Raw genomic sequence first — 72,089 nt, 5'->3', positions numbered from 1 at the left:
GATGGCACAATTGGGAAGGCAAGAAATCTGCCTTTTAGCTCCTCAACTCATGGCAGCCAGAAGGCAGAGGAGAAGGGAGGAGCTGCGGACATAAACACACTCTTCCTGATTGAGCCCTGAGCATCTTGGCTTCTCTGAATACGCCCTGGCTTGGGCATAAGATTTCAGGGGACATTTTAGATCTAAACCATGCATACTCTACACAGTCAGAATTAAACTGAGGAAATTTAAATCACATCTAAAATCAGGAGTAGAAAACAATTAAAAGTAGAGAAGCCCAAGATTAAAATTGTTACACCCTGAACCCGCTAGGAGACATGAAACGGAAACTAGAAACCCTGATGATAAGATCTCAGTGACGTGGCTGGGAACACATCTCCTCATACGTACACCGTTTTCATATGTTTACAGATTTTTTCCTGTGAACTAGAAGTCATAAAGTGAACTCTGTATCAGATTTTCTAGAGTAAAGATGCCTAAACACTACTACAGTCTGGCAAAAACACTTAACCTTCAAATGTAAAACACAAGATTTTCTGTGGAATCAACTCAGCAATACAGGCACCAAAACAGTCATAGTCAGAAAGTGTAACGCAAGGAAAATCTTGAAAGCACCCAGAAAAGCCCCATGACCTACAAGACAATAGTGGTTCCTTCTTGCTATTTATAGGAACACTGGATCTCTAGCAGTTCTTGTCAGGCTAGGGCCAGTGTCTGTTAATCTCTGGATTTCCTGATTTTTCTGTTTCCTTTATCACCCTGCTAACTGACTTGAGGTTCTTTGGGAAGAGTGGAAGGAAAAATTGCAGGACACATTTTTGCCAGTATAACAAGGTTATGAGTGAGGACCCACATTACCCATCAACAGATGAGCTTAGTGTTTGCAAAATGGCTTGTTTGGGAATAACAAGGAGCCAAGATGATCTGTTCTAGAGCTTTCCACAGATCCAGAATGTAGCTCTTCATTTAGATCAACAGACACACTGGCATTCCCAGATCCTTCATTTCTGTAAACATCATGACCAAGTGGTCAATGTGAAGGATCTCTGCAAGTTCACGATTCACATCACCCTCCATTACGCTGGACATGGCCATGTTGTCCTTAGTGAGTAGGGTTCCAACAAGTGCTCCTGAAATCAGATGTTCACTTGCTGTGCACTGGGGTCCTCGTTGGGGATAGCACTTCCTAGTCAGTTAATTCACCAGGAAGCACAAAAATCCTTTGTCGGGTCCTGAGCTGCCTTCATGAGTATCTTAATATTTAGAATGAGGAAAGTGGATATCCACACTCAAAGGCCTGAAACTGAACCCTGATTTACATCACACACCACACTCAACTAAAAATGGACTAGAGATTTAAGCATCAGAACCTAAATAATAGAACTCATCAAATATAGTGAAAGAAAATTGTATGATATTGGTCTTGCCAATGAGTTTTTGGCTATCATGTCAAAATAGAGAAAAACAGAAAAAATTTTGAGAGTCTGGTATGTACTGTCTGGCTGCTGGGAGGAAGCCTGTTACACCCAACATCTCTGACCCAACTGTGAAACCTTGTTACAGAGAGAAAGAAAGAGCTGTGTTGTTGAACACACCTTCAAACAGAGTGAGATGCACAGCACAGGAAATGAACTCATCAGCTTGCAAGCACAGACGCATCTTTTATAGCAAATCCCGTGCCATCTGATGAAATCCACTTTGCTGAGAAAAATGAAAACCAATCTGCAAGTAAGAGGATGCATTTGTGCACTCTGAGTAGGCCAGGTGACCTGGTTTATTTTAATAGTCTTGGCTCAGAAGATGCAAATTCTCGCTAAAGTTTCTATGGCAGAGTTTGCCTTGTGGATGCAGGGAAGGCCCACGTAGTGCAGAAGTCACACACTGCTCAATATCCAGGAATAAACCAGCCAAGATGGAAAAGACCTCACCACAGTACACAGGTCTCCAAGGTTGACCTTTTCACGCCCAGTCCAGGCAGACAGGTGGGAGGTGCTCAGGGGCAGACCCCTCAGTGCTGGTCACTACTTGCCCTACTCCTGGGCAGTGAGGATCTGGTGAGAAAGGGATGTGACCAGTCGGTGCCTCAGGAGTTGCCCCTACTCTGAGCCACAGCATGGAACTTTGGGAAGTGAGCAGAGCTCTGTGGACAGAAACTCCTCAGTGCGGGCCTGTTTCCTTCAATGGTGGGGCCCTAATTAGGCCTGGGAGAGCTGCTGAGCCCAACAAATACACTAACCATGGAGGGAGAGGGACCCTGTGGGTGGTGAGTGGCTGAAGTGTGCTGAGGTTTCCTCCTCCCTGGAAGGGTGACACACGTGCAGGCAGAAGTGCAGATGACCCCCACTACAGAGACAAGCTCCGGGAGGCTGACGCGCAAACACGACCTGCAGGCCTCCCCTGGCCACATGGGCCGACCCCGTGCCCTCTGCTCCGAGCTTCCAGGCCAGCAGAGCTGGCCAGCCTTCCGGGTGCTCCCATGTGCCGTGGAACCCTCCTGTGAAAGCAGCTGCCTTTGTCCCTCCCTAGCCAGCAAGTGGCTGGAAGCACCCTGCCTCAGAACCTTCTCTCTCCTCCTAGCGAGCATCTGTGCTGGGCCCCATTAAAGCAGGTGGCACTGCCATAGCCTGTGAGCACCTGTGTCCCTGCTCTCAGGACTCGGGGCCATCTGAGAGCTCTGGGTTGGGCCTTTGCCCGAGGACCTTCCCTGGCATCTGTCCATGTGTTAGAAAATAATGGGACATTTCAGGTCACCCGGAAAACTCTGTCTTCCTCAGCCGTCATTTCTGCTTGCCTTTGAGTCTGTCAGCATTTTCCACTTTCCTAAGATGCGTCCCCTTCACTTTGGATACACTTCTGTGGCATTTCCCTGCGGCTGTCTTCCTCCTTCCCTTTTGTTGTTCTCACCACCCTCCTTCCTGCCTTTCTGTTTATCACGAGAACGCGGTGTCTCTCTCCACACAATGCCCTCCACGCACAGCGCCAGCTCCCCTCCTCAGGAGCCTGCGTGACAGTGACAGTGACCGACTGTGTCGTGATGAACACTGCAGTGGTAATTTTCCTCTTAGTGTCCTTAGCGTCATTTTTACTGAGTGTGACTGTGCATAGGCTGAGGAGTCTTGGATTTTCCGATTGTGATTCAGCGAGATGCTGCAGTCTCACAACCCGAGCTGAGAAAGCTGAGCCCTAAATCTGTGCACCTCCCATCTGTGTCTTGGGCCCAGGGATGCAGGGTGAGCAGCCCCTGCCCGCCTGAGAGCGGGGGCTGTGCTGCAGTACAGTGGGCCGTGCTCTCTTCTGTTCTTCTTCTCAGTCAGTCAGAAAGCAAACTAGTGACCTTTGGTGTCTCAGAGACCAATCCCAAGCCGTGGAATTTTGGAACAGTGCGAGAGAGAGAGCGTGCTACACAATAAGAATCGCAGAAAGAAAATTTACAAAAAAAGATATTGTGGGGACCATCGGAGTTCTGTGTATTTTGAGTGCAGTCATTTTTTTGGCATTAAAATAATTTTTATTTTTTTAAGGTGTGCGATTTTTTTATATGTTGGAGTGTTACTCAGCTATAAAGAAGGATAAACTTAAGGCTCATAAGGGAAATAAATAAGACTCAAATGGTAAATATTGTATTGTCCACCTAGTGTAAAAAAAGACTAAATAAGGTCCAAAATGTACAATAGCTACTGTGAAAACAGGAAGGGAAGGAAATTGCTCAAAAGGAAGGAACAAGTGGGATAGGAGAAAGGAGAAAAGAAAGAAGGGAAAAGATTGCACATATGCATATGTGTACATCTGTGTGTGTAAGTATATATGTGCAAGAGAGATAGAGTACTACCCTCTGTTCACAAAAAGGACAGCTTGTGTTTTCATTGTCTGATTGTTTGATCATTTTTATGCCTAAATCTTGTAATCTGACAACAATGCAATATTTTAACTAGTGTTAATTTCCTATTTCTTTTTCTTCTTTTTAAATTCTGTATCCTTTATATCCTTTTTTGTTGTGAGTACAGTCCCTTCAACAGTGTTCAGTGGCCAATCTGGTATTAAACAATGTGAATTCAGTGTTTATCAGTTGACAGTGCCATGTCTGTTGCTAAAGCTTGTAGCTTAATTAATTATGTGTTGAACGCTGGGCATTGTGTCCTGCCTCCTTCAGTCCATAATGCATGAATCATTCTCCCATATTTTAATGGAGGAAGTGAAATTTGCAAGACATTAACCAATATATTTAAAGTCCTGTGGGTATGTGGAATCAAACCTGGATGTAAGCCCAGATCAGTGGTGATGAACCCACTTGTGTGTGCTGCAGTGGACTGATCGTAGCATTGAAAGTTCCCAAAGGTTCACCATAGCTGGCCCCACCTGACACAGTGCATGGTGCTAAGGCTCTTCAGGACGGGGAAATCAGAAGCAGTCCTTCAGAATTTACCAGGGTGTAGCAAGGAAGCCTTAGACTAAGTCATTCCCATGGGTCGTGGTGTTGCACCCCTATATTCTGGGCACTTTGGAAAGATGAGGCAGGAGGATCAGCCCTGACCTGTTTGCGCCCTGCCTGGCCACCTAATGTCTCATGGAGATGCTGCATCACAACAAAAAATAAAAGAGTGGGTCAGAGAAGCAGCTCGGTGGAGAGACCTGTGTCCAGTCCCCAGCAGGTGCAGGAAAACAATAAGTTAATTTACAAAAACCTTAGTGACTAGATGAAGCATGGTTGACACAAATTTCAGAGGAAGAAATGAGAGTGCAGAATTTAGATATGACAGGGCCTGAAGCAGAAAAGTGGCTTGGATTCCTGGCCATGATTATATTGATGTTGTTAAAAAGAGTGTGGCCCTGTGCAGGCTGGGAAAATCCGCATTGCCAAGTGAGGTTGCAGAATTAATCAAGGTCTCTGTCTCTCCCCAGCCCTTGCGGAACCACAGAAGTCATCATGATCCCTACTGCGTGATCTCTTGGCTTTTGCTTTTTCGATTCCCTCCCCCTTTCTTCCTTCTCCTGCTTCTCCTCCCCCCTCTCCTCCCCTCCCCTTCCTTAATCTGCATGGATAGAACCCAAGGTCTTCATCCTGAGCTACTCTCCTGCTCCAATTTCTGTTTTCTGTTTTGAGACATCGTTTTACAAAACGGGTCCTTTGCTCAGCTGGGCTTCAGTGTGTGTCCCTCCTGCTGTCCTCTGCAGGCCTTACAGCTTTGCTTCCCCAGGATCTGTGCGGTCTGCCTCTGGGTGGCTTCCTGTTTCCTAAAGTGGGTTACGGATAAGGAATGCAGGGGTGAAGTGCTGTGTGTCGTTACAAGAGGAGGGTGGGTTGTGAGTTAGGGATCCCAGATATTGGCTATGTCTCCAAGGTGTGTTCTGTATGTAGTCAGTACCAGCAGCTCAGACTTCACAGACTGCGCCTGCTCATCACACCCAGCTGTGTGCCATCTCCTCATCTACCTTAAAAAACACTAAGATATTGGGACTGGCTCCAGCACCCCTTAGAGGTGATGAGGGTACTCAGAGGTCTCCCAGGAAACCAACAGAGAACTGCCACCTGGTCCTATTGTGTTCAACCTGTGGCTTGAAGTTTTTAGCCTTCTTTTAAATATTATAAAGAAAAATGTTACAAATGGAAGTTTTGTATGTACCCATTAACTATTTTACATATTTAATGGATAACTTATGACAACTCATCTTCACTTAAAAGAAGGCACAATATCAGGGTGCAATTCAGATAGGCATGCTAGGGCCCCTCCCTGAAAATATGATAGAATGAAAGGAAGAGACAGAAAGAAATCTTGTCTCGGGGCATTGGGACTTCGTTTCAGTGAAGGAATCATTAAGGACACAAGCTTATACGGAGCAGTTGAAGAAGCAGTTTGGTTTTCCTAAAATGGAGCTTAAAATAAAAAATCTTAACTGAAAATTTATTTTTGTGATTAGAACTCTTCAAACAGTCATTTCAGAGTCCACAGAGTCATCACAAGAGTGTAACACAAAGGAATACAGAGTCCTGGGGCAGCTGCCAGCACTGATGCTTACATTATGACAATCCTTTGTGATCCAAGGACTTGCTGTGAATTGACTTACATTTTTCAAATGTCATTATTGATGCTTTCTTTGGGTGGTGCACAAGGTTTCCTGCCCACAATGCAACAAATGTTTTTGACCATTATTCTTTGCACAATTTGGTTCCTTCTAACTTAGCATGGCATTGTGGGGAACACCTCAGTTTTCATCAATGATATGGGTGGGCATTTTGGGGCAGGCTCTAAGAACATATCACCCATTTGGTGTTAACAAATATCATAATGTTTCTTTCAAACAGCACCAAGGACAATAGTAGCGTTTGGTGTGAGTAACTTCCTGGATGACACTGGCTGTAAGATTGTGTGTTACCTGGGTGGGTGGCCTGGGCCTCTCCATCTGCACCAGCGATCTTCTCATGGTGGTCCAGGCTGTCATCATGAGTCCCAGACACTCCAGGTGGAGGAGGCTCCAGCCCAGGTCTTCCCCTGCGTCTCTTCTGGTTTCCTCTTTCAGAAGTCGAAATTTATTTCATTGTCTCACAAATAGCGGCATGAACTCACCACAAATTGGTGAGAGTTACAGCTATTGTGTTTTCAATCCCAAAGACAGAAAATTAAATGGATTTTCTCACTGTCATGAGGCTTGTGATATTTTCTTTTTTTGGTATCACAGGAGGAGCGCGAGTTTACTTGGTGTTTCTTCTCCACAAGAACCACTAGCACGTTCTCCACCTGCAGAAGTCTACATTCTGCAAAACAACCCCTGAGATCACAGCTGTTCCAAGCTTTTTCCTTTGATGTTTGGCTTACTTTTCTGATTTTTGGAGATTGTCTTCTTTCTGTATTTGTAGATTCATCCTTAGAAGAGCAATTCTTTGTAATAAATACCTGAGAATTTCTGACCTGTGGTTTTGCTATTCTTAGTCTCTTTGTGGTGAATTCATAGAGAGGGGCTTATGGCTGGATGTTGGAGTACTTAGCAGAAGGGCAAACTGTTGAATATATATTTATTCATTAATTTATTTATTTGTCTTTTTGAGACAGGGTCTCTTTAAGCAGTTCAGGCTGGCCTTGAACTCTCTTTGTAGCCCAGGCTGGTCTCAACTCACAACGATCCTCTTGTCTCAGCCTCCCAAGTGCTGGGATTACAGGCATGAGCCACCATGCCAGGAAAACTGTTGAATATTTAATTTTCACTTTTGAATATAACTTTTCACTGATTACCTTTGTCTGAACTCTTGCTTCTTGTGTGGTGTGTGTGAAATTAATCACATTGAAACAGCTTACACATAAAAGTTCTTTGTCAGACAACAGAAATTCTGGTGACCTGCAGTTCTGAACTCACACAGAAATGAGAGAAAACCGCAGCCATACAGAAACCTCCCTCTGCACTCTGACACCTGGGGAAGCAGCTTTCTCTCTGCTCTTTCCCAGGGTAGTCTTTTATACATTATTCTATTAGCAAGCAACAGCACAAGTAGACAAATTTTATTAAAATTACATTTTACTCAGAAATTCTAATGTTACAAATATAATTCTTCTTTGAGAATGGCTACTGGAAAATGTTTGTATATTTACATGTTCAAAATTACATAAACATGACTTAAATATTAGCCAAAGAGTATATAGATAGATATAAATATCTATCTAAGGAAAGGGCCATTATAAAACACACGAAAGAATGGTGAGTTCCAAATGTATTCACAGTGGATAATACAAAATTGCTATTCTAATCAGGAGAAGACTAATGTTTCACTGGAAAATGTTAAAGTGGTTTCCATGTGCATTAAGAATGTAAAGGAACAAAAGAGAGGCTGTACATTGTTAGAGAAACAGTGAAACTGAAGGCATAGTACAATGAATTCAAAGTAGGTAAGCTTTTCACAATGTCACTTTAAATTTAAGAGATCAAGTGTGTGAGTTCATCTTTTTTTTACAAGATGAATAAATGAGTTATATTTGCAAACAGCTGCAGCTCCTTTCTAGCCATCAGTTTTGTACCTGACGCTGTCCAAGGTGCTTAAATTTTTTAGCTCCTCAAAAATCTAAATTGACTAAATTTGTAAATGCTTCAGTGAGGAATTTTCTCCTTACTAAATTAAATTACAATGATTTAGATATGGAAGTGTGGTTAGATAGTTTTAATAATCAGACATCTATTGAGTACTGGAAAAATATGCAGTGATACCGCATTATCTGGACCCAGGCCACAGATTGTCAGAGAAGACTAAAACAGGGCCACAGATTGTTTTGGGTAAGGGTTTTATCCTGTTTCTTTCTCACCCCATAAACATTTCAGTTCATTGCTGTTTTACTTAATAGTGGTGAACCTCTACTTTTTTGGCAGTGATTTTATCGTATGCACACAACTTTCAAATAAGGTAATTTCCACAATGTTCTGTAATTTGTTAAAGACCTTATTTTTTGCATACACCTGTGACTTGCATGATTGTAAGCAGTGTACTATTTACTTTATAACCCTTATTTTAAGAATATTTATCTATGCAATTTCCTTAAGCATTCTCCTAGTATAACAAGGTACCACAAGCATTTTTTTGAATCATTCATTGGTGTTTGACTCAAAAATAACAAATGCAAGACCCTGGAGATGCTACACTGTTATACTCCAATAGTAGGCTGTTGCTAGCATAAGCAATGATCTAATTTGATCTGCAGTATCACAAAAATGAAAAAAAAAGAGAATACTCAGAGACTTAAAATGTTTGCCCATATCTTTCTCCTTGTGAACTGAACTTCTTGCTCCCTGATGGGTAGCCATGCTGACAGCTCATGTTTAGAAGAGAGACTCAATAGAGAAATTTGAGACCTGCCAGGTACATGGACTGAGTCTTTGGCTTTGAATCAGCAATGAGATCAGGAGAAGCAACCCCTATTCCCTGGAGCATGCCTGCCACCCGGTGTGAGAGCTCCTCCTGTAGGGGAGCCCCAGATTCTTCCCATTGCTAAAGTTTTGTCATCAGTGTACAGTGCATTTTGAAAATGTTCAGGAGATAAAGATTTTGAGCTCTGAGCTGATGCCTCCAAATTTGGTCCTGTGATTGATGCTGAGGAGGGGAGGGACAAGAACATGACAAAGTCCAAGCAACATGGACCCCTTAATTAGTTGCTCCCCAGTGCGGTGTCTCTTGCACATGATTGCACATTTCCTGTGGTTAGTGTCAAGAAGTTCCCGGGCTCAGTAGTCTTGGAATAGCAGGTAGAGGCCAGAGGGGATCCCAGAGATGTAGATGGTGTAAAAGTAGCTCTTTCCCCAGGCAAAGTCAAGACTTATGGTGGTGACATCTTGTATTCAGAATTATACTCCTCACCTGGGCCTACAAAATTACAGGCACTTAGCACCCACAGACACACACTTCAAGTGCCTGTGACTCACCCGACAACAGTAAGTGCTCATCTTGAGCCATAGAAATCAAGGAAACACAACAGGGCCAACCTGGTGCCCCTCGGAGTTAACTCACACGTCACCGGGCTGCATGGACTGAGCCGGTGAGTGCACCCTGCCACTCTTAGCCTACAGCAGAGGGAGGAGGAGGAGATGAGTGCAGGCTCTGCATCCTTCTGGGCCTTGAGTTTCAGGAGCGTGAATACTCCAGTCTCCCTCATGTGTGATGTGTTTCTTTCTCATGATCGTTTTCCAGCTGATGTCTTTCTGCCTCTCCAAAGAGTATGCTCTTACTTCATCCATTATCATTTTATTTATGTTGAGTCTTCCATAGATCCAAAGTGTTATGTACTATAAAACTGCAGAGAACTGAGATGGGTGAACAGACACAAGACACTTAGTAACATTGACAATGGCTTTTAGAGCATTTTCTTCCTATCTCATAATATCTAGTATATATTTAGTTCTTATTTACACTTTCAGTTCCCACAAAAGAGAAATACTGGTATTTGAACATGTGTGTCCAATTCATTTCACTGAAGAGTATGATCTCAAGGTGCATCCATTTACCGAGAAGTGTCTCAAATTTGTCCTTCTTTACGGCTGAGTAGTACTGCAGTGTATAAAACACCCACATCTTCTTTATCCATTCATCAGTTGACTGGTTTTGGGGTTGTTTCCCAGATTTAGTAATTACAAACTGTGCCACTGCAAACACTTGTGTCATTATATTGCTGGGATAAAATACTTTTAATACTTTTGAGAAGATACCAGGAAGGAGAATGGGAGGGGGAAAGGAGAGAAGGGAAAAAAAGAGAAAATAAGCAAAAGATGTAAGAGATGGAAACAAAGCATTTGTAAATATGGAGGTGAGGAGGAGTTGAAGAGGGAGGGTAGGGGAATGCGAAAAAAAGAATGAAGATATTTCATGTACAGATACAAAGTCCCTATGATGAAGGAGGTCATTATGTATACCTAAAATGGATCCACAAACCTAATTAATTTTTAAAAATTTCATTTAGACAGTGACTGTTTAAGCTTTGCTGGGCATATTTCTAACTCAGCTCACTGAATCCGCACAGCTCACATGGCGAGTGCCGCACATGTTTGCAGCTTACACATGAGGTCATCGGGTTTTAGAGAGAACCAGGACATGGTCCAGGTCACAGTGGGAACAGGAATGTGAGGGTGTGAAATCGAGGGCCTGATGCAAAGCTTAGCCTTGTGAACCACGACTGTGGCACCCCACATGTTCAGTGTTGCCCTGCAAGCATGTGGAGACCTTATCCCATCAGCCCTGGCTCCCCTAACTCCACATGGGCTGAGTGTTCTTGATTTTCACACGCAGATAAGAAGGTTGTGGGAACTTATTAAACACATGCACAGATGTTTCTTCCCATCACCCTCCCCCAGACAAGATAGAGGATGTGGCTTTTCCAGCCTGGGTGGGTAACTTCAGGAAAGCAATGACCATTTCCTATTCCTACTTCAGCTCTGATGTGCTAGAGAACAGAGGTATATTGGAAAAGCAATCATCCAGTCATAAGCAAATCCAAACCAGAAACCAGGTAAGTGGAGGTGGGGCACGTGCTGAAGACACTGAAACCCTGCTGAAATTGTCCCCAATGTGGACAATTTCCCTGGGCTTGCAGATGCTCTGGGCTTTCAGATTCAACATTCAGTGAGAAGTTCAGACCAGCTCCAGCATCTCTAAAATGGCTTCTCAGCTCGTCACTGCAATTAACATGGGATCTTACAACAATAAGCCTGATTGAGTAATGTATTCATTAGGTTTTATCAGTATTCAGTAGCAGGCTCCTGCAGGGTTAATTAGACACCACATAAAGGACAGCAGCCTTCAGTATCCAGTGGAAGAGGGAAGCAGGCCACAGGCCACGCAGCCTGGGGACTTCAGGGAAAGTGCAGGAGACAAAACTCTAAGAGGACTCCTGAGTTGTGGACACAGCACGGCGCAAAAAGGTTTACCTGGCTCCTGTGCTCCTCCCTTCTCCCTCCACTTCCTGGGGCCTTGCTGTGCTCAGTCCCTCTGCACCAGCTGCGTCCCACATGGCCTTGCTGCTTTGAGCTTCTAAGAACAGACTGAAGTGCTGAGCCCCAGTAACGCTGTCCTCCTTGAGTTGTGGGTGCCAGATGTTCTATACCATCGGCAAGAAAACAACTCACATACCATCCAGGTGGAAGCCTCAGAGAACAAATGCAGTCACAGGTGTAGTCTCACCTGTGACACTGGAGGGTCAGATTTACACAGGGGACTGTGAGAGGGGGTACGCTGTGTGGAAGACCAGATCTGTCACATTCTAGCACTAGCATGTCACTCATCCTTGGCTAAGTTGCCCTGAACACACTTCCTTTTCAGTTTTATTATTGTATTCATAACATTTAATCACCCAGAAAATATATAAGCACATGCAATAGGATGGAACCTCTCTGTATCTAGAATGAACATGCCTGGAATGGGCGGGGTGAGGCCCTGGGGCTCTCACCACAGACCTTCCGAGGATTAGTTCCATCTCCGAGTTCAGTGCTGGCTCCAGCTCCCTAGTGAGATCGAGCAAGCTGACTGGTGTCAGGTGTTTCTGGACCTCCTGCCTCCAGGAAACTGAAGTCAGCTTGGAGGGAGTCAATCCTTCCATCCTCTCCATCACTAGGAGGACAAGACACATGAGATCGATCCTGTGTCATGACCTCCTGCTCTAGGATCCGATGGAGCAGTTCTCCCAGTTAGAGTGAATCTGTGCCTTCTGAGCTCTGCGTGGATGCTGGGATGGCAGAAACGCACAAGAGCAAGGTTGCATCATTGGAATAGACTGTTTACCCTGGCAGGGTTTTATTCACTTATAGATTAATCCCATCTGGCAAGGTGTAACCTTTGTGCTAAAATGTTACAGTGAAGAGGATCTTGTGAGAAAGCAATTAGTTTTGTTAGAGGAGGAGATCATAATTGACTATCTACTGCAAAATGGGAAAATATAACAGCTATCAGACAAGATTTCTTTCAAACTGGCTGCAGTGTGTCTGTGTATTTATAAAAGAGCACTGATGTGCTGGTCTTGTCTTTTAAGTGACACTTCCACCCCTGTGCTAGATGGACATTTATCAAGGAGTGTGACCCAGCACTCTATGTGAGCCAGGCGAGTGACACATGGTCCATGAATGATGCTCAATAGAGAATTCTGTACTAAATTTCTGTTTCAGTGGTGCAAATAATGCTCTTCTTGCATTTGTGCCTTGGTAGTTTTGAGGCTCACCACCAGGTATTTTGTAAATATGCCTGACTTACATCTGTGTATTGTTTTCTTTGTGGGTAAGCTGGACAGGACATTTAGGAAGGCAGCACTTCAGAGCAGAGGTGTCACTCCTACCACACACTGAGCTCTTCTGTGGTAGACACATAGCCCATGATGTTCTGTTTGGAGTCAGAGCCATCATAAGGGAACTAGGATCAGCTCAGTTCCTGAGATGGAGACTTCGCATTCGATGGATGCTGTTACATATTTTCCACTGGTGACCAAAAATGTATCATTTGGCTAAAGCAACGTCTGCTAGGTCTCTCTTCCATAAAATTTATAGGTTTGTATTTTTTTATTTTGCTCATAGTACTCTTTGGAAATAAGTCACTAGGTGGAGCTCTCAAGAGGGTAGAGAATTAAGATCCAAATCCTGCAGGGAATCTCATTTCCATAAGTCATTTTAAATTATGCTGTGAAAAAGATTTGTCCTGTTGCTCGATGATTTATTCATTATTCAATCCTCTGTATAAGCATTTAGGTGTAAAATTTCACTTTATATTAGATTCTAATTTAGGGCCCCTGATTAATGTCTGCTGTTATTTTAAATTTTTTTCAGGTTCCATGCTTGAAATTTTTGGAAAGGAGAGAATAGATCATTTATTGAAGAGTAAGGCACAATTTATAAATATGCACTTGTAAATAACTCTGTCCTCAAGTGGTTAGATTCTCTTATAAATTGTAAATGTTAATAACTGGCAACATGTTAAGACCCCATCAAAATCACGTTTGGATTATATCAGAATACATCATATGTTTTATCTTCTCACCATTGCACTTTATTATGTACATCCCAATAAAATCTGCAGATGTTTCAGACTTGCTCAAGGGACGCGGAGGCAGACATTCTCTTCATGACTGCTCCTCCTACCAAGTGTTCCACGTGCCCCTCAGTTTCCACCTCTGGGGGCACAAATGGGCTGATGATCTCACACGAGAAAACTGAGGCTGATCAATCAAATCCAGCAGACAGGATGCACAGTCAGAGCAAAGCACTTGTCTTTTTTGGACACCAATAACCCACTAAGTAAGAAATCAAAAGAACAATTGCATTTACAATAGCTTTGCATAAATACTTCTGGGAAAATAAATTAAACAAGATGTAGTCTAACAGCTACAGTAAAAATTATACCTCAGTGGAGGAAGAAATCTGAGAATACTCTAGAAGACAGGAAGACCTCCCAGTGTTCAAGGATGGGCAGAGCTTTTTTAAAATGGGCATAATTCTGAAAGTGATCTGCAGGTTCAGATCAGTCTTTGACAGAATTCCAAACTACTGTTTGCAGAAGTAAAAACAGTTCTAAGATTTGTATGGAAACACAAAAGACACACAAAAATTCCAAAGCAATGATAAACAAACCAAGCAACACTGGAGGTATAATGATACCGAATTTCAAAACACACACCAAAGCCATACTGATACAATCAGCACTGTGCCAACTCAAAAATAGACACACGGACTTACAACACTGAGTAAAGATACAAAACAAACTTCCAGTCACAGTTACATTAATTTCAACAAAGATGTCAAACCCTGCATGCATATAAGGAAAAACACCCACTTCAGTACATGGTGCTGGGACACCTGGGCATCTACTTGTGAACACTGGAGCCCAGAACTGGATCTCTCACCCTGCACAGATCTCAATTCAAAAGGAATTCAGGGCTCAGTGTAGGATTTTAAACTGAAACTGCTAGCTGTGATCATAAGCAAAACACCTCAAGATATAGGCAGAGGCAAGAACCTATGGAATAAACCCAACCCTCTCACTAAGACTCCTTCTACACTGTACTAGGTACACCCAGAGGATCCAAGGTTGAGCTGAGACTGTGGCTGCTGACAAGGGGAGTAGGTGCATCATGGGCCCTTAACGGGAGGACATGGCACAGTGAGCAGTGGATCCAAGGGGAAGAGCTATATTGGCTCTTAGTGACTGCTGGAAATTGGGGCCTGGGGCCCTGTGCAGCAGCCAGAGCCACCTGGCCATGCCAGAGGAGACTGCAAGAAGCTCCTGGGCTCCAAAGTCAGACACTGTGCACTTTTCTGAGTGATCCGCGCTGTGCTAGGAGCACAGTGAAGACACGTGGTGCAGTGTGTAGTGGACCCAAGAGGAAAATCTGCACTGATTCCTGGTCAGTGCTAGGGACTGGGTCCTACAGCTGCTGTCGCTGGCTGGAGGACATCTTGGAATTGGGCAGAGCCTGGCTCCGTGGTGGCATCAGTGACACACAGAGGACTGGTTGAAGACATCTTGGAGTTGGGCAGAGCCCAGCGCTGCGGTGACATCAGATACTTGTGCCTGGCACAGAGAGGTCTGGTGGAGAACAGCTTGGAGTTGGCCAGAGCTCGGCGTAGTGATACCAGACAGCTGCCCCTGGTGCAGAGAGAACTGGCAGGGTCTGCCAGACTGAGCTACACCTCTGGTTGGGATCCAAAGAGCAGATACAAAATAGTCATGACTCTGTGGTGTCCACAAGGTACAGCCTAACTTGTGAATTGACTGGCACAGAGGCATGAGGCTAGCCTATACCACCCTGCATCCTGCATGTACCTAAGATAACAGCAAATTAGGGAGGGCAGACAAAACTACAGTCAGCATGCTTCACAAAGACCCTAAGCAATTTGGAGAGGGCCAGAGAACCCCAGGACACACCAGTCTGAAAGAAACCAGAAACATGACAAAAAAAAAAAATCTCCAGCTGCTGAACCGGGGAAAATAAGCCCAGGAGAAGTAAATATAGAACAGAATCAGTGCAGTAACCATCTGTTACTAGACACAGCATCAGTGAATATAAACAAATACTTTCATGACCTCATAGACAAATTGAAAACTGTACTTCTGATCCAAGTAAGGCAAGATATAAAAAGATTAATTAATTAAAGAAATGATTGGGGCTGGGGATTTAGCTCAGCGGCATAAGCACCTGCCTTGCAAGCAGGCAGTTGTGAGTTCGATCCCTGGTACTGATAAAAAAACAAAAAAAGACAAAAAAAAAAGAAATGATAAGCCTCTTCCAAGTGAACACAGATAGAAGAATGGAGGAAATCAGAAAAGAAAGAGAAATCATTGATGAAGAATTTAAACATAACCTAGAATACACGAACAGATCCAAAGAGATTACCAGGAAACTAAAAATTCCATTGAAAACTGGCAAAATGCCTTGATAGAAAATAAAGATAGGGTTTTGCAACTTGAGAGATTTATGAAATATGATCATGAAAGAAAAGACCTCTTAAAAATAATGAGGAACCAGAAAGTAACAATTCAAAGGCTAGAAGATGACTAAAGGATATGCAACTTAAGAATAAAGTACATCAGTGAGGAAGCAGCAGTATCCAAAAATGAACTACAAAGAATATTCACAGATATATTAAAGGAGAACTTCTAAGCATAGGAAAAAGAAATGATATCCAGATAAATGAGGCATACAGAATTCCAGCCTCCTACATCCAAAACAGATCTACACCCAGACATATAATATTCAAGATTCCAGAAATCCACCAAAAGAACAGCATACTAAAAACAGCCAGGAAATGAAGCAGATTATTTACAATGGAAAAATTATCAAAATAACAGCAGACATCAACACAAACTCTCAAATCAAGAAGAGCCTGGGGGGAAATAGTCAAATACCTGAAAGAAAATAATTTGCAACCAAGGCTGATGTACCCAGAAAAACTCTCTCTCAAAATTAATGGAGAAATAAGATGTCTCCAAGACAAGGAGGAATTGTGGGAGTTCATGGCTACCAACCCAACCCTACAAAAAATACTGAAGGACATTCCAAAGAGAGAGAGGAAGGGATACCAGGATTCCAGCAACAGTGACAGAGAGGCCTCAATGAATGGGGCATACAGTGGAATGAAGGAGTAAGGTGGACATATTATAACAGTAAGGTGGAGTAACAGACATGAGGCAGAGATGGTAAGCTATAGTCTTTAATATAGATAGCCTTGATACACTAAAATAAAAAAAAACAGGCAGAGTAGATTAGGAGGCAGGCTGCATCGAGTTGCTCTGAATAGGAAATACACTCACCTCGAAGGAGGGTTAATAAAGTGAAAGTCAAAGAGGAGAAAGCAAAGCTAAATGTGGCAGGAAACCAGAGAGAAATAGGGACAACTCATCCAGCAGCTGCAGATAGACTGGAAAGCTATGACACTTTTGGGCAGTGTAGAACTACACAGCTGGAAGGAAGGAAAACCCTATGGCTTTAGTGAGTAAAGGAGTACAGCTCAAGATCCAGCTCAGGGGTAGAAATGTTCAGCCACACTCAGATAGACAACGGGCTGGCCCCCTAATCTAAAAACTAAAGGGGCTAATGAGACCCAAAACATACAAAGCATCCTGAGAAGGGGAAAGGTGAAAAATAGCCTAAATAGGAAGGCAGAGGTCATTGTTAATAGTGTATAAAGATTTGAAAGTCACAGTAGACTTAACGCGCTGTTTAGTTTGATTTTATTTTGTGCCGGTATCTCCACTCATATGAGATTTGAGAGCACAGACACCTAACCCAAAAATAGCAGGTTATACCATGGTAACTATCCTTAATTTCCTATTAACTTAAACTGAAACCCTGTATTACTTACATTGTCTTACTATGACTGATCTTACTTGAATCTGGTTTGTTAGACCATGATTTTGCCTTGGGTGATTTCATTCAAATTTGGTATACTTGATAGTATCAAGTCTAAAAGTAGAGGCAACTACTCTGAAGATGACAAGATGTAAAAGATATCCATACTGGTTTTGATTATTAACCACTCTTACGTCCTGTAATGTTTTCAAAGTTGAACTTTTATAAAAATAGCTATGTAATACTATGCTTAAATATATTAAGCCTGATCATGTGAACAAGTCTATTGAAAATAACAAGATAAAGCACAGTAACTATGGTAGATCACCTAATATTGTGGTCTTATGTGTCTTTTTCAATGCATGTTTTTCTAGGAATTTGTTTTGTTGTCTTGTTATGATCCATTTTTCCATATAATACAGAAAGGATAGATATACATGTAGAAATTCACACATGGAAAGAATTTTTTAAACTTTTTATGGGAACAGATTATATAATGCAAGATGTAATGAACAGATACTCTGAAGAAGAGACTCTAAGAACCTCAATAATAATTCTGTAACATTATGATATAAAATCTAGCAATATTATTATTCCCTGTTCAGAGTGATATTAGTCTAGTCTCTTCAGTTCAATTTCAGCATATGTAAAGATAAGGACAGCTACTACAAAGACAATGAGAAATCGTATGGTAGTCATTATTGACTTCCCCAATGTTAGATCTTGAAGACCTAAAAAGCCTTCATCATCCTGTAATGATTTGATTAGTTCTATAATGTTCAGTATATATTCAGTATGTGTGAAGATGGGGACAACTATTTGGAACAAAACTAGAGACAATAAGACAGACAGTGAAGATCTCCAGTGGACTTGCTTTGAAATCTGTTGTTGTTTTTTCCCCTTAATTAAAAAATAATTTAAAAAATAAATAATTTTTTTAATGAATAAGGGGAAATCGAGATAAAAGAGGACATAACAACATAACAATACAGGTCAAAGCATAACAATTTCAGCAACTTAGTGCTTCACCACCAAATAACCCGGCTTAATAGTACTTATCATAGTGTCTTTTTCCTTGAAATAACTGAACGTAACCTCGTATACTATAGCATCAAATATATCAAGACAATGTGAAACCATTAAGTGGATGAAAGTATTACAAGGTATTTAGAACCAGCTAACAGAAAACAAACAATGGTTTCTATATTATCTCTTTGCCTATAAAAATTTTTGTTTATACTATCACATATAATAAAATCCAGTAAGATACAACATGATAAAATCAACGGGGACAGAAGAGCAATAGTTTGGTGGGGCTTCAAAACTAGCTATTATGCTGTCTTGTTTTCTTCAAAATAGCTGTTCATTTCATCACAGCCAATAATATCAAGCAGCCCAGAATAAAGCCATTCCAACTAAAGAGTGAAAACTGTATAAGACTTCAAGGCCACGTAATGGGGAATCATGATTGCCACATACTTTTATAATATTTGAATCATTCTTTACACTAGGGAAACTATTCTGTATTCACACATGTGAGTTTGATTTATTTCATTTATGAATATGGTCTCAAGCTGTGCCGATTTATTTATAAATATCTCAATATGATCCTTTTTATAGCTGAGTTAGTGCTCCATTGTATAAAAATACCACAACTTTTTAAACCATTCCTCAGTTGATGGACACTTGGGTTGTTTCCAGGGTCTGGCAATTATAAATTGTGCTGCTATAACCATAGGTGCGCATATATCACTGTGGTATGATGCTTTCAGTTTTTCTGGGAATGACTAGAAGAGGAATAGCTGGAACAAATGGGACTTCCAATCCCAGCTTTTTGAGAAATCTCCAGACTGACCTCCACAAAGGCTGTACCAGTCTACACTCCCACCAACAGTGCAGGCGAGTTCCTTTTACTCCACAGTCTCTCCAGCATTTGTTGTTGTTAGTTTTCTTGATCCTGGCCATTCTTTCAGGAGTGAGATCGAATCTCAGTGTGGTTTTAATTTGCATTTCTCTAATGACTAATGATGATGAACATTTATTCATGTATTTATTTGCCATTTGTCTTTCTTCATCTGAGAAGTGTGTATTCATGTCAGATGCCCATGTTTGGATTGGATCTTTGAATTTGGGGGGTTTGAGTTTTTTAAATTCTTTATATGTTTTAGACAAAATTCTCTTGAGAGGGAGTTCACAAAGATTTTTGTGAATCCAGTTTGTGGGTTTTATTTTCACTATACTGGAGATTTTTTTTGACATGCAGAAACTTTTTAATAATAGGTGGTCCCAGTTAGTGATTCTGTAAAGTATTTCCCATGCGGTGTGGGTACTGTTCATGAATTCTCTACCTACCACTATGTCTTCAAGGATTCTACCCAACTTGTCTTCCAATAGATTTAATGTCTCTGTTTTAATATTCAGATCTTTGATCCATTTAGATTTTCATTTAGTACATCATGATAGGCATGGTCTAGTTTTAGTTCTCGGCAAATGGAGAGCCAGTTTATCCAACACCATTTGTTAAAGAGACTGTCATTCTTCCAGTGAACCTGCTTGGCTCCTGATCCGGCCTGCAGATCAACAAGTTCAGAGCTCCTGCAGGGGAAACGGGGATTAAATAAAAGACATGGGGGAGACAAAAAGAGACGAAGGCAAGTTGATGTAACCCAATCAAGCCTCCGGTTTATTGAGAAAATAATCACACCTTTTATAGGCTAAGGGCGGGAGCTGGGACAGGAAGAGGTTAAACAGATGAATACAACAGGGTTACCATCACATCCGGATAAGTGACGTAAGCAGAAGAGGATTATGGTTAATGTAGGCAGACGCAGTGCCCATAGGAGAGAGAGAGAGAGACATCTAGGCAGCAATGCCTGTCACTCGGCTCCCTACAGGCTCCTTTATCAAATATGAGGTGGTTGAGTGTGTTTGTAGTTGTGGTTGTATCTTCTAATCTATTCCATTGATCTTCGGCTCTATTTTGATTCCAGTACCATGTTGATTTTACTACTGTTGCTTTGTAGTATAACTTCAAGTCAGGGATTGTGATGCCTCCTGTCTTTCCTTTGTTGCTTAGAACTGTCTTTGCTATTCTAGGTCACTTTTCACTCCAGATGAATTTTAGGATTGATTTCTCTAGATCTATGAGGTATGCTCATCTTATTTATGTTGGGATTGCATTGAAACTGTATAAGAGTTTTGGGAGAATGGCCATTTTCACAATGTTTATTCTTCGTGTCCATGAGCAAGGGATGTCTTTCCATTTTCTGAGATCATCTTCAATTTCTTTTTTCAGTGTATTGTAATTTTCCCTGTACAGGTGTTTCACTACTTTTGTAAGAGTAATTCCTAAAAATTTCATCTTTTTGTTTGCTAGTGTGAAGAATGTGGCTTCTCTTATTTCTCTCTCTGTGATTTGTTGTTAGTGTATAGGAATGCTATTGTTTTCTGAGTATTGATTTTGTATCCAGCTGAATTTACTTATTATATCTAAGAGTCTTTCAACGGAGTTTAGGGGATCTTCTATGTAGAGTATCATGTCATCTGCAAACAATGATAGTTTAGCTTCTTCTTTTCCTATCTTTAGCCCTTTTATTTCTCTCTCTTGTCTATTTTCTCTGGCTAGTATTTGCAGTACTACATTAAATAGGAGTGGTGATAAAGGACATCCTTGTCTTGTGCCTGATTTTAAAGTAAAGGCCTTCAATTTTTGGCCATTTGGTATGACACTGGCGGTTGGTTTGTCATAGATGGCCTTTATTATATTGAGGTAAAGACCATCTATTCCAATTTTCTGTAAAGTTCTTATCATGAATGAATGTTGGACCTTATTGAAAGCTTTTTTCTGCATCTATAGAAATGATAATGTGATTCTTACTTTTGGCTTTATTGATATGGTAGATTGCATTTATTGATTTACTGATGTTGAATCATCCCTGCATGCTTGGGATGAATCCCACTTGGTCATGGTGTATAATGTTCTTGATGATTTGCTGCATCCTATTTGCCAATATTTTATTGAGGATTTTTGGATCTGTGTTCATTAGGGAGATTGGTCTATAGTTCTCTTTTCTAGTTGGGTCTTTCTCAGGTTTTGGTACTAGAGTAATATTTGTTTCAGGAATGACTGTGGAAGGATTACTTCCTTTTCAATTTCATTGAATAGTATGAGGAGTGTCGGCATTAGGTCTTCTTTGTATTTCTTGTAGAATTCTGAAGTGAATCCGTGTGGGCCTTGTCTCTTCTTTTTAGGTAAGGACTTAATTACATTTTCAATTTCATTAATAGAGATTGGGTTATTCATCAGTTTTACATCCTCTTGATCCACTTTGGTACTTCATATATTTCTAGGAATCTGTCTATTTCTTCTGTGTTATCAAACCTTTGATTGTAGAGGTTTTCAAAATAGGTGTTGATATTCTGTATTTCTATAGAGTCTGTAGTGATTTTACTTTTTTCATTTCTTATTGCATGAATTTGAGCTTTTTCTTCCCTTTTTAAATAATGTTGGCTAGGGGCTTATCAATTTTATTTATTCTTTCAAAGAACCAACTCTCTGATTCATTGATTCTTTAGTTTGTGTTTTTAGTTTCTATTGCGTTGATTTTTGGTTTGATTTTTATAGTTTCTTCTCTCCTTTTGGCTTTGGGTTTGAGTTCTTCTTCTTTTTCTAGTTGTTTGAGGTGTAGCATCAGGTTATTTATTTGTATTATTTTTTTCCTGATGTAGGAACTCAGTGCAATTAATTTTCCTCTGATGACGGCTTTCATTGCATTGCAAAGATTCCGTAAGTTGTATCTGTATTTTCGTTTTCTTGTAGGTATTGCTTAATTTCTTCTTTAATTTCCTCTGTGATCCCCTGATTACTCAAGAGTATGTTATTCAGTTTCCATGTGTTTGTGGGATTTTTGCAGTATCTTTTACCATTAATTTCTAATTTCAAAGCACTATGATCAGATAACATGCAAGGGATGATTTCAACTCTTTTGAATTTATTTAAATATGTTCTGAGCTAATCTATGGTCTATTTTAGAGAATGACCCATGTACTGCTGAGAAGAATGTGTATTCTAATGTTGTTGGGTGGAACGTTCTGTATTTGTCTATCAAGTCCATTTGTTCACAGGTGTGATTCAGTTCTGTTATTTCTTTGGTGATTTTCTCTCTGGTTGATCTATCCCTTGGTGTCAATGATGTGTTAAGGTCTCCTGTTCCAATTGTGTTACTGATAATTTGATTTTTCATTTCTGTTAATACTTGTTTTATATAACGGGGTGCTCTGGAATTTGGTGTATATATATTAGGATAGTGGAGTTTTCCCCCAATGAGTATGTAGTGACCTTCTTTGTCTTTTCTGATCATTGTTGATTTAAAGTTCACATTGTCTGCAAACAGAATGGCTACTCCTTCTTTTTTGATTCCTGTTGTGTGAAGTATTGTTTTCCATCCTTAGATTTTCAGTCTGTGAGTATCCTTCTGGATTAGATGGGTTTCCTGTAAACAGCATATGGTTGAATTTTGTTTCTTGATCCATTCTGCCAGTCTGTTTCTTTTACTTGGTGCATTGAGACCATTTACATTAATGGTTATAACTGTTATATGCTGGTTTATTGTTGACATGTTATCTTTCGGCTGTTGTATTTTTTCTTTCTGTTATGTTTAATTATGTGTTTTGCTTAGTGGTTTTTTGCTTTGTGTATCTAAACTGTCTTTCAATACTTTTTGCTGTGTTCGCTTGGTGATCATGAAGTTCTTCAGGTGTTCTTTGTCATGGAAGTATTGTATTTCACCATCGATTTTGAATGATAGTTTTGCAGGGTACATCAGTCTAGTTTGGAAACCATTTTCCTTTAGGATCTGGAATACATCACTCCATGCTCTTCTTGACTTTATTGTTTGTTCCTGAGAAGTCTGCTGTGATTCTGATTGGTTTTCCTTTATAAGTGATCTGTTTTCTCTCTGACAGCTTTTAATAATCTATTCTTTTGTTTGATTTCTGGGATGCTGATTATTATATGTCTGGGTGTAGTTTTATTTTGCTTTTGACTATTTGGAGTTCTATATGCTTCACTGAACCTGATGTCAGTTTCTGATCTCATGCTTGGGAAATTTTCATCTATTATTTCTCTAAATATCCTCTTGATGTCCTTTATGTTGTCCGTTTCTTTTTCATTAATCCCTATCAATCTTATTTTGTTTTTCTTTGGTTTATCTTGCAATTGTTGAATTGTTATTTCCTGATTCTTTGTTATTTTTAAAAGATCCTTCCTTTCCTGTTCACTAGCTGCGATCCTGTCTTCACGGTCTGAGATTCTAAATTCATTTTCATTGATGCGGTTTTTACAGCTTTCATTGGAATATTTGATTTCCTGTATATCTCTGTGCATCTGCTTTATGTATTCTTTTTGTTTCTTGTATTGCTTTTCTAGGGATTCTATCTTTTTGTTTAGTTCCTCCAATTTTTAAACTGTGTTTTCTTTAGATATGTTCATCTTCTCTTTCATTTTTTTTATCATTTCTTCTTTTACATGGGAAAGTATTTTGAGTTTGAATTTTTTAAAGCTTCCTAGAGTTGCTTGTTTATTTCAGTAGCTATTATGTCTGATATTTGAGGTGAATGGCATATATTTTCTTCTATATACATTGCTCCAAGGGTTTCTTGGGATGGGCTGGAGGTTTGAGGTTGTAATTTTGTCTTTCATTTTGTCATTTTCCTATATCTCTGTGTTTCAAGTGTTATTCAAAAGCTTCCTCAGGGAAATCCACTTCTCTGTTCGCAGCACCTGGGACTCTGTCCCCTAGTTCTCCCAGGCCACTGGGCCTCTGGAACCCTGGTGCTCTCCTGCTTGCTTAGAACTCTGAAGTCCCAACAAGCTGGGCTCTGGGAACAGTGGGCACCCGCCTGCTTGTTTAGAACTCCACAGTCCTCTAGGTCATCCAGAATGGGGAGGCAGATGCAGGTGCCCCAATCCCACTCAGCCTTTCCACTGCACCCAGATGTTGTGAGTGTCCCAAACAGGCTGGGCTCCGGGAAACAGTGTGGACCCCCCTGCTTGTTTGGAATTCCAAAGTTCTCTGAGTGCAGCTGGAATGGGGAGGCAGATGTAGGCACCTCTGACCAGCCTAGTGGTTTCACTGCACCCAGAAGACTCAAGGGTCCTGAACAAGCTGGGCTGGGGAAGAGTGCATGGGGCACTTACCCCAGGACGCAGGGCCTCTGGAACTGGTGATGTTTGCCTGCTTGCTTAGAAATCTACAGTCCTCCATACACACAGGGAGGTGGATGCAGGCGCCCCAGACCCACCCAGCCTTTCCACTCCCCCCAGATAGTTCGAGGGTCCCAAACAGGCTCCAGCAGTGGAATTTTTAGAGCCAAAATTACAAAGACAAAACTTTAAATATTTGAACAATGATTTTTGTCAAGCTAGTCAAGATTTTGCCATCAGGAAAAGTCACACCTTTGAAAAAATTGAAATATTGAAAAACATGGAAAATGAGGTTAGAATTCCCTGGATACTGGGTGCAAAAATTGAATAACCATGATTCCTATACATAAAGTTTTTGTAAAATCTTTTAGTGAAAATGTCACACTTTTTGGAGAAAAAGAAGAACAGTTTCATGATGTCACAGTTAACTGTACTTTCTTGGTTATGATAAATGGAACAGTCAATAAGGAACAGCTACATCATGTTAAATCTGACTTATCTGACCTTCGTGGCAGCACTGCCTTCGTGTCTCCTCTGTCTGGATATCAGGACTGCAGGTACAGGAGACCCCTCTGAGCTGACTATAGTCCTGCACAACTGAGCAAGTGTCACAGCACACACACAAAGGTACAGAAACTCGTATGCAGTGAGAGCTCGAAGTACATAATTTACTTCTTGTTATACATGTGTTATTCATATTCTCACAAGCAATGAACCGATATTTTAGAAATCTATGCTATTGGTTATATCATTACTGATGCCCAGCTTTTCTGAGTATAAAAGCACTCAACAAAAGTCAACAGAGGAGCACGGCTATCATCAAATGGTCACTCACAATCTTAAGGTCTGGGGAGGTCCAAGACCACACAGAAGGACCTGTAAGAATTGAATAACAATAAAATGATGGAAAGAAACCTCCTCTCCAGCAGCCCCAGGTTGCACAAGGCTAATCAGAGTCCTCAGAGAGACCTAGGCTGCAGGAGCAGAGGAGACTCAGCTGGGCAGTGCTGGGTGAACACCCACCAGCGCTACCACCAGGTCAGCTCCTCTGGGCACCACTAGGAGCCCTGCACTCTTCACTCCTCCTCTTTTTCCTCCTCTTATTCTCGTTTATCTGCACAGTGCTACTGCTCTTGTGCCTTTGAAAAGTGTCACCTGAATGACAGCTGTCAACTGTGTCCCCTCACCTCAGTGCCTTCCTTCCTTCCAATTAGGATTTGGACAGGTCACTGAGAAGGGTGGAGGGGATGCAGATCACACAAATGCTATGTCAGCGACTCTGCATAGCCGACTTGGTGTACCCAGAATCAGCTGCCTTCTCCAACGTGGATTTTATTTCCTGTCTAGTGGCGTAATGAGAAGCAAAGGGATAGATAGGAAGGTGGCATGAGGGACCATGGATGGATGGGTATGTCTGGTTGTGACACCAACACTCATACGGCTCAGCTCATCTGGGCAATAAATGCAGAATCCGAGTCCTCCCAGGGAAGCCATTGCCATGTGGTGAACTTTATAGGAAAGTACTGAGGAGATGTGCAGATGTAAGCGACCCTATCAGTCAGGGGTCTGAGCTGAACGATGCCTGCAGCCAGCACCCAGACCTGGAGGCAGGTGGGCCGGCTTCCCTCTGCGAAGTACTGTGTGATGCAACCCACACCTGAGGCTCAGCCCCTTCTTCTGCCTCTGGTCAGTCTTTATTAACAATGTGCATGTACTTCAATATTATTTTGAAAGGGACCACTTTGAATTATTAAGTGTTTTCTCTCAGTGGCTGCTATCTATGATGAGGATTAGAGGGGATGTGAGTGAAGTGCACCACAGCTGAGAAACCTGGTCCCCTTGGTTAACTGTTCCTGATTACAGCACTTCCCACTCACTACTGCACAGTCAGGGAAGTTAGCATGGGGAAGTGGCTGGGCCCTGCCCCAGGGATGGAGGAGGAGCAGAGGGGCCTTTTGCTCTGCTGAAGCCAGGTTTATGGCACTGATACCTTGACAGCAGAGAGTCCGCCAGGGGCCCTGGGACTCAGGAGGGATAATCACGGCCTGGCCTCACTTCTCTGCAGACTCCACTCTGACACATAGACCACACAGGTGAGCACTCCTGACTCTGAGGCCTGCAGCTGCCCTGGCTTCAGAAGGGAAGCTGCTGCAGTAAGGTGGGTCAGGGGAGAGAAGTGTCTGGATGTATCATCTCGTGTGGAAAAGCAGATGCCAGGACACAGGCAGAAGACAGCCCATTGTTTACCAAGTGACACCCCTAGAGCTCTGTCTCACTGATTCATGAGTGAGCCATCCCCTGTGGGCCAGCCCTGTACCTGACTGCTTCTGAGATTGCTTTTTACACGGAGCTAGAGGAACAGAATGCCTGGGACCTTCATTTCAACCTGAGTGTAAGGCAGCGACCTGAATGTTTGTATGGTTTTCATTCATAGAATTTGGGAATTTTGTTTAAAATGACATGATATTTCCGGTGTTCAAAGGCTTTTCAAGATAGGAATACTTGACTTTATTATTTCGCTCATTCTGAAGCTTTCCTTTCATGGAGCTAAAATGTGCCCAATATGTATTACTGTGTCTGGGCGTAGAATTCTCATTATTACTGCAGAGAATGGTTCCTCAGTGCTTGCTCGGAGGTTACAGAAGTGCCATGTACTTCAGCTCACTGAAGTCTCCCAGTACAGGCATAGCACACAGCACCATGGATAGCTCAGGAGTGAGAGAACTGTAGGTCTTAGACAGCCAAGGGATACCTGAATGGTCTGTTAGTATGGAAGCAGAGACCACCCAGATATCTCGCCCTGAATAGTCGGTTCCTCTCTGTGGCCAGTTGTCTGTTAGTAATCATAAGCCTCATTGAGCAATTTACTTGCAAACTTGTTTCAGCATTTAACAGCAGACACCAGACAGAAGGACTTATCTATCTCTCAGGCATTGTAAGTGCCTGAGAAAGGAAGCCAGGTCACACAGCCTGGTGCTCTCAGAGAAACTGCAGGACAGGAAAGTCTTGGAAGATTTGTCAGGGCAGGGCAGCCGTGAGCTATGAAGCCTGAGGTTGTGAAAGAGCCCATCCTGCATACACTGCATGCATTTCTGAGGAACGCTAAGTATCATTGTTCCATTTTCTGGGGGAGAAGAGTTGAAAATTCTTCAGAGGTAACTGAAAAGGAGGACAGTGTACCAAATTTAGGGGGAAACTGAATAACATTTTAATATGAAGATATATGTCTATTCACATTTTAGAAGAAAATAAGAACAGATTTCTCTGCCAATGCTCATTTCTAAAAGCAGAGAAATGGGGATGCTGTTTACAAAGTGGTTTTGCAAATCATAACGTGAGACATGAGAGAGTCTTGTCCCTTATGGGAGGCATTGTGACAGTGAAGATCACTTGATTTCACAGGTTTCCAAAGGTACAATAGTTAAGACGCATCTCTGTGTGGAGTCCATAGGATCTGCAAGTCAGAGTTGGAAACGTTCTCTGATGCTTTATTAGGACAGTACTCTCAGGAGTGGAGCCATGAGGGAGAACCCAGTCATTGCAAGGGAAGCTTCAGCTTCAGTCTGATCCCACTCAATCTGACGTTTGGCTGCAGAGACCTCATGGCAAAGTGAATCTGACCTGAGGTAAATGGTGATGTTTTCCCCCTGCTAAGCAACCTCTGTGTCCCTTTCAGCCAAGGGGAGGGAGGCTTGAGGAGGGAGATTAGGTGTTGACTTCTTCTGGGAAACTATGCCACTAGGCGAAGTATAGTTCCTCAGGGAAGCTCTGCTTCTGTTCTGGGAACTCACTACTTACTGAGGGATGTGTCATTGCAGGCTGGCTTAGCAAACCTGGATTGGGCACTAGAAACCCACTGGCAGAGCATGATTTGTTGGTTTTTGAGCAGTAGAGAGGGCACAGGAATTTGGGCCAGTACTTGGCATAATGTTTGAGATACTAGGTGTTTTTCTTGTTTTAGGTTTTGCCTAGAAAAAATGAGCACATACTCTTAAGACAGGAGAGACACAAGCAGGATCTTATGGAGAGCAAAGCATGAAAATGGCAGGTGCATCGCTGTGGAGTGTGTGTCCAGAGTGTAGTCATCACCATGTCCATGTCAGTGGAAGGAAAGAAAAAATAAAATCAAAAGAACAAAACCAGGAACCGACCACAACGGAGCCATGCACGCTGACATCTGTCACAAACTGCTACTTTCAGTAGAGGCAACAGAATGAATGCACAGGAACAAAGCATGATTTCTTTGTTATTGCTTTTTTCAAAGGTTTTTCAAGAGTGGATTGTGAATTGGAAGATGCTTCGGGTGAACATCGTCCTGGGGATACTCTTCGTTTCTCTTGCTGGACCTGGAATTGGGGGGAATATTCTTGTATTTGTAAGACATGTATATAATTTTGTTTTGATTCCAAAGAAAAAACCCATAGATTTTATCATCATTCACCTGGTTTTTTCAAATGCAATCATTATTTGTAGCACAGGGCTTAGAGATATAGTCCTAATTTTCCATTTCAGAAACTTCCTAGGTAGTGCTGGCTGTAAAACTGTGGTTTACCTGGGGAGGGTGGCCCGAGGCCTGTCCATCTGCACCACCTGTCTCCTCAGCGTGGTCCAGGCCATGACCATCAGTCCCAGCAACACCCTGTGGGGAAAGCTCAAGCCTCGGACTGCATGGCAAGTTCTTCCCTATCTTCTCCTCTGCTGGGTCATTAATCTTCCATTAAGCTCCAACTTGCTGCTCTACATCACAGCAGTTGGCAGCGTGAATAGATCTGAGATTGGAACCTATGTCAGGCACTGTTTTTTGCTGTCATACAGACCCACAGTCTGGTGGCTTTTCCTCTGTCTCATGGCTCTGCGGGATGTCCTCTTCCAGGGTGTCATGGGCTGGAGCAGCGGGCACATGGCTTTCCGCCTGTATGAGCATCACAAGCGTGTGCTCTATCTGCACAGCTCCAGGTTGGTGGTGAGTTCCAGCCCAGAAATCAGAGCTACCATAAATATTCTAGTCCTCATGACCTGTTTCCTTTTCTTTTTTTGGACAGATTTCATGTTCTCCTTCTACATAGGGTCCACGGTAGCCCGTGAAATTACACTCCTGTATGTTCAATTATTTCTAGAACTCGGTTATGCGGTTCTCAGCCCATTTGTGCTGATGAGCAGGGATGTTGCTGTCACTAAACCCTGATGAGTCCAAGTTGAAGAACGTGGCCCAACGTTCTCTGTCCATTGCTCTGCAAACTAAGGGTCGCTGAGTTAGGGACTGATTCACCCTAGTATTGGAATGTTTAAAATGCTGCTTTACTCAACATTTAGGATAATACACTTGCTTTTAGTATTCCTACCATTTTTTAAGAAGTGTGGCGGGAGGCAATTTAAGGCTGATCAGAGGATACCAGGATTTGGAAAGGGTTTCTCAAGAACCTCCCACTTTGCTTACTGGGGAAGGTTTTGCAGGGCTGGCCTTTAGGACATTGGTACCCTCTACCCGGTCAGATCTTTTAAGCCAAGGAGGACATAGGGGAATTCGATTCCCACCATTGTGTCCACAAAGTGGGACTCAGCTCTCATATCAGGGAGGTTGCTCTGAGCTTAGTGAGTCCTGGCTACTCTGCCCTGCCCATGCTTTCCCAGTGACCCCCAGTGGGAAAGAACAGGGAGAGATGAGGCTGACCCCTTCTGCTTGGTGGGGATCCATTGGTGAAGAACCGACACTGGCTATTTTTGATGAGTTGGGTTCTCCTTGCTGATTGCTTGACTTTGGAGGCTTCCAGAAGCGCTAAGGAAACTGTGAGGGTCAGGACTCAGACTGGAAGTCACAAGCCATGCTGGGTTTGAGGAGTGCCCCCAGGTACAGAGCCAGCTGCAGCACATCCTCAGAGCCCTGCACACCTGCCCTGTAGCTGCTAGCCAACCCACCCCAGGCAGCCCTGGCTCATCTGCCCTCTCTTTGGGGCTACAGAGGAACAGTGGGGCATTTGCTCCATTGACAATGATGTGGGCTTCGGGAAGGAAGGCCTGGGTCCATCACAGACACATGGGGACCCCGGCCTCAAGGTGCCCTGCAACCACTCTCTGGAACACGGGTGTGGACGCCTCCTGAGCAGGCAACGCGGAGGAGACCATGGCCAGGCCCAGTGCTGTTGGCCAGGAGCTCTGCAGGCACAGAGGGCCTGGCCTGTAGATGGGTCAGGATCTGCAGTGCGAGCCTCAACTGGGCCATGAGAACCACGCAGACAGAGCCCACCCCTTTAACTTTGAGCAGAAGTGAAGCCATGCTCCACATGGAGCTGTGTACACAGAGCTGCAGGGCACAGGGGTGGGAGTGGGGTAGCGCAGAGCCGCAGTCAGGGACCGCACCCCTTGGACCCCCTAGGCAACAGGATGTCTCAGGGCCAGGATAAACCCTGCATTCACAAGGTGAAGCCCGAGAGTGCTGCTGTGCAGCTCCAAGCCGAGCAGGGGTGGCACGCTCTCCAGGACGTGGTCTGAGCTCAGGTTGAGGAGGCTCTGGGATGTGCAGCTGGGGTGCGTAGGGGCTGGAGCAGTTTGTCTCTGCTCTTGTTGGAGGATTATTTGCATTTTCACAAATAAAAACGATGTGTATTGAAGCTTCGCTGCGTGCAAGGTTGTTACACGCGTGCATGCCAAGGGCAGTGACCCTAGCAGGCAGTGCAGGGAGCCCCTGTGCTCAGGGCCAGGGGAGAGGGTGGCGAGGGCACAGATACCTTCTGGGTCCCATCTACCAGCTCCTGGCTCCTGGCTCCCAGCTCTGCGTGGACGTGGCTGGCGCTGAGCTCTGGGCTGCTGGGTCCCGGCTCTCCACTTTTGTCCTCTGCTCTGAAGTCAGAGTCCCTCTCCAGGGACACACTGCACTCACTGTGAGAGGCTTTGCTCAGTTGCCAGCTGACACTCAGGCTTGTGCACCTTGGGCCGCTGTGCTTAGTGTGTCAGTGATCCTGGGCTTGGAGATATCCTGTGGGTGCCCTGCTCCAGGTCCTTTGGTCTACACCGTTAGGGTCATTGTGGCTCAAGTGGCCTCTCTGTTTGCTTTTTAGCTCCTCCTGCTGTTTCCCACATGGGCTGCTTTACCTCCCACTCCCTCAGCCTTATGAAGGTGTCTTTCCCCACATCCTCACCCTCATGTCTCCCGTCTGTGCATGATGCCCGCCACAGGGCAGTGGTGTCACGGAGTGGGCTGTGCGCAGGTGATACTGGAAGTGGAACTCAGGGCTCCCGCATGCTGCACAGGCACCTGCCATGGAGCTGCACCTGCAGCCACACTGTGATCTCAGGGTTGGTGCACATTGTGGGACCTGGAATGCTAGGTGGGGTGCCGGCAGCATGCATCTTTTCACCCCAGCTACCCTGTCTAAAACCTCTGCCCTCCTCCTAACATAATTCCCCCAACAGAAGGCCACCTCTGGCTCCTGGTCACCTCTTTTGGCTTCTTCGTTGTTGTGCTTATTTATTTCTTTTTGGTTCTGGAAATGGAACTCACAATCTCGCCTTTGAGAGGCAGATGTTGTGCTGCTGAGCTGTCTGCAGCCCTGTTTTTCTGTTTTGAAACAATTATTTTTTATTAGTGCTTGTTTTCCATACATCATGATTCCTTCCATCGCTGGGAGTGGGATTTTTTGTACAAAACACAGCTTAATTCTTTCCCTGTGTTACCTCCCTCCCTCTCCACCTCATGGATTCTTTCCATTTGCAAAAGAGCCTCCTCCATGCCTCCCAGTGTTGTCTTTTATTTGCTTTTTAACTGATTTACATTTTCTTTTTCTTTTTTTTTTTTTTTTTGGTCTTTTTTTTTCTTTTCATCAGTACCGGGGATCAAACTCAAGACTGCCTGCTTGCAAGGCAGGCACTTATGCCGCTGAGCTAAATCCCCAGCCCCTACTTATTTACATTTTGGGAAGAGAAATTATGCTATATATGAACTCATGTGGCTGCTTTAATTCATGTAATATTAAGCTTTCAATGTACAAGCATTTTCCTACAAATGAAATTTTCCTACAAAGAGACAATGTTAGAATTTTTCCAGAGTTCTCTAGAAAGGGTTAAGGATCCCATCCACTGGCTGAGTTCCCATAAGCCTTCTCCCTGTCCATTTTTCCAAGTTACCTTTTAGGGAATCTACTTCATTTTTAGGAAACTGAAATATATCACTACTCTCTGCATTCTCCTAGCATAGCTCCCACTTGCAAAGCTTTCAGGCTTGAGATATATATATATATATATATATATATATATATATATATATATATCTCAGGAACTGATCAGGCTTCCAATTTCCTAAAACAAATGCATGGATGAAGGGTTCAATAGAATAGAAAACTAATTGATCCAGAATGGTCAGAACTTGCTTGGAGCTAAGACAAAGAGTTCTCTGAACCATGAGTGTTTACGGGGGAGAGGAGTGAGCAGAGAAGCCCAGGGAGGAGCTAAGGTAGAAGGTTCAAAACCAAGAAAGACCTTGAGAAGTGAGAATGAAAACATTCTAGACAGTAAATCTTAATGATTAAGAGAACTTTTTATCTCTATGGCTGGCAGTTATTGCCCTGGAATTGGAGAGACAGTCAAATGTCCTCAGCTGTGGCCTTGTCTTGCCCTAGAAGTGTCACAGAATAGGTCTCTGCGGTGACTGCTGGCATGAAGAGTTATATTTTCTATGTGCCAGCTGCCAACTCTGTGGGCAAGTCACCTCTGCTGCAACAGACTCAGAAGTAGTTATAGAAAGCCAACTGATTAACAGGAAATGTTTGTTTTCATTCTTCAGTTTTAACTAATGTAATTTATAATCTTGTGTAGCACGATATAACAGATTTCTAACAGCCTTAGAACCACACATACTGTTTGTCCTTTATATTGTCTTTTGTAACAGATTACAATAAAGTTGGGCCAACTTACAAAGAACTTGATCTGCTTTATAGTGGTGTTATGGTTTGAAAATTGGTGGTCAACTTAAGGCCAGCTGGATTACATCAGCATGCATTGAGAGAAGATGCTCCACCTGAGGAGGGTTGCCAGGATAAATAGGTAGAGAAGAAGCTAGGTGGGGGGAGGGATTGAGGTGTGAAGGAGGCATTGTGGGTTCTCTTAGGAGTTGCTGTCTGAGCTGTTGGTTCTCCTGAAGAAGCTTTGGTCTTCACATTGAGCATTGCTTCCTAGCTCTGGAGGGGAAGACATGTGCTGCCTAGTCTCCAGGATGAACTCATCACGCTGCTTCCTGGCACGTACCCAACTGTGCTTGTCTTTGGAGGAGCTCGGGGCCTCCGTGTCGCTGTGGACAGCTGTGGTGCCTTTCAGAACAGCCCTCCTCTTTGTTGTGAGTGTGATTTCTCGGCTCCAGTGTAGAACCCTCATCCCACTAGCACAGCTCCTTCATCCTGCTGGCATAGAATTTCTGGCTTCCACCACTGAACCTTGGGTCTTCCCAGCACAGATCTGTAAAAGAGACTGGCATGAGTCATTCTTGTGGGCTCTGGACCTCCAGTTGGACTGGTGGAGGCATTGTGCTGAGCTCTGGGTTTTTATCTGGACTCATGTAGGACATTGCCGTGGGGTGGTGTTTAGACTCTTGACTAAATAATGTATGTCGTTGATGTTGGGGATAGATTTCCTGCATTCTCCTGTGTTAACTTCCAGCGACCATTATAAAAACATTATAAACTCCGTGTCCTGATCTGAATTGTTCTTTGTGTACAACCCCTGACTACAACAAGTGGTCACTATTGCGTGTGCGTGTGCGTGTGTGTGTGTGTGTGTGTGTGTGTGTGTGTGTGGTGTGGTGTGCATATGTATTCTTTGGCTTTTTATCATGAAGAGTTTGAATTTTGCATGGAGAAAGGAAATCTGAGCATGGGACCCTACGTGAGAGATGTCTTCAATAAAACAAAAGGTGTTATTTGAAAGCCAGGGTTTTCCTCAGACAGTGACAGCCGTTCTTATGGTATCATTTTTCATGACAATGACACAGGGCTGCATTGTCCTGTGGTGCTGTGAGCAGTGTGCTTTTGGCCCAGAGATACCAGGTCCAAGGTCTTGGTGTCTTCCTATTACTTTCCGTGTCCCTCCAGCATCATTTCCACAAATGGTCCTTGTTCTACCCATTTCTGTGCAGTCTTGTGCTAGTCAGGAAGCAAGACAAGGTGCTCTGTGGTTGTGGGGAAACTGAGTCAACAGTAGCAGGAGCTCAGGAGAATAAGGGAAATTTTTCTGACATGAGTAGAACTCAGAGGACTGAACTGCAGAGTTTGGGGTGAGGTTTACATAGAGCTTGTCATCTTCCAGATAGACAATCAGAAACTACCAGAGGAGATAAGCTTTTGTTGAAGGCCAGGTACAGCGGGTACTTGTGGTGAGCACAGCTGTATGTAGCGAAGTTGTTTAAGCACATTCATGGCAGTTTCAATTCAGTGACAAATCCTGTGATTCAGCAGAGTTCAGTGGCAGAGAACACAAGGCCTGCAGCTTACAGAGCAAAGCAGCTGAAGTTAGGTCAGGATTTCTGCTTCACTATCGTGTATTGTGTACTCATCCCTATGATACAACTTCATTAGGCCTATAGATCCTCAAGTTAATTCAACAGCAACTTCTTGCAGGTAGAGGATTGAGCCCTGGGGAGCTGTAGAGCCTCTTTCAGCCTCAGGTTCTAAGACACAGATCTTCAGAATTCTATGATCATTATGGAACATGTGACATGAAGAAAGTGACCGCAACCACAGGGGCCAGCTATCCACAGTCAGCCTCCATCTTTGAGCTGATGGGAGACCGTCAGGTACCTTCTCTCCTTTATCCCCATACAGCGGAGTAGTTGGAAATAAAGCTAATATGTCATTTCCTTTCTCTATTAAGTATTACTACTGGAAACATTAAAACATAAAACTGAGCCAACACCACAGCCTACAGTGAGAATGATTCTTTAATGATGTTCAACTCACAGCAATTTTCCAGTAACATCTGTCCAAATTTCTATGATTCTCTTAATTAACTATACCTTATTAGCAACAAGACTTCAGTAAAACCACAGACTGTTGTCTTTGCTAATGTGTCTTAGTTTTCTCTATGTTTTTAAAATTCTGAGTCAGTTTTAAAATTGTATTCCATTTATTTCTTGAAGAAACGAAGGCATTTGTGGTAATGAATTTTTATGGCTAAATTTTGTCTGTTGTTATATGGTCACTAAACATGTTGCTTTCCTCTGTATTTCTCATAAGTCCACAGTTTTATAGGACAGATAAGCTTAATTAGGATAGCTTGATTTTGACCAGGTCCATTATTTCTATTAAGAAGTTTGTTGTGGTTGATTCACTGTGCCAACCTGAGAAGCTTAGAAGTTTAACTGAGAGACTAGCAGCAAACAGGATCTTTAGTTTGTAAACGTCCTCATCATGTGAAAGAGGAGGGCACAGAGATTTTGTGAGTGCTAAACATATGCTGGAGGTATCTTGTGACCTGTGTACAACATAAGGGTGTAGAAGGGTCTTGTTCTCTCCCGTTTTGCGCTGGCTGCTGCCTGAAGATTATGGACTCAAACCTCCACAAACCGTGAGGTAAATAAACTTTTCCTTTCTTTATTTTCTGTGTAGGGTGTTTTGTTATAGCAATGAGGAAAAGTAACCAAGACAAAGTATGAATGGCTCATCCAACAATAACTAAAATGTGCAAAGCATTTAATTTTTTATTTTGAAGAGAATAAAAACAAGTGAAATACAACAATAGGTTCAATCAAAACAAAACAATGACTGTGGTACAGCACTTTAAAATAAGATAAAAGAAAATCAGTGATGGCTACCATAATGCCTCTTTGTTATCTACAAAATAACTGCGCATACCATCAATAAAATTAAACAAAGTAGAATAGAACAAAACCAATCAAAACAAAACAATGAAAACAATTACAGAAATTCAGAGCAAGATAAGAGATAAACAACAGTGGCTACCATAGTGTATTTTGTTATCCTCAAAGTAGTTGCCTATACTATCAGACATAATAAAATCATATAAAGCAAAACATAATCAAACCATACTAAACAGAACAGTGAAAAAATGCAGGGATTCAAAACACAGTAGTAGATTAACAATAGCCACTGATTTTCCTTTTTAGACATCTCCTTCCCTTTTCTTTCACAATATCTAGTGTGCATTTTGGATCCCACTAACCCTCTTAGTGTTTTACAGTAGAGAGACAGCATGATGTGCACCCACGGGGCTCTGAACCATTTCACCCACGAGCATGATCTCCAGTTGTACCCACTCACCTACAAGAGCCTCGAGCTTATCTTTCTTTACAGCTGTGAAGCTTTCCATTGTATAAAATGCTGTATCTTATCCATTCTGCAGTTAATGGGCAAGCTACCTGTACGTTTTTTCTGGTTCCCTGTCAAACAGAGCATTGTTTTCTCTCCTTTGAATTTCACACTCGAATTTTCTTTCAAGATATGTATGTTTCTTGTATAGAACGTACTGATGGGTCCTTTCTCTTGATCCACTCTTTCTGTTTCTTTTTATTGGTGAATTGAAGCCATCTACATTCATGGTTATGGCCAAATGCACTGGCTCCTCTCTGCCATGGTATTGTCCTACAATTGGCTGCCCACTTTCCCCTCCATTCAGTTGTCTGCCATGCGTGGTGATCACCCTCTGCTTGTGTTCCTGGAACAGTGGTCATTTTCATCTCTCTCTAGAATGTTCTTCAGTATTCTCTGAAGGGTTTGTTCACTGTTCATGAATTCCTTCAGTTGTTTGTTGTCATGGAAATATTTTGTTTCTCCATCAATTTTGAAAGATAGTTTTATGGGGTACATCAATCTGGGTTTGGGGGCTGGGATTTAGCTCAGCGGCATAAGCGCCTGCCTTGCAAGCAGGCAGTCCTGAGTTCGATCCCCGGTACTGATAAAAAGGAAAAAGACAAAAAAAAAAAAAAAAAAATCTGGGTTTGGAAGTTATTTTCTCTTAGGACTTGAAATACTTCATTCGAACATGTTCTTGATTTGATGGTTTGTTTTGAAAAGTATGTTTTGATTCTAATGGGTTTTCCTTTATAGGTGATCTGTTTCTATTCTCTAAGATTTTAATATTCTTCTCTTTGCTGAGTTTATGGGCCTTGATTATTATGTCTGGGTGTAGATTTGTTTTGGTTATGGCTATCTGGAGGTGTATATGCCTCCTTGGCTGCATGCCATGTCCTTTTTCCATGCTTGGGAAATTTTCTATTACTTCTGTATACAGACTTTTTATGTCATTTGTGCTGACCCCTGCTTTTTTGCTTACATCTATTGTTATTTTTCTTTGTGTCTGAAGGTCTACCTTTAGTTTCTTTGAAGTGATTCTGCCAGCTTTCAATGGAATTTATCTCCTCGGTATCTCTTTAAATCTGTTTCTTGCATTACAATCTTTCTTATACTTCTTCATTCAAAATTTTCCCTCATTTTTCTATATTCCTTTATTTTTTGTATGTGTCTTCTTTTGTGATGTTTAGCAACTCTTTTGGTTTTTCATTTCTTCTTTTACCTGAGATAGCATTTCTGTTCTAACTCCTTTTATAGCCATGTGAAGTTGTTTCTTTACTTCAGTTACCATCACTTCAGAAACTTCAGGTTTGCACCTGCTTATCTCTTCTGTACTTATGTCTCCTGGACTTGCTCTGCATTGCGTTGGAGGCCAGAGACTGCCTTTTGCTTCTTTGCCTTGACATTTTCCTGGGTTTTTCCAGACCAGTGGGTAGTGGGATCCCAGGCACTTCCTGAGTTAGCTAGTCTAGTGGTTGATTGATTGTGTCAACTTGAGACAGTTAGAAGCTAACTAAATGGGTTTAGCATTTCTACACTCAAGGATGTAGAAGAAGACCCACCCTAGGGTGGGTTATCACCTTGAGGTATAACAGGGGAGGAGGAAGGACAAATCCATTCCATTCTTGGGAGAAGCTCCAGTCTTCGCCTTTGGTTTGGACCTTGCTCCTGACTTCCAGTACATTCTTCAGCTTTCCAGCATAGACTCTTCAGCTGTTCATCACAGAGCCTTCAGCCTTCTGTCGCAGACCCCTCAGCCTGCTGGTGTGGACTTGCACAAGACACTAGGGTGAACTCCAGACCTTGCATTGAATCCTTCGGCCTCCAGTGCGTAGACACCCTCTGCACGCTTCCTCATCGGACTCTGTGACTGACTATCATAGGCCAATCTTGTTGTTTCTGTATATCCCGGGTTATATCTGTTCTCTCTAGTAAAACCCTGACCAGTACAGCTACAATTTCTCTCATGTGCCTTGTTGGTTCTCCTGGCCAGTGCTGGCTACAGGTATCCACTGGGGGCCATTGGGTGAGCTGGTGCTGGCCTGGCTGCTGCTTTTCCCAGGTCACACTGGCGATCAGCAACAGGAAATGGGGGCAGTGCTGGCTGCTGCTTCCTGGACATGAGCTGGTTACCAGCAAGAGGCATTCCTGATGGTGGCTGGGGCAGGGTTGGCCACTGTGGAGTATGGAATTTTAGGAGCCTCTATGCACACATGAAAATCCTAGAATTGGTTTTTGAGCAAGATAGACTCTAGAAATAAATCATATTCACTGCAGATAATAATTCCAAAAAAGTTCTAGAATTTCTGTGATTCCAGATTGAGACAGGTGGGTGGGTCTGGATCAGACATCTGTGAAAGAAAGAAGTTCACTCAGGCCACAGTGATTGATATAGGAACACAGAACACAGATGATTTCAAGATTGTACCTCTCTTGTGCAGAAATAGCCACATGTTTATTGAATAGTTCGACCCATATTAGCCTGTACGGAATGTAGCTGTGTACCCTGAAGGAAATAACCCAGAGTGCTGGAGTATAGGATTCTACAGTTGATAGCTCATATATAATCTGCTCATTCAGACAGAGCTTGCACATTGGCTGTGACAGATACCCTTATGAGGATTGTGTCACAATCCTAGAAAGACTCTTCCCTATTGAATGCTATTTTTAAATGCATGTGATTATTGGATTTCAGGATGACATGGAAAAATATTGAGAATTTTAACTCCACAAACTAAGTTGATTACTTTTTTAATTTAAAAAGATTAAGATAATAGAGGACATAGCAAAGCAGATCAGAGCAGAATAATTTGAGCAACATAGTTTCACTACAAGAAAACCCGACATAACAATTCCTACCATTGTGCCTCTTTCCTTGAAATATTTGAATATACTTTCATACACTACAGTACCAAACATAATGAAATAGTATAAAACCATGTAAGAGAATGAAAGTGTTACAGAGTATTCAGAACCAACTAACAGAAATGAACAATAGTTACTATACTATCTCCTTGTCCATAAAATCTTTTGTTTATGCTATCATATATAATAAAATAAAATAAGATATGACATGACAAAACCAGTGAAGACAGAAGAACAAAAGCTTGGTGGACTTCAAAACAAGATGATATTAAATCAGCACTAATTATTATAATGTCCTGTTTGCTTCAAAATAGCTGTTCAGACCATCACAGACAATAAAATCAAACAACCCAGAATAAAAGCATGCCAACGAATGAATGAAAATGTTATAGGTCTTCAAAGCAATATAAGGGAGAATCATGATTACCACATAATTTTATGTATTCATACCATTTCTTACACTAGGGAGACAATATGGTATTTATACACGAGTGTTTGATTTATTTCACTTATGAGTATGGTATCGAGTTGCATCAATTTGCTTATAAACAACTCATTGTGATCATTCTTTATAGCTGAGTAGTACTCCATTGTATTAAAATACCACAACTTTTTAATCCATTCCTCAGTTGGTGGACACTTAGGTAGTTTTCAAGTTCTGGCTATTAATAACTGTGCTGCTATAAACATGAGTGCACATATATCACTGTGGTATGATGTTTGAGTTCTTCTGGGAATTTGCGTAGAAGTGGAATAGCTGGAAAAAGTGGGAGTTCCAATCCAGAATATCTGAGAAATCTCCAAACTGACCTCCATAATGGTTGCACCAGTCTACACTCCCATCAACAGTGCAGGAGAGTTCCTTTTACCCCACAGCCTCTCCAGTATTTGTTTTTGGAAGTTTTCTTTATCCTGGCCATTATTTCAGGAGTGAGATGGACTCTCAGTATGGTTTTAATTTGCATTTCTCTAATTAGTAATGATGCTGAACATTTTTACATGTATTTATTTGTCATTTGTATTTCTTCATTTGAGAACTGTATATTCATCGCATATGCCCATTTTTGAATTGGATCTTTGAATTGTGGAGGTCTGATTTTTTTAAATTCTTTATATGTTTCAGACAGAAGTTCTGTGTCTGAGGGACAGTTCAGTAAGAATTTTTTCCCAGAATGTGGGTTTTCTTTTCACTATGCTTGAGATTTCTTTTGACATGCAGAAACTTTCAATAAGAAATGATTCCAGTTATTGATTCTGAGACGTATATCCCGTGCAGTTTGATTCTTGTTCATGAATTCTCTAACTACCCCTATGTCTTCAAGCTTCTTACTCAACTTGTCTTCTAAATAGATTCAGTATTTCCGTATTAAAATTCAGATCTTTGATCTATTTAGGTTTATTTTAGTACATGGTGTTTAGGCATGGGTCTAGCTTTAGTTTTGGGCATATGGAGAGCTATTTTTTCCATCACCATTCACTAAAGAGACTGCCATTCTTACAGTGAACAAGTTTGGCCCCTTTATCAAGATAAGGTGTTGAGTGTGTTTGTAGTTGTGGTTGTATCTTCTAATCTGTTCCATTGGTCTTTGGTTCTGCTTTTATTCCAGTACCATGCTGATTTTACTACAGTTGCTTTGTGTATAACTTCAAGTCAGGGATTGTGATGCCTCCTGCCTTGCCTTTGTTGCTTAGCATTGTCTTTGCTATTCTAGGTCTCTTCTGGTTCCAGATGATTTTTAGGAGTAATTTCTCTAGATCTATGAGGTATTTTGATGGTATTTTTATTCAGATTGCATCAAATCTGTATAACAGTTTTGGGAGAATGGGTAGTTTCACAAAATTTATTCTTCCTATCCATGAGCAAGGGATATCATTCCATTTTCTGAGATCCTCTTTGATTTCTTTTCTTCAGAATAGTATCATTTTCCCTCTGTAGGTCTTTCAGTTCTTTTGTGAGATTAATTCTTAAATATTTCATTTTTTAGATGTTAGTGTGAAGGATGTAGCTTCTCTTATTTGTCTCTTAGATATTTTATTGTTAGTGTATAGGAGTGCTATTGATTTTTGAGTACTGAATTTGTATCCTGCTATATGTTGAATTTATTTATTATATCCAGGAGACTTTCAATGGAGTTTTGGGGCCTTCTATGTAGAGTATCATGTCATCTGCAAATAATGACAATTTAGCTTCCCATTTTCCTATCTTTAACCCTTTTATTTCTCTATCTTGTCTAATTTCTCTTGCTAGTATTTCAAGTACTATATTGAGTAGGAGCGATGATAAGGGACACTTTTGTTTTGTGCCTGATTTTAAGATGATGGTCTTCAGTTTTTAGCCATTTAATATGACACTGGCTGTTGGTTTGTCATAGATGGCCTTTATCATATTGAGGTAAAAACCATTTATTGCATTATTTTGTAAGGTTCTTATCATGAATGAATGTTGGACCTTTCTGCATCTATAGAAATGATCATGTGATTCTTACTTTTGGCTTTATTGATATGGTGGATTTCCTTGATTGTTTTACATATGTTGAAGCATCTCTGAATGCCTAAAATGAATCCAGCTTGGTCGTGATTTATAATCATTTTGTTGATTTGCTGCATCCTGTTTGCCAATATTTTATTGAGGAGTTTTGGGTCTGTGTTCATTATGGAAACTGGCCTGTAGTTTGCTTTTTTAGCTGGGTCTTTCACAGGTTTTGATACTAGAGTAGTATTTTCTTCCAGGATTGAATTAGGAAGGATTGCTTCCGTTTTAATTTCATTGAAGAGTTTGAGGTGTGTCAGCATTTAGTCTTTGTATTTCTTGTAGAATTCCTCAGTGAATCCATCTCTGCCTGGGCTCTTTTTGTAGGTAAGGACTTAATTACATTTTCAATTTCATTAATAGCAATTGGGTTATTCAGCACCTTTACATCTTGACATAGGTTTGGTACTTCATATGTTTATAAGAATCTGTCTATTTCTTCTGTGTAACTGAGTTTCAAACTTGCCAATAATCAACGTGGCCTGAATCACAGAGATTTTGGCACTGATTTTATTTTAATCACAATGTTTGACATCTGTGGAATGGAGATCTGAGCAATATCTTCTTTGATATACACAGAGAAAATGCCCTAGATTATTGAACAGAAATCTGACTGAATCATTAGAACTTCAACTACAGTGAAGCCAGATCCCTTCCAGCTCAGCATCCAATATCTCCACAGCCAGCCTTGCTGCCAGACTTGCACAAATAATCTCTCCAGTCTTGCACTAGAACAGAGGCAGGGAGAATAAAAGTCCATTCATACTGTTCTGAGATGAGTCAACAAGGCCATGAGATGACCCTAATGAATCCTGAAAACACTTTTTATTTTATTTTATTTTATTTTATATTTTTTAATTTTGTGAGACAAGGTATCACTATGTAATTCAGACTGGCCTGGAGCCACTGTGTTACCCAGGTTGGGCTGGAATTTGTTGGGGTCTCAATGCCTCAGTCTCCCAAGAGCTGAGGTTAACAGTGTGCACCACCACAAAAGGCCTCTCCCCATTTCTTAGTGTTTAGTAATCTCTTCTTCATGTCTTTAGGTTTAGAAATCAAGAACCAAAATCTTCATTTAATGTAGAAGTAGATTACCTTGAAGCTCATGGAGGATAGGGACTGGTGACATGATGGAGAAAGCTCCTCTCATGGCTGCCCTGAGCTCCGGACCGTGAGGGTAACTCGGCTTACACTGCACTGTGGCCCTCATGTGCCTGCTGTCCTCTCTGTCCCTCACTTGGGATCACTGAATTGGGCTGCAATGCCCTCAGAGGCTCCTTTGTCCTCACAGCTGCTCTCCTTTAAGCAGTCTTGGTTTTGGGGTCTTGGTTTGGGGTCTTGGTTTTGTTCCTCAAGGACTCTTACCTGTAGCACACTCTTACCGGACCCTACTGATTGTGCTGGACAATATATTTCCTGGGTAAACATATAAAAAATGGTAAATCTTGACTTGTGGGGCAGTTAATCTGGGGGCCGATTTCCCAGCTTCACAGTTAGTGAAATATCTGCTGCCAGATGGATGATCCTGCTGTCCAGAGGCAGAGTCTCAGAAGGACTGACCAGGGGAGAAAGCCGGATCATACCACATACCAGTGTTGACACTGTGGTATTAGGGGTCAAGATAGAAACTACTTCAAAGAAAGAAGTGAAAGAAAGAAACAGCAACAGCTTACCAGAGTGAGAGAACTCAGAGTTGCCCTTTCACTGTGATATGTAGCAGTGCCCACATGCATTCCATGCCCAGATGCAAGTTACTAAAGAGAAGACCGTGATTGTACCTCAGAGCCCTGTGCTGGGAACAGTGTTTGCATTGAAAATCCAGGTGCATGAGGTCGAATCTGTGGGTTTTCCCTCAGGGCACATGACAAGTTTTGTGTACATGTCTCTCAAATATGAGGTTATCAATACCAGCTCCAATAAGAAAAGAAATCATTCTCTGTAGGAGGTTAGTCATCTTCAGACTGCATAGATCTGATTAGAAAAACCTTCGGAAAAGCACAAAGAAGCAAAGATAATGTACTTCAGGTCTGGGCTTTGCTTTGATACATTAAAGAGTAACTGTTTCTGAAGAATGTGCCGCTCATGAGATTCCAGCAGGTGCCCGATCTCACTCTTTGCTTTTGCTCACCTTATCCACCATCAGACCCCACTGAACAGCCACACAGAACATGCAAATTCCTCAGGGTGTCAAGCAGTGCACACTTGGTCAGAACCTGCTAGTCACACCAGGGAGGCCAGAGGGAAGCCACAGTGCAAAGCGCCTTGATATCAGCTCACTTCCAGGCTTCCCTCTGGTTCAGCTCCACACAGGGGCCTCACCTCCTTGGCCACTGTAACAAGCTCATCCCTCACAGCGGTGAGCTGACAATGAAGCCCCAGTTCTTCAAAAAACTGCGCTTGGCCAGAGGGAAGGGCAGGTTTGTGACCCCTCTCCACTTCCCTGAGTGGGGATCAGGGCCCACATGTGACACAGAAGACAGGCAGGTAGAGGGGGAGAAAAGTCCAACCCTGCCTCAGAGTGGAGCTATGTCTGGGTTAAAATTGTGCCTGAATTTGCACATGGGGTCTTGGGATCACACAGCTCTTCTGCATTTCTGCTGACATCGATTCCACCCTAATGAGAGTGGCACAACTCTCACGTTTGGTTCTGGTTCTGTGGACGTCAGAGATGTCTTCCTCTCTGTGTCTTCTGGACTTGGTGAAATCCAGTGGCTTTCTCAATCCCAGTGCCCGCCCTGTAGGTCAGGCCTCCCTGAGGTCTCACGTTGTGATCCCTACAATTGCTTTATGAATGTCATCCCTTTCCTGTCTTATCTCCTTCTGTATTACATGAGAATGAACTTCTGGAACAGAACTGTGCTCCTTCTTTAAAATCATAGAGTGAACATTTCAATCTTAGTTTTGCTTGTCAGGCACCACTTTGGATTCTCTGCACCAAGCTGACATCTGAATTACTTTCACCTCCTCCATGGGAGGTAGCAGGGACACTTACTCTGCCAGAAAAGCTTCCCAGTTGGGCTTTCGCCTACCTCCACCATGCATGGCTAGCTGTGTCCTTCACTCACAGATCCTTCCAGGGTTTTCCCTCCCTCTTCCTCAGTGCACCACGCTGCTGCCTAAATTCTGTCCCTTCCTCCGCTGCACAGGAGAACACCACAGGACAGCATCTTTCCATCTGGTGTCCACACTGCCTTCCACAGGCCTGCTTTAAATATTGCATGACTGTTCCTGAGTAGATGATTAGATATGGCTTTGGGTAGTAAAGCTGAGGAAGGGTCCTGGAGAGGAGCCGAGAAGGCAGTGTGAGAGACCCTGGGGAGATGTGTCTCTTCAGGAATGTGACAGGTGGATGACGCCTGGTTCTTTCAACACTTCCACCAGTTCTGTGCTTTAAGAGACCTATAAATCATGCTTAGTTTTCAAAGCATGTTATTTATTGATGTGCCTGTTATTGCATTATTTTTTCTGTGATTGCTCTCTTTTCTCTCAGATAACAATGAGAGATCATGGAACAAGAAAATTTTATTGCTTTCCTGAGGATGTCACACCTTTTCTGAGGAAGCTACACACCAAAATCTACATTGCTGGCTGTTGGATAGAGACCATTATCGTGTGTTTTAATAAGAATAAGGCTTCATTATTTCCTTGACCTTGGTATGTAAACATTTTTTAAAAAGTACTGTCTGTGAATCTACTCAAGTAATGGCTTTCTGTGGGAAGTGCTGGACACGTTTACATCATCCAGAAACCTTAGTGATACTATTCAACTTAACAAGGTGAAATCAGTCACTTAGGATTTGAATCCATGGCCTCCACAGTTCCTGTCTTGTTGATATTGAGCCAGCCCTAGGCCCCTGATTCCAGATGTTCTCATCTCCAGACTAGGGATGGTGCCTGTGCTGTGCAGGGGCATCCTGAGATCTCAGAAGGCTCAGGGATCTAGAGCTTGCAGAAGTACCCAGCATGTGTGAAAGACCAAGCAGATCATATCACGGTGTCTTCCTGTCTGTTTACCCACCTCACTGTAAATGTAGTGTCTTAGATTTCCTGCTTAGGAATGGCAGACTTCAGGATGAATGCAATCATCATAAAGAAGGCAAGAGCATCATATCTTGAAAGGACAGAAGACACTAGAAATAAACAACATGAAAATCTCGCCCCCCCCCATAGGGAGGGGAGAACATGGGCTCAGGAGACACAGTGGGGACCCACTGCTCCCCCACACTGGGGCTGAAATACTACTGAGGGCCCATGTCTCCCATTCCTCCTCCTCTACTAGAAAAGAGGAGCTTCAAACAACCTGCGTCAATCCTGCTGTCACATAGGGCTTCCTGTGTGGACCAGTGTGTCAGAGGTTTGTGGTATGAGTTGGTAAAGGATGACTTTCTTTTCCCTGGTCCCTGGCACCTGGCTGTCCCACAGTGCCAGTGGCTTTCACCTTGGTCTCTCCAGCTCCTGACCCTGCCCAGCCCTGTGTCCAGCAGTTCTTCTGCAGCCAGGGCAGCTGCAGGCCTCAGAGTCAGGAGTGCTCACCTGTGCAGTCTGTGTGCTTGGCGCATCATGGAGTCTGCAGAGCAGTGAGGCCAGGCCCTGTTTATCCCTCCTGAGTCCCAGGGCTCCTTGCTGAGTCTCCTGTCAAGATGTCAGCATCATGAGACTGGGATTCACAAGGGAAAACTGCTTCTTCTGCTCCTCCTCCATCGCTGGCCACAGTTCTGTCCTCTCTCTGCTGTCTCATGATGTGAGAAGTTACCAGTTTTTTGGTTCTATCACAGCTAATTCCGTGCCTCCTAGTCTGTCTGACTTCAGAGATTACAGAGGACATCTTTTCACCCTGTGAAGACTCTGAGTTCTTTCATATTTCTGTTTAAAATGAACTGCTTTTGAGAGTCTGTGCTGTGTAATGGGCTGGGTACACCGTTGGTGAAGGTTAGGGGGGTGGGGTGCACAGGAGCTCCATTTTGAGAAACAAGCTGTGCATCTGTTTGTGTGTTCTTGGGGGAACCCAAACACTGCCAGTTCCCCTTTCTTCACATTCTGTACTCTATGTGTTCTGCGTTAAGGAGTAGGCTGTGAGGCAGCTCACTTGTGCATACGATCTTAGAGCTCACTCACTTTCATGACTCTGTGCTGGAGGAAGCATCATTAAATATGTGCTGCATGAGGACGCCTCTGTCCGCCCCTGACCCTCACCAGCCCTGCCTCAAGAAGCTCCCGTTTAAGCAAAGGCAGCTTCTACAGTCTGCAGCCAAGCTCAGCATGGGAGTTCTGCATACCAGACCCACCTTATGGAACCTTGGTCCCAGGGCTCCCGGCCAGCACCGATTCTTTCAAAGAATTGTTATTGTTATTAAATTATTGTTATTGCATTATTTGTTATTGCATGCATTATGGCATGCCATTGCCATGAGTCTTGCCTGCACCTGGCAAAAAGTCTCCTTCTGCTCCATCTCCATCCCTGGGGCTGCATTTTAGCCTCATCTGCTTCACCAAGAAGAAACTTTGTGAATGTTTTCAAAATATATTCTCTCTTGATAAAAAATGGCTCTCAAATGACAGAATCGGAAGTGCCCTTGATGTGTGGTCTCAGGAACACGGGCTCATGGCTCTCTAGGGAGAAGGAGTAGGCTATTTACCCCTGTGGGTGCTGCTGTGTTCATGAGTCAGTTCCTGCAGCTCAGTGAGAGGTTCATGCATGATACCTTTTCCCTGTGGGTTTTTTGCTTATAAAATTTCTCTAGTGAGTGCTAGCTGCCTCTCAGCATTCAAATTCTACAGTTTTTGTTGGGGTTTAAGTGAATGTGTTGGGTCTTTACTAATGGAGCTGCCCACCACATTTCGGTCTAGTCCTTTTCTGTTTTATGGATGACTCTGTGCATTGACCTCGGGCCCCTCCATGTCAGGAAATCATGACTTTGAAGAGGAACATCGCCTGGGAAGCCCTGCCAGGTTTGTGTTTTCCTTCCTGTTCAGTCTACCTGCAGTGACTGGGGCAGCAATTGCTGTCTGTGTTTTGTTCTTGTGCTGGAGATGAGGAAAGGGCTTCCACATGCAGAGCACTCCTGTGGATCCGAGATGAGCAGTACAGCACATGTAGTTATGCCGGCCTTCATTGTATTAGGAAGACAATTGCTAACAAATCATAGAAGTGTATCACATAACACAGGGGACCGACTCAGAAACTGTAAGTGGTACAAGCGATGCCCAAAAAGTAGACGTACGCCTGGTGAAGTGGAGCAGTGATGAGCCTAAAAGTCTGCAACAAGCATAAAGAGGTGGAAGAATATGTACAGTGTGGGGTGCTGGTCTACCTGTCAGCTCTGACATTCCGTGTTCAGTCTCTATGTGAAAAACACTAAGCATTTTTCAAATACTCCTAGTGTATCTTATTAATACATTCATGCATGCAGCCTAAGCATTTAAAAACCAAATTTTTTACTCAATGCACATAGAATCCACTTCTTTGCAACACCTTGAAGTTAATGAGATGGGTATCATTTCGAGAAATGAACCACAAATTGTGTGAAACCCTGTTTGTATTTTAATTGCCAAACCTTAAACTCACATGATTAAAAATAGAGAAATACAAAATATATTCTGTCAAATTTTTTCTAATAAGCATTAATTTACCACTTTCTCTTAAAATTTTTATTTTTTCTTGAAGTCTTCTAAATATTTATGTATATAACATGGAATTAGTTTCCATTGTACTTTGAAACTTTTAATTCTTGCATTATTCCTCCATTGGATTAAAAGTAGCCCCTGTATATCATTTCATATTTGTATCATACCATTCTTGCATAAATTTCCTAAAATTCCTCTCTAGGAAGGATGTTTACAGATATTTTCAAATAGAAACTAAAAGTAAATTTTGTCTAGTAGCCAATATGTGCTTATGCAATAATTTACATCTTTTCTGTTCTGATTCTCAAATAGAAATCTTATCAGGAAATGGAATTGCTTGGTGCTCATAATTGTAGCACAATTTTCCAAGTGATTTTCCAGTTCTCGACTGCTCTAACAGTGACCCTGAAAGACAGAGGCATACATAGTGAATTTAAGGCTACATCTTCAGGGAGGCTGCTTAATGTGATTAGTTCTGTATACTCTATAGAGAATCAATAAGGAGCTTCATATTTCCTCACAGAAAATATAAATTCAACAGTAAATTCTCAGGGTCTTTGTGCTGCACAAGTTCTCTCACAGTGACCCAGGTGTCCCTCTCTGTGAATAAAAATAAATGGAATAAGAACTGCATAACCAAGGGTGAGAAATTCTTGAGCATTTATGACAGTGGACTGAGTCACTCTGAGGAACTTATAAACAGGGAAAGGAGACAATCTATCCAAGAAAACAAAGTATCAAAAGGAGAACTCATTGAGCAGCTTTGATTTCAGGAAAAGCTGTGTAGAAGAACATGGCATTCTGCATTTGAAGAACCTGTGGTGTTTTTGGAGCCCGCACCGTGGAGCTGCTGGCCGTGACCATCATGCCCTGAAACCCTGCATCCCATAGCATCCTGCTGGGGAGAAAATTCCACTTTATTTTCTTACTTTCTGGTAGAAAATAGCAGTACCTCTCACTGTCACTAACCTTTGATGAGTTCATGCTGATATTTGTGATGGAGTGGAGTAAGTTCATGGCTATCAAAAGGTGGAGACCTCTTAAAATGAGAAGCACAGGGATGATGTAGCATGCAGACCTTTATTTGAGCCTCCTCCACACAGTTGGGATGGATGGTGATGGCCTGGACCTGTGTGAGGAGACCGCTGTTGCAGATGGACAGGCCTCAGCCCACCCTTGATAAATGAACAGCAGTCTTACAGCCTGGTCATCTGGGAAATTTCTCACACTGAAAGCTGCTATTGTCTTTGGGTTCTGTGGGAAACAAGCATTAAAATATTTGTGATATCTAAATGGATAAGAATGAGATGAGCTGATGGACAGACCCAGAAGGACACAAAAGTTTCAGCAATGGAGGATACAGTGGATGGTGATGAGGATTTGGATCTTTGGTCAGATTACCCATGTTTAAATATGAATCATGCTATTTACTATCTGGGAATTGAGGAAAGATACTTAAAATGTACTGCTGATTGACCAAATTTTTATTAAAAAGGAAGACATTTTTATTGATAAAGCATTCAGCAGAATGGGACACATGTAACACAAGATCATTAAAGAGACCTCAAATAGAGTGGGGAAATGTATTTTATAGCCAATTAGATAGAATCCATTAAACAAACTTTCTGCAGAATAATGACAACTCCTGGTCCAGGAAGAGGGTTTGACAGCTCTTACACACAAGCTTTATTGTGAATTGCCTGGGATTTGGTGACCATTGGTGTTAGTTCATTTTCTTCAGTCAAAGGAACTATAATGGTCAGACCTTGCTCTAGAGGATATGACTCTGCACATGGAGCAGAGGACCCAGGAAAGGTGGGCTCAACCCTGAGAACCTGGAACAGGCACTGTCTCCCTTCATGATGGAACATCTAGAGAGGGCTCCGGGGAGGGGAAAAACATTCCTGGGTGTGAACTAGAGAGTATGTTACACAGCTGTTAGGAAGGCAGAGGGACAGAAAATCACCAAGTGTTCTGGACAATACACTCTCAGAAGAGTGACAGAGGATGGTGCTGTTTATTGTACCAGAGGAATTAACTGTGACCTATTTCCATTCATATTTACCCTCACATGCATCAAGGGCGGCTTCCTCAAACCTGCTGTGCCTGGATTTTAACACTAAAACTTAAGAGCAGAAGTGATAAAAAGTGGCTGTTCTTTTATTTATTGCACTAGAAAGTTAGCTTCTGTTTTGTGGTGGCTGCAACTCTGGATAACAACACCGTTACACAGAAAATGTAGGGGAAACCAGTGACAAAGGACCTGGGTCCCCTCCTGTGCTCCTGCTTTTTCTGAATGAAACATGATATTTTTTCTTTGATCAACTTATTTACATTCCTTTTCACTGGCTAGAAATATGTTCTGAGGCAGTGGAATGGTCAGTAGAAGAGGAAGCATCCCATGTATGCTTGAATAATAAAACTTTCCGTGAAAATAATACACCAGGCCTAGTTTTTGAAAGGTATATTTGCCTATCTAAGTTTTGATTCCATTTGTTTTTTAATGGACAAGGAATAGAGAAAACGGGTAACAGTGTCCCAGAACTGCCCTGTGGGTGGGCGGAGCAAAGGGACTGCTGTCCTGGGCTGGTCCCCAGCTGGAACTTATCTAGGACATAAATAAGTTTGATGTGTGTTCTGTGCTTGAAGATCTTGGTGAGGAAAGTGTAGGGGATAATTCTGGGTCTCAGGATTTTATCCCACCTCTCTGTGATAGCTCAAAACTGTGAAAAAATGTCTGCCCGAGTGGTAAATTCTAGGCAGGAAAACTTTGCTGGGTGTTCATTCTTGCTTTCCTCTATTAAAGCAATTAAATTCTAATTAAGCCCAAGATAATTTCTGTGCCAAACAAACACCGTTATTGTGGAAGGAGAGAGAAAGTTGTACATCAGGAAAATGAGGTTCAGCAGAAGGTTTCCTTCGGCCCTGACCGGGTGAGAAATCTGACATTTGTCAGTTGCTGGCAACCCAGAGCTTTGCAATCCTGAAGGTACAAATAGGAATTGGGGAGCTGCACCTTGCCAGGTGGACCATCTCAGAGCTCGGGTGACCCCAGTTGCCAGGAGAGCACACCTGAGCCATCCTCCTTTAGTCACCTGTGCCAGGTACATTTCCCTCAGAAGATGAAACCTTAAACACTTCTTCATGAAGCACGGGAGCTGGTGAAAGGTCTCAGAGTCAGGACTTTCACTCTTCTTTTGATTTTTAACAGGTCAAAAGTTTAAGGGCTGGATTCCGGGCTCTGTGACTCAAGAAAAGCTGATACATCACCAGAGTGCCTCGGTGGAATTAGGGTGGCCTCGCCTTGCAGTCTTCCAGAAGTTAGGTAAAGGAGGGGCTTTTCGTATCGCTGAGGAAGTTTTTGTTTTCTTCAGCCTTCAATTTTAACAGAATTTGAACTCTGTCAGTATACTAGCTGTGGTAAAATTTCTTACCTAATTTTAGATGCATTCATGTATTTCTAAAGTAGACAAGCTTTCTCTTTTTTAATTACACTGGTAACTCATTACAAACATTTGTGTTTAACATGAAGGTTTTTTGGGCACATATTTTCTTAAAATTTTCCTATACTAGCACACATTATGTGACTGTTGGATGTGGTTTTATTAAAAGTTTTGGTAAAAATTATAGTTTTTCTTTGAGAATTCCTATGAATTTTGCAGGTTGTGACTCAGTACAAACTAAGGTAACTCATTTTAATTTTGTGCAATGTTTGGCAGTTATAGCAACAGTTCTATAATTTGAGTTGAGAAATCTGATCTCAGAGTGTGCGCCCTTCCTAGCCTACATTCCGGGCTTTAGATCCAGACAGGATACTGAGCATCACCTGAACAGCAAGTCTGTTTATTATCATCCTTTGTGATACTGGTTCCCAGAGGACCTAAGAGACTCTCCTCTGACTTTTTTCAATCCATTTTCTCAGAAACACAGTACATGAGTGCTTAGGTGTCCCAGGCCCAGATCCCAAATTTGACTCAGAGTTTTGTAATTTGGAAAGGCAAATAGAGGACTGGAAATAAGTGAGAATTCCTTGGACTAAGCAAAAATAATACCCCAGGAAACTATTTGATGAGTCCAGAAGAGAACTGGTGAGTACATCATGGCTTTGAGGTATTCTGAGTGTAATAATTTTAACAGGCTCAAGTCTCTAACTATTCAATCAGTTTGTATTTGAGACTCATTAACTAATAGTCTGCTGCTTGTGAAGAATCTTGTAGCATAACTCATTGTGCTAGACATTCAGTGTTGTGTATCTTTACTTAAAACACCAGTATAGCCATTTTTGTATTAGGAAAAGGATGCTTGAAAGGAGATAACCAGTATCCACAGAGTCACGATGCTCTTTGTTGCCAAACCTTAGTACAAACTGTGTTTACATATTTAATGCTGACATGGACTTGCAGGACAGTGAATTCAAAGGGAATTCCTTAATACTCGGTAGAAAACCAGAGAGGGCTGCTTACATGAATGTATTTCAGATTCATTATGTAGCCCACAAGGAATTCCAGGAATTAGATCAGAGATTTGGGTTCTTTCATATTAGGGAAGCTTTCCATAGTTTGACACAAACTGCTTCTGTGAGAAACGAGATCGGAACATTTAGATGTAAAAGAGTCCAATGCTACCCAAGCCTGTGCCATGAAAACCGTGTTGGATGATAAAGACTAATAATGTAGGGTCAAATCACCTAGTTCAAGACTCCTACAAATTATTGTTTCTCCAAGGTCTTGCAATAGCTGGATTTTTCTACTTTAACCCTCTTTTAGAGTGTTCTTTTTCCATAGCTTTGATTCCCCAACATGATTTGCAGCATTCAGCCATTATAGGGGAGTCTAATTCATAAGCTGCTATAGTCCCATGGCACAGATGATGCCAAATTATTCCGCATCTTCCAGCCCACCTTAGCAAATAGCATCATATACAGGATGGATCAAGGCTTCATGCAGAGGTCTCTGAGGTTTCTCATTGGGGACTCAGACCTCTCCTGACTCTTTCTTGGATAATAGTATAGTAGATTCTTTATTTCATCCTCACTGGCTACAGGAATTTAAAATCAATTCTTCCTGCTTATATTTAAATCTGATGAGACATATAGAGATTTTAACAAGTAGATTGACTTTGCTGGTAGTTCAACATAATATCTGGGTTGTACTTTAGATGCTTGAAATACTGGCCCTCAAGATGACACTTGAGAGTACACAGAATCAACCTCAGAGTATGACACAAAAGAAGAAATCATGTCCCAAAGATGTGTATCATTACAGACATTGTTACTGTCCTTTATACTTCAGAAAACTGCTAGAGAAAGAAGCATTTTTTGCAGATATAGAAAAGCATTACTGATGCTTTATTGGTCCCCAGCTGTCCTGTGTATGAATAAGAAATGATTTTCAACCTTGTCAAGGGAATCATCTTCCTCTCTCCAAGTGTGTTTGGTATTCTGGGGAATGTGGTTGTGTTTGTGAATTGTGTTCTCATTCTTGGAGGCACCGAGATGAAATCTGTACACCTTATTCTCCTCCATTTGGCTTTTGAAAATATCATCATGTTTTTTCCAAAAGGAATTCCTAACATGATAGCAGCTGTTGGGCAGAGAAACTTCCTCCATGACACAGGCTGCAAGATTGTTGTTTCCCTGAAGCGGGTGGCCCAGACCTCCTCCATGTGCACCAGCAGCCTTCTCATGGTGATCCAAGCTGTGACCATCAGTCCCACAGACTCGGTGTGGAGGAGGCTCAAGCTCAAGTCACCAAGGCACCTCCATATTTGCCTCCAAATTTCCATATTTGTCTTGTTTTGAATTCTCAGTTCCTCAATAACCATGAACTTACTACTTTCTTTCATAAACATCAGCAGTGTGAACATATCACAACTTGCTAAAGATGACAAGTATTGCAATTTTCTACCTGAAATCTGGATAATATGATGGAGATTTCTCACTCTGATGGTTCCACAGGATGTTGTGTTTCAGGGCATCATGGGTAGGGCCAGTGGCTACCTACTGTTTCTTCTCTGCAGGCACCACCAGCGTTGTTTTCCACCTGCAGAGCTCCACGTTCCTCTAAAAAACTCCCCTTGAGATCAGAGCTGCTCAAAGCATTCTCTTTGTGATGCTCTGTTTTCTTGTCTTCTGTTCAGCAGATTGTGCTTTTTTCATGTTGTTTAGCTCCTCCCCCAATATAGATTCCAAGGTGTTAAGTATTCAAGAATATGTGACCCTTGGTTATGCAATGCTGAGCCCATTTGTGCTTATTCACAGAGATGCAGAGCTGGGCACATGCTTTCATCATCAGAAAGACAGAACATCAAACAGAAAGTGTCCATTTGAGTGATCATTTCTGTAAATAAGATTGAAAAGAATCTGAATTTTGCTATCCTGTGTGTAAAGCAAAATAGTGTCAACGTAGCTGAAGTACATTGGGATTCATGGTCAGACTACAAGCCTGCTGAATGTAACCCTCAGGTGACACATAACTTAGTTAAATTTTGAATGACTAAACTCTGACCTCTGCTTTACTACCCTCAAAGTGGCCTGAGATGTACTAAAATAAGGAAGACCAATGAAAACAGGATAATCTAGGAAAGGCTAAACTCAAATGCTAACATTTTACTCCTGCATTCAGGGCTCAAAATAAAACAGAGAACAAAAAGGAATCTAAAACCCGAGCCACACCATGTCTATGCTTGAAGTGCAATAAAGAAAGATACCGGGCATGTCCTAGCCCCAATCTGCGGCCACCACCAGGATGTCATCGAATGTGCAAGCTTGAGGGTCACTGGAAGTGTGACTATCCTGTCACCAGAGTGGATAAGCCATCAACCTGCCTCCCCTCATAGTAGAGATCATTGTTACTGCCCCAAAACTCATTATTGAGTGAACCACTCAGCATTGCCACTGAAGAAGTTTGATGGGACTCAAAGCTTACAATGTCTACCAAGGTATCTCTCTCACAGGCCCAGTCTCACTGGATATCTCAGGATAAACACTCTTTTCATGCTGTTCTGGGGGTCACTGATAGTGCTTTTCCTGAATTTTTAGGCTGATGCTCCTGATTCACTGTCTCCATTATGGGGCTTGATGGCCAACAAACACAACTCCTCCAGACAAAACCAATGCCTTGTAGATTCCATTATTTACTGACAATTTTCTGGCTATCTCAACCTGCCCTGTACCTCTCTTAGGTAGAGGCCTCCTCCAAAAACTCATTTTTTCTTGTATTTTCTGCCTATGACCCTCATACTTCAGACCCAACAATTATGTGCCACTACCTCTGCCACTCCCCTTCCCTCTTCTCTCGTTGATCCTCCAGTCTGGCATACTTCCAATGCTACTAGTGCCATCCATGCCAGTGTATTGCTAATTTGTCTCAAAGACTCCTTTGTCTTTCCCTGCATTCCCTAATGCCCATCAGCCCTATACACCAAAAGAGCGTTAAATCCATAATGCATTGCTTGTCAACGTATGGCTTTCTTAAGGTCACTCACTCCACCAACAAAAACCGTATAATCTCTATTCTCAAACGCAGTGGTTACTACCACTCAATTCAAGTCCTCAGAGCCATTAAAATGCAGTGACACCCACTCACTCAGTGGTACCAAACCCTTAAACCATACTGTCTCATATTCCCCCCCTACCCTCCACTTTTCCATGTTGGAACTCAAAGATGCATTTTCACTATCCGTTCACACCCTGGTTGTCAGGATCTCTTTGCTTTCGCATGGATGGATCCAGATAACTTCCAATTTACATAGCTCACACAGACATTCCTCAGAGACAGAGCTTCAGAAATAGTCCTCACTTCTTCAGACAAGCCCTTGCTGCTGATCTCATGGTTCTCAATATCAAATACAGCATTCTTCTCCAATATATGGATAATCTTCTCTGCTCCTCTGAGGTCACGGATATAGTGTCCCCCAGCAAGGTCCAAATAGCTTCACAAAAAGACAAACACCTAAGTTGCACCCTCACTCCCACCACCCAGTCCACAACCTCTAATTGCGAAGCACTCCTCTGTGGCTTCCAGCTGCCAACTACAAGATAACAAGTTTTATCATTCCTGTGTTTAGCAAACTTCTTTTGCCTCTGGATCCCTAACTTTGCTCCACTAGCCCAACCTCTTTACAAGGCATCCAAAGGCATCCTATCAGAGCCTCCTGATCCCACAACCCCTACACATGCCTCGTTTTACAAACTAAGAGGCTCTTTAAAAGGCCCCAGCCCTTGTTCTCCCAAACCGAACCCAACATTTTATTTTATATACTGCTTCTTGAGATCATAATGCTGTGATAGATTTAGTACACAAAAAGGGACCTTCCTTCCAAGCCGTGGCATACCTCTCAAAAGAATTACACAACACAATATATAGCTGGCTTCCCTCTATTCAGGCTCTTGCCTCAGCAATCATATTAACAAAAAAGATCACTTCATTGCCATCAGTCACAGTCCACTCACCCTATTGCCTTAATGAGCTCATTTCACACAAGACATTCCCCGTTTAATGACCCCTGCTCATCTACAACAAGTTCACTTAATACTCCCATAAGGTCATACAATCACTGTCTCTATCAGCAGTCCTCTCAAACTGGTCATCTTATTCACTACCTCTGATGAAACCCATCACCACAATTAGATTGAGGTCTTACATATGACCCTAAACACCTTCCTCCAAGTTATGATTTATGTTCAGGTGCTCCCTTAGGCCTCATGCAATCATGGATTCAGTTGAATCAAGTGCTCGTGATGGGTTAAACGTCTAGCACCGGGACTGGTGGTGTGAGTTCTGCTCTTGCCCAGGGGCAGCGCCGACATTCAATGTAAGCATGGCGTGGAGGTGCACTTTCCTTCTTTTGTCCTGTTTGTGATTTCCCTTTGCAGCTGCCATTCATGCTTACCCTTAGCCACACTAAGCTAACTTGGAGCCAGCTGAGTGTGGACTGAAACCTCCAAAAACTGTAAGAAATAAACCTTTCCTTCCTGCATTATGGGTACCAGGTATTTTTGTCTCAACAATGAGACAAAATTAACCACTACACCCCACATTAACAGCACACTTCTCCTTATAGCCTCTGAAACATAGTTCATAGATGGCCGCTTAACCAATAAAGACTCTCAGCATATGCTATCAGCAGTCGCTTTAAGGTAACAGAGGCAAGTCTCCTGCCATCTGGGTCATCTTCACAAAAACTGGAACTTATTGCCCTTACAAGGGCCTTCACACTAGCCAAAGACAAATGCATAAATACCCATATTGACTCAAAATATACATTTAGAATCCTTCATCCCTATGCTTCTCTCTGGTTAGAAAGGTGTGTGATCACCACTCAAGGAACGCTCGTCACTAATACCTTTCATTTTCAAAATATTAGAGGCAGCACAACTCCCAAAACAGGCAGCAGCCACTCACTTCAGGGAACATCAAACATCAGCAGAGCCTGATTCTCAGGGTAGTGCCTTTGCTGACACACAGCTCAAACTAGCTGCACAACAGCCACATCACTTATCTTTCTCCCTTATCCAAACACCGCAATATTCACCAAGACAACTACAATTAACTTACAAACCCTATAGCCAAAACACTCAGGAATGGATTTTCCAGTGATCCGAATGACTCCTCTCAGACCAACAGTTCTAAAAATAACACTAACTTATACAACTGCTTTCATACAGGGAATCAAGCTCAATATAAATTCATCTTCCCTATCCAAAATCATTACTCATTAGGTCACTTGCAACTGTCATTTTTATACTGTATCCTCTTCTTGGAGAAACTTATCTCCCCGTTTCTTCAAATTATAGTGCATTGGTAATGGTCAGCTGAAATTAATTGGTGTGGTGCTGAGTATGGAGGTTCCTACCTGAGAACTGTTGCCAGCATAAAAAGGATCCCTGGAGAGAAAGCATAGCATTGAGGGCTTTCCTAAGTGTTGTTATTTGGGGCCATTGGTTTTCATAGAGGAGCTTATCATGCTGGTTCCCCTGATAGGAGCTTGGCTGTTATCACTGAAGAAGCTTGAGATCTTGTTGCTGAGATTGGCTATAGTTCACTTTGGGGAAGTTTGAGCATTGCTTCCTAGCTTCAGAAGGGAAGTTGTGTGCTGTTTAATCTCCAGGAGAGGCTTATTATGCCAGCATAAGTTATATTAACTCAGCTGTTCTCATCGTTGGAGAAGCTTGGAACCTTGTTGTCATTGGGGATGGCGGTAATAGTTTTCAGGGGAGCTCTGTCCTTATTTTGTGTTGCTTCTTGGCTCCATTGCAGAACTCTTGACATATTGGCACACACCCTTTACCCTACTGGCATAGACTTTCTAGCTTGCAAAACTGACATTTGTGTCTTCCCAGTACAGATCTGTGGGATAGATTTTCATGGGTTAGTGCTGTGGCCTCTGGGTTTTCAGCTGAACTCACGCAGGTCGCTGTCATGGAATCCATGCCCTCAGCTGGATTTTTCAGTTCTTTTGTGTTCTGGACAGACCTGCACTTTTTAATTTGACTCTGTGAGTGGCTATCATAAAATAATACTATAAATTATGTGTTCTGTATATAACTATCAATTACGCGTCTTTGAAATCTCTGGTTTCAACATCAACCCATCAGTTTTAGGGACATATACAAGATGAAGACTGGCAGATAAACTTTACTCACATGCCTAAACACAAAACCTTGAAATATCTCCTTGCTTTTGTGTGAACATTCTTGGGATGGATAGAAGCTTTTTTTCTCACTGCTCAAATGCTGCAGAAACAGTTTCTGTAATTCTTTTTTTTTTAAATTTTGTCTAAAGAAAGACTAAACAAAACAGAAAACAGGTAGAAACAATACATACTTTCAAAGAAAAATTAAACAGTAAGAATCACTAGTTTATGATTACAGATTTTCCTCTTACAAATAGTTTTTCAAGATACTAAAGTGGAGAATACAAAGTGGGGATTCAAACAGTGGGACTGCAACCAGTTCTGCTCAAATATTCAACAAAAACTTAGAAATATGGTTACCAATCCTATACACTTAAACATTCATGCAATTATCCATATCTCCAATTATGTTGAGATTGAACAAACCCAAGCAGGCTAATATCACTCTGAACAAAGAATAATACTATTCCTTGGTGTCACATTATGACACTCTAGCTTCTGTAATCTTTATACAAGAGGTTATTCCTTGATTTGGATTAACTCTACCTGTACAATCAGAAAGTGGAGCAGCTTTCATCTCCCAAATTACTCAAAAAAATATCCTCAAGCCTAAACATCACTTGGCATTTACACACAACATACCACCTACAAGCTTGAAAAGAAGGAAAGGCAAACGGTCCTCTGAAAAAACACCTCACAAAACTCATTCTTGAGCTACACCTTCCCTTATCCAAACTGCTTTCCCTAGCCGTAACCCAATTTAGGATGCTTCCTTGGACACCTAATTTGCAATGCCCCTTTGAATTCATGTATGGCAGACCTTTTTTTATTCTACAATCTTCCTACCCCACCTGACCTTCCTGCTATAGCCAATTATGTCCCAATTCTTTTATTTCTCAGTCACTTGCTATAACAACATGCTGACCTTTGTCTGAAACAGCCAATAGATAACCCCAAGTTGGAACTCCCCTATAACTCCTAGAGATGTAGTGTATCACAATATGCTAAGCCCACAGGCCTACAATCCAAGTGAAATGGACCCCACTTGGTCCTTCTCATGAATACAATAGCAATCAAGGTCATTGTCCTTTCTTCCTGGTCCCACATCACTCAGGTTAACCAGTGCCCCAACAACTAGATATCTCTGACCCCAAGCCCCCCCACGAGGTGTCATCACGTTTCCTCTAACACATCCGTCTTTGTCTCACAAAAAATACCTAACTCTCTTCACTCTCCACTGGTGTGGTAAACCCCCTTACTAAGTACAACATGACGTTTTTATATTCTAGGCCCTTATGTAACTTGCAGTGACACTATCGCAGCCCTCCACACTTCATGTTTCTAACTACTACCTCACCAAACAAGGAGGATCTGATGATCACAGGGCTGTAGCTCAAAAAACTGGATTTCCGGCACTCTTATACTTGATGTTCAATGGTGTTCCATATATTCTGTCAGAGACAACAATGGTAAGAGCCTATGCCTAGTCTTGTCTCAGGGTCCATCATGTTACTTGTGTCCAGAAAATCCCAAATATACACGTGCTGTGATGAGCAGTGCTTTTTTTTAAAATTTTATTTAAAAGGAAAAAGAGAAAAGCACAAAACAAAACAAAGCGGTGTAAGGGTACAAGTAATACAGAACTACAAAAAAAAAAAAAAAAACAGTAAGAAATCACCAGTTCATAGATTACATATTATCATCTTAGAAATAGTTGCTCAAACCACAGTATCAAAGAATACAAAGTGGACATTCAAACAGTGAGACTGCAAACAGTTGTGTTCAGTGATCCAACCAAAAACATTAATATGGTCAGCTTTTTAACACCCCTAAACACACTTGCTGTTGTATCCTTTAGAGCTCTTTTTTTCCCTTTCGTTTTTACAACAAAATTTACACATTTTGGGTTTTATTACTCCTTAGTTCTTATTACTTTTTTGGGGGGGGAGAGAATAAAGTCAAATATGGCAAAACAAAGCTGTCAGTCAAAAACAAGGATAGACATAGCACATGATGTAAAACAGAGTACAAGGTTATCAACAATGGCTATCAACGATGTCTCTTGTTTCCTTATAAAGAATTGTCTATCTCATTAGATATTATAAAGTTGAACAAAACAGTAGAGAACAAGACCAATAAAATTTAAGCATTGTAAACATTACAGGACTTCCAAAGGTGACAATAGTCAAACCAGAATGAGCATCTTAGTGAATCTTATTGCCTTGAAAGTAGTTGCCTATAACCTCAAAATTGATACTATCAGACAGAATGGAACAGAGTCTAATCAGTCAAAACAAGATCGTGGGAGTATTACAGGACTTCAAAACAAGTTAATAGGAAATCAAAAAAAGTTACTATTATATATCCTGCTAACTAAATAATTTTTTAGAGATTAAGGGAGATATTGAGATAAAACGAGACATAACAATATAACAATACAGGTCAAATCATGACTGTTTCAGCAACCTAGTGCTTCACCACCAAATAACCCGACTTAATAGTACTTACCATAGTGTCTGTCTTTTTCCTTGAAATAGTTGAATAAAACTTCATATACTACAGCTTCAAATATTTCCATATCAAGAAGCCCAGAATATAGCCTTTCCAATTAATAAGTGAAACCTTTGTAAGGCTTCAAGGCCACATAATGGGGAATCATGATTACCACATATTTTTATATACTTGAATCATTACTGACATTAGGGAAACTATTTGGTATTCACACATGTGAGATTGATTTATTTCACTTATGAGTATGCTCGCAAGCTGTGCACATTTATTGATAAATATCTCAATGTGATCCTTCTTTATAGCTGAATAATACTCCATTGTATAGAATTACCACAACTTTTTTATCCATTCCTCAGTTGATGGACAATTGGGCTGTTTCCAAGATCTGGCGATTACAAATTGTGCTGCTATAAACATAGGTGCACATATATCACTCTGGTATGATGCTTTCAGTTCTTCTGGGAATATGCCTAGAAGTGGAATAGTGGGAACAAATGGGACATCCAATCCCAGCTTTTTGAGAAATCTCCAGACTGACCTCCACAAAGGTTGTACCAGTGTACACTTAGGAGGCCAACACTTAGGTAGGCCAACAGTGTAGGAGAGTTCCTTTTTCCCCACAGCCTCTTCAGCATTTGTTGTTGTTGCTTTTCTTGATCCTGGCCATTCTTTCAGGAGTGAGATGGTATCTCAGTGTGGTTTTAATTTGCATTTCTCTAATGACCAATGATGATGAAAATTTTTTCATGTATTTATTTGCCATTTGTATTTCTTCCATCTGAGAAGTGTGTATTCATCTCAGATGCCCAGTTTTGGATTGGATCTTTGAATATTGGGGGTCTGTGTTTTTTTAATTCTTTATATGTTTTAGACAAGAGTCCCTTGTCTGAGAGAGAGTTCACTAAAATCTTTTCCCAGTTTGTGGGTTTTGTTTTCACTATGCTGGAGATTTCTTTTGACATGCAGAAACTTTTTAATAAGAAGTGGTCCCAGTTATTGATTCTGGGAAGTATTTCCTGTGAGGTTTGAGTCCTGTTCATGAATTCTCTACCTACTCCTATGTCTTCAAGGTTTCTACCCAATTTGTCTTCCAATAGATTTAATGTTTCTGTTTTAATATTCAGATCTTTGACCCATTTAGATTTTAAGTTAGTACATGGTGATCGACATGGGTCTGGCTTTAGTTATCGGCAAATGGAGAGCCAGTTTTTCCAGCACCATTGATTAAAGAGACTGTCATTTTTCCAGTGAACCTGCTTGGCTTCTTTATCAAAGATAAGGTGGTTGAGTGTGTTTGTAGTTGTGGTTGTATCTTCTAATCTATTCCATTGATCTTCGGCTCTGTTTTTATTCCAATAGCATGTTGATTTTACTACTGTTGCTTTGTAGTATAACTTCAAGTCAGGGATTGTGATGCCTCCTGCTTTGTCTTTGATGCTTAGAATTGCCTTTGCTATTCTAGGTCTCTTCTGGTTCCAGATGAAATTCAGGAGTGATTTCTCTAGATCTATAAGGTATGTTGATGGTATTTCTATTGGGATTGCCTTGAATCTGTACAACAGTTTTGGGAGAATGGCCATCTTCACAATGTTTGTTCTTCCTATCCATGAGCAAGGGATGTCTTTCCATTTTCTGAGATCATCCTCAATTTCCTTTTTCAGTGTATTAAAATTTTTCATTGTATAAGTCTTTCACTTCTTTCATAAGAGTAATTCCTAAATATTTCATTTTTTTGCTTGGTAATGTGAAGAGTGCAGTTCCTCTTATTTCCCTCTCTGTGATTTTGTTGTTCATGTATAGGAATGCTTTAATTTCTGAGTATTGATTTTGTATCCAGCCACATTACTGAATTTATTTATTGTATCGAAGCATCTTTCAATGGAGTTTAGGGGGTCTCCTATGTAGAGTATCATGTCATCTGTAAACCATGATAACTTAACTTCTTCTTTTCCTATCTTTACCACTTTTATTTCTCTCTCTTGCCTAATTGGATGAGCAGTACTTTCATTGTCCTTTCTGGGGCTGAATCAACAGGAGTAATACCATGGGCCAACTTTTGGACAAACCATGATAATTATCTTTAACTAAACATTGCCTGCAGTTGGCCCACAATTCGTCTTTCATTGCACCATTATGTATCCATAATCATCTCTGCTACTCCTAAAGAACCAAATATGGGGATTCTGAACCTATGAGGACTATACTGATGTAAAGATGCTCCTAGTCTTCAACAAGAGACTACTTCCTAACAATCTGTTTTCCTTGATCTCATTCCCACCTCTTCATCTTCTTGTCACACTCCTATTTTTCTCTCAATACATCATTTCCTTAATTTCAGTGTCCAAAAACCACTACTCTGATATCTAACACTGCAGACCTTTCTGACTGTTGGCTCTGCCTGCCCTTTAGCAAGACCAGTATGTGGTTTAAACACCTCCTCACACCAAGCCAACCTTAAAGCCAACACTGTTTAAGTCTAAATTCCAGGACAGATGTGACCAGATAACCTTTCTTTTGTGGGGGCAGTACTGTGGAATAAACTCATGATGTTACACTTGCCAGACAGGCACATACATGGCTGTGCTAAATCCCCAGCCCCCAGAAAACCTTTTTTCGCCTCTATCATCCAAATCCCTCCAGCTCTGTCTCTAAGGTGAGAAACCTGAACTCTTGTGTACACATTTTCTCTGTCCTGGATGCCTCATCTTCCAACTTCCCACCTCATGGCAGTTCTTCTTCTGTGGTCGAGGAGCACAACATTCCATTGACACAACAGGGCTCCTGTACTTTATTTGTTGTGACACTACAAGTTACGTTCCATACTAAACCCACAAATCATAACAGAGTACAAAACCCGTTTTCACCCTTGCATCATCAAATATCCCCCAGGAACATATCTGTTGTTCCAATCCTAATGAGTGTAGGTCTCTTTTCAGCTATTGACTTTGGTGCTGGAGGTATTGGAATGGGAACCCACTTTCACAACCAGTTATCTAATGAACTAAAGACAACTATTTATGGTGGATTTGATGTTGGTGTCTCAAGTCCATTGATTTTATCCTAGATGAAACCAACTTGTTGGTTGTGGTTGTCCACTAGAATCACAGAGCTCTTAATATCCTGGCAGTTGAAAGTGGTAGGACCTCTGCCATGTTGGGACAAGAAGGCTGTTACTTCATAAATCAGACAGGTATTCTCAAAAAATGCAGTTAGAAAACTTCAAGCCATTGCTGCCAAGATACGAAAAATAATTTCTGGCTCCTCTCTCTGGTCTTCTTGGTGGCTTACCATAGACTGCTGAGCCCCTATCATCCTCCCCGTTTTAGGCCCCTTCATCACGATTATGTTTTTGCTACTCATAGCACTCTGTGTTTTTAAACTTCTCTCAAGATTTCTCCAATTAAGGCTGTTAACACTGAAGAACTTCTCATCTTAGCTGACAACCATGGCACCAGCTTCTATATGGTACTACCTATCAACCTGACAATCACATCAGCCTCTATCATGATGCTTCCATTCAGCAGGAAGCAGTCCAAGAGAGCCACTGCCCTTCTCACAACCAAAACATGGGAATGATGGTTTTCCTCTCATATAGAAGTCCCGAAGTCATCATGGCAGCAGTCCAACACGGTGAAGGACCCAGAGACAACAGGATATCAATTTCTTCTTTTTCTTCCCTCAGCCCACAACAAACCCTCTTTCCTTTTGTGTGTGTGCAGCAATGCTCCTCCAATCAGTTGCTAATATGTCACCTTGCCCACATGCTGAAACACCAACCCAGTCAAACCTCCCACCACTTCTTTGTCTGGCTCTGAAGGAACTTGAATTCTTCTGCACACTCCTGTGTCTGCAATAAAGGCCTCTTTATTTCTTTGTTTCTGTCTCTGGGTCTCTTAATTCTGCTAAAAACAAACCTAACAAAAAACTCAAAACATCCAGGTCTAACCAAATAGATGTAAATGTTAAAATGAGGGAAAGCATCTAGAAAATTTCCACAAGACACAACTGATCCATGAAGGGAATGAAAGTTCTTAAGTAACACTGAATTTCCTGTGAGAAGCCTGAGCCCTGGAGGAGGCTCCCTGGATCCCTGATCCATGTTCTTCTGCACTGAGAGTGAGATAGGACCTCTCAGCCCCATAGCACTCGTGCTCCGAGCTGCCCGCAACCTGACAAGCAGCAGTATAGGTCACCTTGTGCAACCTAGTGCATGGCTTCAGGGCTCCCACACCTGTGGTCTCCTTGGCTGCACACAGAGGGGATCCCAGATCCCTGCTGGACTGGTTAGACGACTGCACATTGGCTCAGACCAGGGCCCTTAGAGAGGATCCGTTCAGGTGCTTAGGTCAGACATCTGTTCCACGGATCTGCAGACTTCTCCTTATGCAGTAGGAGGGCACTGCTTCCAGAGCACTCCTCTGTTTCAGTTCCACAGACACCAGACTCCGTGGTCCTTAGGTGAAGCTGGGAGGTTTCTGTGGGTCTGGCCTTGCTCCTGGCGGGCTATGACCTGGTCCATAGCAGTGTGTCTGTGGGGATTGAATCCTGCAGCTTATCTGGTTACCTTCCATCCAAGTACTGCCACACATTTAAGGTTCCAGTTGCTGTAGGGAAGCTCTGAAAGACAGCCCTTCGAGGTGCAAAACCTATCCTGTGGTGAGGTTTCAGGTGAAAGTCAGCCTGGTCCTCCTCCTGATAAGAAGGATCAGGTATCACATGGGAAACCATCTGCAGCTTTCCAGGACCCTCCATGGTTTGGATAATTTCCTGTAGCCACACTGTGGACACCTGACATCTCAGTTTCCTGAAGTACAGGCTGACTTGGTAAGACCAGGTAGCAAAACTTGGAGACACTTCTACCCCTGCAGCTGAAATTTTGAAATCATAATATCTGGTTAAAATTTCCATGTTAACCAGTTTGATCTGATCCAATGTTATGTACCCTAACTCATTTTGCATCCTAACCCATTACATCACATTTTTATTTATAATCATGAGCAATCTAGGTACTTTCTCTGAATTATTTCTACAGTTCTCATGACCAAGTGTATATCTTAACTTTCTCTAAAATTGATTCCAGGATTTTTTGTGTCCATTGAATATATTGAACTACCACAGTCCTGATTGTCATAACTGCATGATCTACTTCATAAGCCAGTAGTGGAAAATTTGTCTTTCAAGTGTAATCACAGCCTCCATGGCAAGTTCTTCCTTGCCTCATCCTGTTTTGGGTCTTTAATCTTCTGATAAGCTCCACCTTGCTCCTCTACATCACGGCAGGCAGTAGCTTGAACAGATCTACAGTCAGATGTATGGTGGGCATTGTTCTTTGCTGTCATCCAGACATACAGTCCAGTGCTTTTCCTCTGTCTCACGTCTCTGTGGGACGTCCTCTTCCAGGGTGCCATGGGCTGGAGCGGTGGGCATATGGCTTTTGTCTGTGTGAGCATCACAAGTGTGTGCTCTACCAACTGCACAGCTCCCAGTTGGCAGCGAGTTCCAGCCCAGAAATCAGAACCATTTGTACAGAATGAGTGAGGACCACTGAGGAGACTACCACACTGACAATTAGGAGAACCAGGGAGACAGTTCCCCTAAGAATTAAACCAAGATTTCCTTTGTCCTGTGGGTCAGATGTTCTGCATGTCTATGTAGTAAATGTGATGCCAGGAGTAGGCTTATGCTTCAGTAAGGTTAACAGGAACCAAACTCCTGGCATGTGGCCTGTTATCTACAATGTCTGTGTAGAGCGATGCTGGTTTTATACAATGGCTCAAGGTACAATTTAATCATTCAAAAGATTTCATATACAACAAACAATATCATGTAGAATCACATGAGAAGTATAAATGCAAATGGAATTTCAACAGATTTATATTTCAACATTAGAAATATATTGCCCTTCTTAGACTTGATGTTGGTGACAGTCCATATATTCCCCTGCATGGAAGGCAGGGAAAATTTTCAAAATTTTTTTGTGTGGGTACCACTTGTCCATCATGGATCAACTGCAGCTTGAAGGCCGTGAGTCTTGAGCTGGCCCAATTTACTAGCTGTAGAGGTTGTTTAATACCATTATTTAATATGTCCATTTTAGGTTTGGCCATGAGCCTACACTTTTGTTCTTGGTACCAGGAATCAAACTCGGGACCTTGTGCTTTCTAGACAGGTGCTCCATTTCTTTTTTGCCAATAAATTCTGTCCATAGGCCCCAATTAATAAACTCATATTGCCTCACTTTTTCTTTTGTACTGATCTCAGCACAGCAGGTAGTCCAAGGCCTGCAATACCATCATTTGTATTTTGAATATCAATTAAAGAAGAAATGATTAGCTTTGGTTTCTGTAGATCAGTCATCCAGGCCGTCATCCCTCCTGAGTCCCAGGGCTCCTGGCCGACTCTGTCTACTGTCAAGACTTCAGAGTCACTAGTCTTGGCTTCCTCAGGGGAAAGGGCTCCTTTCTGCCCTACCTCCATCCCTGGGGCATAGCCCTGTCCTCTCCCTGCTGCTCCATAATCTGAGAAGTTCTCAACTTCCTGATGCTAATTACAGTGAGTGTGCAGCAATGAGTGCAGAAATAGAGTGATGTGCAATTCCCTCTGGGCTCCAGGTTTCAAGGAGCAGGATATGTGCTGCCTTCGTCTGCTTCATTAAGTATCAGAGCTAAGGTCTAATTTGGAGTAATAACCGCAGAGTCAGAGATGTAACTTCTGTACATATCCAAGTACACTACTCACTCATAAAAAAAGCCTGAGTGCTAAAATCACAGTCACCCTCAGTGAGTAGGGAAAAGAGCTCTGCTCGGGACCTGCAGGGTCTGCCCTGGAATGACTGGTGATTGGATTGCTAGCTTTGTGCACAAGAATCAACTTTTGCTCTTGAGCCGTGCTGAAATAATTCTTCAGGTTATGAACAGTGGCCCAAACCAGGCAGGGCCACTGGAACTGGAAGCTCCAGCTATGCCACCTTTAAGCACTTTTAGCTGAGAGCAGTGTGTGTGGGGTGAGCTATCAGAATTGTTCACCAGCACCTGCTGCCTTACCCTATTGTGAAGTGGCCCCTTTCTTGTCATTTGCACGTAGACCCTAAAGGAGATTCACAGAGATGAAGGTAGCTCGCTGTAGGCTCACTGCAGGCTGCCTGCACACAGGCTCAGTCACACCTCTCTGCTTCCCCTCAGCCTTGCCCTGCTGAGGGCTCCTCCTCGTGGACATGGGTGGACTGTGCTGAAGGGCTGGATGGCATGGAGACTGCCCTTCAGGTGACATCAGTTTCCCAGGAACCACCTGAGCTGTGGCTCTGCTGGCTAAGCTGAGTCCTTTGGAGTGAGATGTGGGAAGAGAGCAGGCTCCTGGTGGTGCCCACAGAAGCTGCCATGGCAGCAGAGTCTGTGCCTGTCCCAACTGCTGTGCCCAGTGCTGCACTGCAGCTGCAGGCCGCAAGTGCTCTGAGGACTCAGAATCAGCCTGTGCAGCTTGGGGCTGCTGGAGAGAGATGCTTCTTCTTCTTCTTCTTCTTCTTCTTCTTCTTCTTCTTCTTCTTCTTCTTCTTCTTCTTCTTCTTCTTCTTTCTTTCTTTCTTTCTTTCTTTCTTTCTTCTTCTGCATTATGTCTTTTTTATTTAAAGAGAAAAACAAATCTAAATGAAGCAAGACAGTAAAAGGCTAGAAGTAATACAAAATTTCAAGAGAAAAAATATACAGTAAGAGTTCACCAGTTAATAGATCACACATTGTCATCTTACAAACAGCTGTCCAGATTACAAAATTAAAGCACACAAAGTGGAGATTAATACAGTGAGATTGCAGTCAGTTCTGTTCAATAATCCAAGAAAAACTCAGCAATATGGTTATCTATCCTACACATTTAAATATACTTGCAGTTGTATCCTTTAGATCATTTTCCTTCCTCTCGTTTTTACGCTAACAATCACACATTTTAGTTTCCATTACTTCCACAGTTTTTTTAAACTTTTTCTTTGAAGAGGGAAAGAAAAAAAGATTAAAAAAAGACCAAAAAAAAAAAAAAAACCAAAAACAAAACAAAAAAACAAGACGGACCAAAGAAAACCCAATGTGACAAAGAAAACCAGAGTCATTTAGATCAGGAGGATGGACATAGTATAAAATGAAAAAAAAAAGATTACTAGGTGATCAACAATGGTTACCTTTATGCCTCTTGTTATCCTAAAAAAGAGTAGCCTATATCAGGTGGTATAAAAGAATTGAACAAAACTGTACACAAGACCAATAAAACCACATTGGAGAGCTTACAGGATTCCAAAGAAGATAATAGTCAAATAATAACGGGCATCATAGAATATCTGGTTGCCTTCTAAATAGTTGCCTATACCCTCAAACTTGATACTATTAAGCAAAACAGATTATAATAAAACCAGTCAGAACAAGATATGGACAACACTACAGGAGTTCAAATCAGGTTAATAGGGAAACAAAAAATCACTATAATCTATCACACTATTTTTAATTTAGTTTACCCTTAATTAAAAGATACTAAGAAATAAATTAATTTTAAAAAAGGAAAGAAAAAGGGGGAGGAGACTGAGATAAAAAAAAAGAACATATCAATAGAAGAACCCCGGTCAGAATCAAAAAATTTAAGCATCATTGTGTTTCACCAGATAGCCTGACATTAATAGTAGTTACCATAGTGACACTTTCCTTGAAATATTTGAGTCTAGCTTCATATACTATAGCATCAAATTTATCAAGACATTGTGAAACCATTCAAGAGAATGAAATTATTGCAGAGTATTTAGAACCAGCTAGCAGAAACCAAACATCAATTTCTATATTATCTTTGTCTATAAAAAACTTGCTTATACTATCGCATACAATAAGATATAATAAGATACAACATGTTAGAACTAATGGAAACAAATGAACAACAACTTGATGGGGCTTCAAAACAGGATGATATTAAATCAGCGCTAGCTATTATGCTCTTATTTTCTTCAAAAGAGTTATTTGTTGTATCCCAGACAATAAAATAAAACCACCCCAATTAAAACCATTCCTATTAATGAGAGAAAACATTATATGGCTTCAAACCAGTGTAACTGGGAATCATGATTACCACGTACTTTCATGTATTCTTATCGTTTCTTATACTAGGGAAACTATTCAGTATTTATACAGGTGAGTTTGATTTATTTCACTTACAAGTATGGTGTCAAGCTGCGTCAATTTATTTATAAATGTCTCTATGTGATCATTCTTTATAGCTGAGTAGTACTCCCAACTTTTTTATCCATGCCTCAGTTGATGGACACTTAGGTTGTTTCCAAGATCTGGCTATTACAAATTGTGCTGCTATAAACACGGGTGCACATATATCACTGTGGTACGATGCTTTCAGTTCTTCTGGGAATATGCCTAGAAGTGGAATAGCTGGGTCAAATGGTGCTTCCAGTCCCAGCTTTCTGAGAAATCTCCAGACTGACCTCCACAATGGTTGCACCATCTACACTCCCACCAACAGTGCAGGAGAGTTCTTTTTTCCCCACAGCCTCTCCAGCATTTGTTGTTGGTGGTTTTCTTGATCCTGGCCATTCTTTCAGGAGTGAGATGAAATCTCAGTGTGATTTTAATTTGCATTTCTCTAATGACTAGTGATGCCAAACATTTTTTCATATATATATTTGCTGTTTGTATTTCTTCATCTGAAAATTGTTTATTCATCTCCGATGCCCATTTTTGGATGGGGTTTTGAATTTTGGGGGTCTGATTTTTTTTAATTCTTTGTATGTTTTAGACAGAAGTCTTTTGTCTGAGGGACAGTTCACTAGGATTCTTTCCCAGTTTGTGGGTTTTTTTTCACTATGTTAGAGATTTCTTTCGATGTGCAGAAACTTTTTAATGAGATGTGATCCCAGTTATTGACTCTAGGAAGTATTTCCCGTGCAGCTTGAGTCTTGTTCATGAATTCTCTACCTACCCCTAAGTCTTCAAGTTTTTTACCCAATTTGTCTTCCAATAGATTTAGTGTCTCTGCTTTAATATTTACATTTTGATCCATTTAGATTTTATTTTAGTATATGGTGACAGGCATGGGTCTAGTTTTAGTTTTTGGCATATGGAGAGCCGGTTTTTCCAGCACCATTTATTAAAGAGACTGTC

General features: G+C 41.8%; 1 protein-coding gene and 3 pseudogenes across 1 annotated transcript; 3 read left to right on the top strand and 1 right to left on the bottom strand.

Moving 5' to 3' along the window:
* Nucleotides 1–6,132: 6,132 nt before the first annotated feature.
* Nucleotides 6,133–6,940, top strand: Cavporv1r-ps731 (vomeronasal 1 receptor cavPorV1R-ps731 pseudogene; annotated as a pseudogene).
* Nucleotides 6,941–28,789: 21,849 nt separating this feature from the next.
* Cavporv1r665 (vomeronasal 1 receptor cavPorV1R665) lies at nt 28,790–29,680 on the top strand. Its single transcript, NM_001167443.1, is given in 1 exon segment — nt 28,790–29,680. A coding segment is annotated over 1 exon segment (891 nt).
* A 19,672-nt stretch (nt 29,681–49,352) lies between these two features.
* Cavporv1r-ps730 (vomeronasal 1 receptor cavPorV1R-ps730 pseudogene) lies at nt 49,353–50,138 on the bottom strand (annotated as a pseudogene).
* Nucleotides 50,139–54,187: 4,049 nt separating this feature from the next.
* Cavporv1r-ps729 (vomeronasal 1 receptor cavPorV1R-ps729 pseudogene) lies at nt 54,188–55,136 on the top strand (annotated as a pseudogene).
* Nucleotides 55,137–72,089: the final 16,953 nt, after the last annotated feature.

Source organism: Cavia porcellus, unplaced genomic scaffold (genome assembly GCF_034190915.1).
Source record: "Cavia porcellus strain 051 isolate PalLab524CR breed Dunkin Hartley unplaced genomic scaffold, mCavPor4.1 scaffold_13, whole genome shotgun sequence".
NCBI lineage: Eukaryota > Metazoa > Chordata > Mammalia > Rodentia > Caviidae > Cavia > Cavia porcellus.
This window is presented reverse-complemented; position numbering and strand designations above follow the sequence as displayed.